This window comes from Carassius auratus, chromosome 3 (assembly GCF_003368295.1).
Source record: "Carassius auratus strain Wakin chromosome 3, ASM336829v1, whole genome shotgun sequence".
NCBI lineage: Eukaryota > Metazoa > Chordata > Actinopteri > Cypriniformes > Cyprinidae > Carassius > Carassius auratus.
In genome coordinates, this window is record NC_039245.1 from 21,231,733 (window position 1) to 21,303,821 (window position 72,089).

A 72,089-nucleotide genomic window follows, 5' to 3' on the forward strand; every position below is an offset into this window, starting at 1 on the left:
TGACATCTAAACTCTTAAAAAGAGAAGACTTGCAATACATTTATTGTCACCTATCACTTATTTCAAATCCCAACATCTGCAACAAAATGTGTGTGCATGTATATGTGTGTCTTTGTCTTTGTGTGTATCCGTATGCTTATAGAGTATGAATATATTAGTCTAATAATTTACTTTCAGTGTGTGTGTCTGTTTGTTAGCCTATTCTCCATTTTGGATGTGTTTAGCGGTCATCCATACGTCCAGGTTGGCTCTAACCACCTCAGATGCCTTAAATGCTTGAACCCCGGTAAATGCTGCTTGCAGCTTTAATTATTATTATTATTATTATTATTCCGCCTTAAAACTGAACGTGCAGCCCAAACCGTAAGGCCTAGAGAGCTGAAACTTGGTCAGATGGTAGTAGTCTTGCTCGCTACTCAGATACAAAGAACCGGCCCAATCGGCCTAACGGGGGCGCTACAGCGCAAAAAACAAAAATTTTGGACAATTTTGGCCGTAAAGTGTAAACCGTTAGCCATAGACTCAAAAACATGGCATTGTTGCAATCCTTGGGTTAGCCCGAACAAAAGTGCACGGCGCCTTTTTGGGGTCTACGACGCACCGTTTTCTCGCAAAATCGAGCTAAATCCGAAACCTACTTTTGCGAACTAGTCCTAGGATTTTCAACCAATCAGAACCAAACCACTTCATAAATATTCCCTGGACACTCAATATCAATAATTATCAAAAAAAAGTTGAAATTTCAATTCTTACGCGAAACAGTACACCAAAAAGCGTCTATGCTAACGTTAGCCAAATGCTATTTTAACTATAACTCTTGAACGGAATGAGATATCTTCACCAAACTCGGTATACATATGTATAAGCTCAATCTTTGGTCAAATCAAAAATATTGCGCATCTCTGCCACTTGGGGGCGCTATAAGATAGAAAACACACATAAATGGCTATAACTAGGCAACTGTTGCCTCGATCGACTTGAAAATTGGTATGCAATGTTTCGGTCTGAAGGGGCACAAGTACATATGAGGACATTTGCATATCTAAAAAAAACATGGCCGCCATTGGCCAAACAATTTTAAGCACCTATTTGAAAGGGTTAACGGATGTTGATCGGAACGAAACTCGCTGGGTACGTTCGACTCATGAACCTTAAGGTCTGTAAGAATTTTGAAAGAAATCGGCCACTAGTTGGCGCTAACGAGTTTTATGGCTCTGTAATCACGTGGTGTTTCACATATCAACACAGTATGCATATCATTTGATAGATCTCCTCATAATGCACAACTTTGCCTCAAGAACCATTGCTGTCAATCAAATCATTCAATTGTTATTCACAAATATGTTAAAAACCTACTTTTGCGAACTAGTCCTAGGTTTTTTGTCCGATCGGAACCAAACCACTGCAGTAATATTCTGTGGACTCTCTAGATCAATAATTATTAAAAAAATGTTGAATTTTGTCCTTTGGTCAGCTGTAAAGGGGTAATTTAGAAAAAGGGGTGTGGCCAAACATACCCCAAAGCCTATAAAACCTTAACGAAAACTCAATACTTTATGAAACTCAGTGAAATCATGTAACAGATGACTCTTAACAAGCATGCAAAGTTTCATGGAGATCAGACCATAGGTGGCGCTATAACAGTAGAAAAGGTCTCAAAACACAAGATTTATATGGTAAATGGCCTCAAATTGTTTGTAAATGCTCATATATTCACTCAAAAACACTAAATCTTTATATCATTTGATAAATATCCTCATTCTGAACAACTTTGCCTCTGGGACCAACGTTGTCAATAAAGCTGTTAATTAAACATTCAAGATTATTTTAAAAAGGTACTTTGGCAAACTAGTGATCGGGTATAAGATGAAAATCAATAAAACCACTGAAGTACAATTCTCTAGACTCTGAAGGTCAATAATTATCAAAAACATGTTGAACAATTGCATTTAGACAACTATAAACCAGTAATTTTATATTATGTTATTTGCATAGTGTACACAAAGGCCTATTAATACAAACAGAAATCCCACAAATGATCAAAACTGTGTAAAATAATGCATGATTTCATTCTAAACAAGCATGCAAAATTTAAGAGAGATTGGGCAAAAATAAAAAAAATAACAACACTATAACAGTTATGTTTAGAAACACAGTGTTGTTTCAGTAAATGCAATTTATAACCACTAGATGGCAGCGGAAGACCACTAATGGGCTCATTCAGTTAAAATGAACAGTACTGTAGAAAGGATTCATGAATTCATGCCAAAACATTAATAAATTAACTGTTATAACATGTTACATCTTATTGAATCAATGTTTTCCATTTTGTTCATACAGACACATCATTTTTTACAATTTTGCCACATTGTGATTACAGTGAAACCTGAATGACATCTAAACTCTTAAAAACTAGTTTAATCATTTAATTTCAGTGTGTGTGTGTCTGTCTTTTGGATGTATTTAAATGTCATCCATACATCCTGGTTGGCCGAGACCACCCCAGAGGCACAAAGACCTATTAATACAAACAGAAATCCCACAAATTATCAAAACTGTGTAAAGTAATGCATAATTTCATTCTAAACAAGCATGCAACATTTAAGAGAGATAGGGCAAAAAAACCCAACAACAACACTTTAACAGTTATGTTTAAAAACACAGTGTTGTTTGAGTAAATGCAATTTATAACCACTAGATGGCAGCGGAAGACCACTAATGGGCTCTTTCAGCTAGTACTGTTTTTATGAATTCATGCCAAAACATTAATAAATTAACTGTTATAACATTTTGTATCTCATTGAATTGATGTTTTCCATTTTGTTCATACAGATGTATCAGTTTTAACAATTTTGCCACATTATGATTACAGTTTAATCTGAAAATGACATCTAAACTCTAAAAAAAGAGAAGACTTGCAATAAGCTTATTGTCACCTATCACTTTTTATCAAATACCTATATCTGCAACAAAATGTTTGTGCATGTATATGTGTATCTTTGTGTGTCTTTGTGTGTGTGTGTGTGTGTGTGTGTGTGTGTGCATATGCTTATAGAGTATACATATATTAGTCTAATCATTTACTTTCAGTGTGCGTGTCTGTCTGTTAGCCTGTTCTCCATTTTGGATGTGTTTAACTGTCATCCATACATCCAGGTTGGCTCTGACCACCTCAGAGGCCTTAATGTGCTTGAACCCCGGTAAATGCTGCTTGCAGCTTTAATTATTATTATTATTATTCTTCCCTAAAACTGATCGTGCAGCCCAAACCGTAAGGGCTAGAGAGCTGAAACTTGGCCAGATTGTAGTAGTCTGGCTCGCTACTCAGGCGCAAAGACCCGGCCCAATCGGCCTAACGGGGGCGCTACAGCACAAAAAACAAAATTTTCAGACATTTTTGGCCATAGCTCCTAAACCACTTGACGTAGACTCAAAAACTTTATATATTTTGCATCCTTGGGTTAATAGGAACAAAATTGCTCTGCGCCTTTTTCCACTCTACGATGCACCGTTTTCCCGTAAAATCGACCTATAGCCAAAACCTACTTTTGCAAACTAGTCCTAGGTTTTTCAGCCAATCGTAACAAAACCAGTGCAGAAATGTTCTATGGACAGTCATTATCAATAATTATCAAAAACAATTTGAAATTTTCACTCACTGCTGCAAGGGGGCGCTAATACCTTCACAAGTCGAGGACCAATTTCATTCAAAAGGCCAGAACTCGTGAACGAAATGAGATATCTTAACCAAACTTGGTACACATTTTGATGAGCTGAAACTTTGGTCAAATAAAAAAGAATTGCACATCTCTGCCACTTGGTGGCGCTATAAGAGGTAAAAACATAAAAATGGCTATAACTACACAACCGTTAGCCTGATCGACTTGAAAATTTGTATGCCATGTCATTGTCCCATGTGACACAAGGGTCTATGAGGAAATAGGCGTATCTAAAAAAACATGGCCGCCATTGGCCAATGAAATGTAAGCACCTTTTTGACAAGGTTAACAGAGGTCAATCGGAACGAAACTCCGTAGGCACGTTCGACTCAGGGTCCTAAAGGTCTGTAAGAATTTTGAAAGAAATCGGCCACTAGTTGGCGCTAATGAGATTTTTTGGCTCAGTAATCACGTGGTGTGACATAGATTCACACAATATGCATATCATTTGATAGATCTCCTCATGATGCACAACTTTGCCTCAAGAACCATGGCTGTCAATCAAATTGTTCATTAATTATTCACAGATATGTTAAAAACCTACTTTTGCGAACTAGTCCTAGGGTTTTCACCCAATCAGAACCAAACCACTGCTGTAATATTCTCTGGACTCTCTAGATCAATAGTTATCAAAAAAATGTTGAATTTTGTCCTTTGGTTAGCTGTAACCAGGTCATTAATAAAAGGGGCGTGGCCACATACAAACAAAAGCCTATAAAACCTCAACAGAAACTCAAAACTTTACAAAACTAGGAGAAAACATTGAGCCGATGTCTCTGAACAATCATGCAAATTTTCATGGAGATCGGACAATAGGTGGCGCTATAACAGTAGAAAAGGTCTCAAAAACACAAGATTTATATGGTAAATGGCCTCAAATTGGTTAAAAATATTCATATATTCCCACAAACACTAGATCATATGATAGATCTCCTCATTCTGAACAACTTTGCCTCTTGGATCAATGTTGTCGATAAAACTCCTAATTAAATATTCAAGATTATTTAAAAAAGTTACTTTGGCGAACTAGTCCAAGGGTTTAAGCTGAAAATCAATAAAACCACTGAAGTACAATTCTCTAGACTCTGAAGGTCAATAATTATCAAAAAAATGTTGAACAATTGTATTTGGACAACTATAAACCGGTTATTTTAAAATAAGTTCTTTACATAGTGTACCCAAAGACCTGTTAATACAAACAGAAAGCCCACAAATTATCAAAACTGTGTAAAATAATGCATAATCTCATTCTAAACAAGCATGCAAAATTTAAGTGAATTCATGCCTAAAAAATAAAAAACACAGTTATATTTTAAATCTCATTGAGTCAGAGTTTTCCATTTTGTTCAAACAGACATGTCCAACAGACGTAGTGGTGTTGTTGGCGCAGTGGATAAGACACATGCCATTGGTGCGAGCGACCCGGGTTCGAATCCACTGTGAGACACCGATGTGTCGCTGAGCAAGACGCTTAACCCCAAGTTGGTCCAGAAGCATGTGACCTCTGACACATATAGCAGGTGTAAGTCGCTTTGGATAAAAGCGTCAGATAAATGTAAACGTCAGTTTTTACACTTCTGCCACTTTATGATTACAGTGAAATCTGAAAATGACATCTAAACTATTAAAAACTAGTTCAATCATTTAATTTCAGTGCGTGTGTCTGTCTGTGAGCCTAATCTCCATTTTGGATGTGTTTAACTGTCATCCGTACATCCAGGTTGGCCGAGACCACCCCAGAGACCTAAAATGCTTGAACCCCGATAAATGCTGCTTGCAGCTTTAATTGTAGTTGTTTTGTGATGCTGTTATTTTTATGATAAGATTTTAACTGTTGAAAGACTGACAGTTTTATTTTATCAGTAAAAGCCTTGCAATGTTTTTCTGCCAGTTTTAATAAATACTTATTTGCAACATCATTGACTTGGTTTTTATTAATTTGTAAATGTATTAAGATAGATCTGATGATAAAGCATTTATACCAGTATTTAATAGTTTACTGTTAAAGGGATAGTTCACCCAAAAATGAAAATTATGTCATTAATGACTCACCCTAATGTCGTTCCAGACCTCCGTTCATCTTCCGAACACAGTTTAAGATATTTAAAATTTAGTCCGAGAGCTCTCAGTCCCTCCATTGAAGCTGTGTGTATGGTATACTGTCCATGTCCAGAAAAATAAGAAAAACATATTGAAAGTAGTCCATGTGACATGGTTCTAGTTATAGCTAGAGTTCTAGTTCTAGTTATTTTATTTATAAAGCACATTTAAAACAATCACATGACTGACCAAAGTGCTGTACAACATATTGATCATAGATTTATTTTTTTAAATGCTACATTAAGGCTGGTTCACACGGCAGCATAATTAGGCCGATTTTAGCCCCGATTCACCCCTTCCGACAATCTTAGGATGCTCCGATTATCGTAAAATAATCTGATCAAATATTCCTGCCATGTGTGGTGTGTTAAGACTGCTCTCCTCTGCTTGGAAGAACGTCGGGACCGCTCCGATCTCAAATCGGGGATATCCAACATGTTGGATTTAATTGGCCCGGTTTCTTCTCGTGTGTAGTGTCCCCGAGGACAAACAATCACACAGCCTGTGGACTGTGGCGTGTAGCCAATCAGAAAGCGAGGTGACGAGGCGGTGAGAAAGTACCGGGAAACAAAATCAAAACAGCCGGCATATATAATATAACAAATATAACAAATAAAAATAAAGTCGATGGGCATAACTACATCCAAAACTGCAGTCCACCAGAGTACATGGAAATGAATATATGAACGTTTATTTCAACGGTTATTAATCTGTGTAGTACGTAACAACATTACGATAAAACAACAACTTACCTCCATATCACGATGTAGCAAGTATAGTCCATGCTCGCGTTGTCTCCACCTCTTTGACCATCGCCTTTTCTTGTTTTTCTTATGTTTTTTTTTCGTTAAAAACAAAGCACAAACTATGGCCACTGCATCCTCTTCGTCCACCATGATTGTTTACTCTGAAGTCACGTTTGAATCTCGAGGTATTTTGCAAAATTTCCCGTCTGACCTGGGAATGCTCGGGAGTCAAATCGGTTCGTGTGTGATGTGTTGATTTTGCCGTGTGGCTGCACACCACACACTGAATGACCAAAACTGTTAGACCCGTGATTTTTTATCGCCGTGTGTGGGGTCTCTCAGGTTTGGAAAATCGGCTGACAATTTTAAAATCGTCCCCTGTGAACCAGGCCTTACACAACAATTAATTTGCAAATGCTTCAGAAAACAAGTGAGTTTTCAGAAGAGATTTAAAAACCAATAAAGATGGGGGGACATTAGAGGGACAGTTAGAATTTGTTGAAACATCGAAAATACATTTTGGTCCAAAAATAGCAAAAACTATGACTTTATTCAGCATTGTCTTCTCTTCCGGGTCTGTTGTGAGATTTCAAAACACAGCAGTTGATATCCGGATCGCCAACGGTTCTGGTTCTCCTTGAACCAGTTCACCAAATCGAACTGAATCGTTTGAAACGGTTCTCGTCTCCAATATGCATTAATCCACAAATGACTTAAGCTGTTAACTTTTTTAATGTGGCTCTCTTAGACTCTCTGAGTTAAAACAAACCAAAATCCCGGAGTAATTCATTTACTCAAACAGTACACTGACTGAACTGCTGTGAAGAGATGACTGAAGGTGAACGCAGAGACGAGCCAAATAACGAACGAAAGATTGACTCATTCTCGAATCAAGAACCGGTTGCAACAGTTTTCGGATCACCAGTAGTGATGGGAAGTTCGGTTCTTTTCTGTGCACCGGTTCTTACGGACAGATTCAATAAACTGGTTGAAGAAAATGATTCACCGGTTCTTTTGCACTCTACGTAATGACATCATTTGCAATGATTGCCCTTGATTCAAGCCTTCAGTTTTACTTGTGGTGAGTGGGGCGGGGCCGAGAGGCGTGGGAACGAGGAGTGAGGCCAGGTGTAGTGATTGGAGATGAGCTACACCTGCGCTCCACCGCCGGTATCGAGTCCCACGTAGGAGATAGAAGGATATGAAACTGGAGCGACTATAGTGAAGGACGAGAGAGGACCCAGGCCTGGACCATATTTTATGTTTTGGTTTTGATTTATGCGCACCAGTTTTCCGTGAGGGGCTGGTGTGCTGTTTTGTGTTTATTTTCTATTATAACATTTACATTGAGTACTTTTGGAACAGAAATATTCCTTCAAACGTACAATTTAATTTTTGAAACTTTGTCCATGTTTAGCATGGGAATCCAACTCTTTAACAGTGTAAAAAACTCAGTATGCATGAAATAGCATTTCACCCCCCCTTTAATCATAGGGTCTTTAGAGTTTTTATCATTGTCCAACTTCCCTGAAAACCCCTTTTGGTCTATACATTATCTACAATATACAGATTAGAAACATTCATCTTTAAAAAAAAGGAAAGCAAAATAAAATATAGTTATTTTATCACACTTTCCGATGTTTAACAAAATACTTAAAAAATTACATGCATGTGCAGTATCATTAGTTCATCGGTTCTCAAATCGGATGCATCTGACAGAAACGATTCTCGGTTGAGTGTACTGGTGATCCGAAAACCAATGCAACTGGTTCTTGACTCGAGAACGAGAACTGCTCCAGCAGTGGGCGTGTTCGTTCATCATCTGGCTCTTCTTGGTGTTCATCTTCAGTTCGGTCTTCACAGCAGTTCAGTCAGTGTACTGTTTGGGTAAATTAATTACTCCGGGATATTGGTTTGTTTGAACTCAGAGGGAGTGTCAGTCACGTTAAAAAAGTTAACAGCTTAAGTCATTTGTGGATTAATGCTTATTGGAGACGCGAACCGTTTCAATCGATTCAGTTTTATTTAGTGAACTGGAAGAACCGGTTAAATTGAACGATTCGTTCACGAATCGGACATCACTACTGGTTAAACCCCGCGAAGGTCCGTAAAGGCTGAAGATCATTAATAAAAAAATAAAATAAAATAAAAACCTGTGTTGAGTTTTTGCATGGTAGACTTATCAGTGCAATCATGATCTCCTTTGTTGCCATGATGGCTTTTTTCAAGGAGGAAAACAAAAGTGTTCAAAGGGGTGAAAACCACTTCAGATAGGGTCATGTAACGTTAGTTGAGTGTAGCGTGTCCTAGGGTCAGCTTGTGGGTTTTGTAAGGGCCAGCATGAGGGACAAGACCTACAAAGTTTTGGTGAGTTTTGCAGGGAGGTTGGTAACGTTAGCATTATCGTCCACTTTAGCTAGGCTACTGTGGCCTTCATATGGTATGAGTCATATCAAGCATTTTATGATGCCACTGTCAAAACAATATTTAGCCTAGTCAGACCTTTTTGTGCATTATCTGAACATTTGTGTAATGGCAACGACATGTGTTGATGACTGAGCTGTGATTGCAGTCAGGTACAAAGCACTGCACTATATAAAATAAAATTCACTGGAGGAAAAAGTTTGCGTGGCCGTCGTCAGATTTGGAAGTCGCTCAAAAGGCTCGTAAACGGTTATGTCTTCAGTCGAATTCAGTGAGGCACGGTGGATTATGGGATGAGTAGTTCCTTCGCTCGAAATTAAAATAAGTACACAGTCTTGTACCTTTGACTTTTTTTTGATTTTCTCTTTATTTTTTCACTCAAAATGATATTTTCTGTGCATATGAGTTCAGCCATAGCTGGTTATCCTCAGATATTGCTATAAAACTCTTTAGATAAGGATTTTTCCGAAAGTCAGTGGGAGAAATTAATGGGAAATTTACTTCCGGCACCTAGGCTCTCTCGGGCTGTGGGCGAGACTGTGATGCTCTATGCTCACATACTGCAATTTAATTTAGCCATTTAATTAAGTTCTCAATAAAACTGTTTTTATTACTATATTTGAATGTTTCTGCTGTCAGACAACGGAATGAAAATTATAATGACTGAAAAGTGGTCCATTAAGACTAACCAGCTCTCAAACATTAATCTGCACTAATGAAATCAAATATGCATACGATAAAGTCAGTGGTTGTGCTGTGACTGATGTCGGCTATACTTGCTTGTAAAATAGAGTAGAAGCAACAGAATATCTAAACTATTTTTCCAGTAAAATCCTATTAATTCTACAGTAAATTTTTAGGAGCTTTGCACTCAAAATCAATTTTGCTCAGAGAAGCTCAAACATAAAAATAACAGAAAATGTAAAACTGGGAAAGACACACAAATTAAATTAAATGAAATACAAAATCAACGAGAAATCAAATTAATAATTATAATAAAAAAATCAAATTAAAAACATTCATCAACAAACAGTAAAAAGTGTTGAAGGAGAAACAGTTAACTGCACAATGATCTCTTCTTTATGCTTTTCATTCATCATCTGCTCCAGATCAAATTCATTATTCATCATAAAGTAAAACCTCTGTCTTATAAAGAAATTCATATGTACATATAGGCATTATTTACATTTAATTACAGAAGTCATTTCAGACATTTAAAGCAGACGTCTTAAAACCAAAGCATTTAAAGATCACAGAAAACATAAAATCAACCTTGTGTGGCCATATTTTTGACTGGAAGTGCAAATAATATTTTATATTCATTGCTATTACACTGTTTAAATTGTATTTTGGTTGATTTCAATGTAAATTCAGTCACTGATCTCATTAGTAATCATCACAGATAATGAGTGGAGTGGGGTTTTTATTATACAAATACCCCAAACTAACAAATGGATAGATTTTCTCATTAAAAGACTGATTAGTGTAGGAGTAGATATGAGACATGGACTCCACATCACAAAAGGAGACGAGACCCTTCTCATAATCCACAAACACACCGATCCTCTGAGGCTTCACACTAAGAGAAAGAGAGACATGTGAAGACACACGAGCCCCATACTTCCCATTAAACAAACCCACAGCCCAGTATCCATTCTCAGGACTCCGGATAATTGACCCCTTTCTGTTCACAGATTCTCTGGTCACTCCTAAATACCACTTAGTTTGTCCCTTCACCTGCACCTCAAAGTAAAAACACCCTGAGGAGAATCCATCCTTCCCAACAACACCACGATATTCATCAAATCTTTCTTTTCCTCCATCCACTCTTTCTGTTTCTCTGTTTCCACATCTCACTTGTTTCCCATCATCAGACACGATGAGACGTGGATGAGCCGTATCAGCATCCAGAATCACATTCACTGTGGAAAATATTGAAAAATCTGCTTTACAGATGAGTATATAAAGAAATAATAATGAAGCAATTACTTATTTTTATAGGAATCATGAGAACTTTAAAACAAGACATAACAATATAACAAAAATAAAGATACAGCAATACATTATACTATTAACAATAATGTTCATAATTTTGACATCTTATCTATTACTGACAGACTAAAATGTTCAGATTGCTCTGATTTTTGTGCTTTTAGTTTGTTGTCTGAGTGTCACGATCATTAGCTGGAGTGCCCATGAATTTCAGTAGAGGGCACTCCACTCTGGACCATTCCACGCATCAACCACCAGATGTCACCATATCATCACTTGGACACTAGCACATCTCATACTGTTGCACCACACCCAAACTACACCTCCCATGAGGCACTGCATCACCTTGCCACAACTGCACCTCATTCATCAGCTAATCTCCTTGGCACACCTGCACCTCATTTACACACACATATAAGCAGCACTCACATACAGTCACTTTGCGAAGTCTTTATTTGCTAGTCAGTCTTTCCAGAGCATTTTCTCCCTGTCTCCTGGTTCTCCTTCTAGTTTCCTGTTTGGCTCCTGGATGACTAACTTGCTGCTAGACTCCTCATATGAATGTTTGCATGTATAATTCATAATGTTTAGAGTCAATGGTATGAAAATGATTGCTGCTAAAGTATATCAAATGGTAGTGTGTATATAATTAGTTGTATTTATATGAGTTATTATAGCACAATTCAATAATAAGGGGGTTATTATGGACCTGGACCTCACTAATTTTCAAAGCCTGGCAATGGCCATGATTAAAATAAATAATTATGCCATTAAAACATGCATTTAATTAAAATAAAAAAAATTATGCCTTTTACTCACCCTTGTGTGTTCTTAAATGTGTGAGAGCTAAAAACAGAAAGTATGAAGTTATGAAAGCTTCATCTTTAGATCAATAATGAAATCATCACTTGAAGACCAACAAAACCATATAAGACTTTATACAGTTTATATATCTTTTAATAAAATACAATGAATTGAATACACATATGAATACACAGCATGTTCATTCATTGTTTTGCTGAATAATTAAAAAGTAATTTATTTATATTTTAATTAAGCCATATAAAACAAATTCACCTTTAGGTATGATTGTCTTCAGGAGTTGTAAAAGTTGATCACGTTCTAAAACAAATTCAGAAAAAGATGAGAAAAGAACATTAATCTGGCATATTTATTACTCTGACAATGGTAATGGTCATGTAGTTGTGTGTATAGTTTGTGTTAACATCACAGGAGTGTGTATCAGGGGCTTGTGTGTATCATGAAGCTGGTTTAGCTGACAGGTGAATTCAGTTTAGTTTGTTACCCAGTTAACTCTGGGTTTTAGGCAGCATGAAAGTGTTTGTGTTTTAGCTTTGATCATCACCACAGTAACTTATGCTCCATGACAGACCTGCTCCCTTAAACATGTTTTGATCTGGTTTATGTTCTGGTTATGTTCTGGTTATGATCTGGTTATGATCTGGTTATGTTCTGGTTATGATCTGGTTGTGATCTGGTTATGTTCTGGTTATGTTCTGGTTTAGAGATCTCAGACAGGAACTGACCAATCAACTTTGAGCAAAGTGACACATCTCTGATGCAATAAAGTCACTCCCCAGTACCTCTTGCTCCAAATTAAAGGACATGTTAGATTATATCATGATCTCTATCAGATATTTCTGTGAGTTTGCCTCTCTGCATTCCCTCCTTCCTTCTTACTTGCTCCCTTCCACAGATGTTTCTTATTATTGTTTGAGTGTGTTTTTATCTTCTCTCTTACTCCTGCCTTCCCTTTCTTTTCCCTTGCTTTTCTCCCTCCTCCCATCTGTATTCTCTTTCTCTCTATTCCTATATCTCTTTACCTCAATGTATATGCGCATACTCAGATGATACATATAGTTGAATCGGTGAAGAATGGTGGCGGACCTCTGTGGGCCCAGGCTGCTGGGTTTAATTTGTCCTTTACTGAAATTTGAAGTGCTCAGTGCCAAATATTATTCCTTATATGTCAAGTAATTGCTGACTATATGTTTACCTCAGCTAACTTGTTGATTTGTCTCATACTCAACACATATGTAATCCATATCTCATTGGATAAACTAAAACACCACCCCTTGCAATGCAACTATATAATGTGTGAATGTAATAATAAACTTTAAAGAAGTTTGTGAGCATACTAAAAGGCTTAATATTCATACTTCTTTCCATGGGCCCATTTAAGGACTGAGAATGGTCAGACGGCATCAAAAGATAAAGGCAATAAAATGTGTTAATTTAACAGGAAACTAGAACATTTTTAAAGGAAAAAAAATAATATGGCTTTTATTAATGATTGATTATTATAATTATCTTATATGATTTATATAATATACCCTTAATCCATTAACATTAACATTAACATACAAATGAGGTAACACTTTATAATAACTTTTATTAATAAAACATGGTGACACTTTAGAATAAGGTTCCATTAGTTAATGTTAGTTAATGTATTAGTTAACATGAACAAACAATGAATAATACATTTATTACTGTATTTATTCATCTTCGTTAATGTTAGTTAATGAAAATTGTTAGTTCATGGTAATTCACAGTGCATTAACTAATGTTAACAAGCACAACTTTTGATTTAAATAATGCATTAGTAAATGTTAAAAAATTTACATAAACTAACCCTTATAAATGCTGTAGAAGGATTGTTCTTGCTTAGTTCATTTTAACGAAAGTAGTTAACTAACATTAACTACTGGAACCTTAACATTAACAATCATTATATATTGCTTAGCAGATCATTAGTTAATATATATTCTAGTGATCGGTCATTCTTGAACAATACATTAATTTTGAACGAATCTTTAATGTGACTCGGGAAGAACGAGTCGTCTCGGGGAGTGATTCGTTCAGTCGCACATGCGCAATATTCTATAGGTTCTGTTCCGCTTGTAGTAATCATAGAAAGTAAAAGAAATGGACACAGCGACCCCATTGGATTCAACGGAGACAAGTGAAGTCAATTAGAAGCACGCACTTCCTGGGGGTCGGGCGTGCTGCGCAGACTCAAACTGAGCTTAATGATGTAGATGTCACGTGAGTAACCTCTAACTCTTCTAATCGCTGTGCCAAGAGAAATCTGAATCACCCACCGATTCTTCCACAGGAGGCGAGCGTGAACAGGAGCAAATTTTGGTAAGTATTCTGATTAATTATCTCCCTTGACTTTATGCCTCCTCGTCCCCCCGATAGCCTCATAGACAGTAAAAAATTGCCTGCGAGCTTCTCCTCCTCTCCACACGGTGATTTCTCTACTGTGCGACAGAGAGTCGCTGGTTATGACGCAACCGTTAGACTACTTCTTTACAAAAACTACTTCTACGGGACCATAACGTAAAGGTAATTGAACCTTTTATACATTTTCGTGTTTCTTTACAAATAAAGAATGGACAAATGGAGTCTTTAAATGCCTCAGATGTAAAGTTATTCACTGTCAAAGTGACGCCAAAATGAATGGGAGTCAATGGATGGCTAACAGCAGGTGGGGGTCCGCTAGCCAATGGCGGCGCCCAGGGGTGCTTCAAAAAAATATGAAACCCTGTCCCCCTGGTAGTAATTCACCTGTGTCAGTCAATTCAGTCTGAGCTGGAAAGAGAATTGATTAGTTCAATGTTCGGGTCTATTGGGTTTTCGACTCGTTCCTTAATCACGTGACAGACCATGCGCTAAACCCAATGCAGTCTGAGCCGGAAAGAGAATTGATTAGTTCATAGTATGGGTCTATCTGGTTTTTGACTCATTCCTTAATCATGTGACAGACCATACGCTAAACCCAATGCAATCTGAGCCAGAAAGAGAATTGATTAGTTCATAGTTTGGGTCTATCTGGTTTTTGACTCGTTCCTTAATCATGTGACAGACCATACGCTAAACCCAATGCAATCTGAGCCAGAAAGAGAATTGATTAGTTCATAGTTTGGGTCTATCTGGTTTTTGACTCGTTCCTTAATCATGTGACAGACCCATACGCTAAAACCAATGCAGTATTGAGCCGGAAAGAGAATTGATTAGTTCATCTTTCAGGTGTTCGGGTTGTTCGTTATTTTGTCACGTGACGTGACAACATTGGCTAGAGTAGTTAATTAGTTATTATATAGTAGTTAAATTAGTTAATTTACAACCTTACTTACAAATGGGTGCATAGTACTTATTTTTTTATTAAAATTATTGGTTATGCTTTAAATGTTGTCCATAGGATGGCAAAATCCCTTTGATAAAGAAGATATTTTTTTCCGGGTTTTTTTTTTTTTTTTTTTTTTTTTTACAGTGGATTCTAATCTTCAAAAATGACCTTGTTGTATGATTTATGTCTTTTGAGTTCACCCTTCAGATTAGACTATACAACTGTAGTGTTACTTGTTTAGGATTCAAAATTTTATTTGCTTTTAATTTATAACATTGTCATTTTTGAGCAATCTTATAGTACATATATTAGACCAAAATGTCAAGTTTGCCTAGGAAAAGCAATTATTATACCAGCAAACTCAAAATTGAATTAAAAATGAACGAACTAGGCTATAAATACTTTGTATTGTAGTCTTGGATTATTATATTATTATATAGCCTAGTGTTTATTTACTGATAGACAGTCAAAAAAACAAATTTATAAATATTTTATTTATAACAGGGTTTTATTTATTTATAAAATAATAACACACCACAGATCCTGAAGAAACGGTAACAAAAACACAGTGACAGAAATGTCAGAAATAGCGTATGGGTCTGTCACGTGATTAAGGAACGACTCGACCCGAAAGACTCATGAGATGGACTAATCAATTCTCTTTCTGGCTCAGACTGCATGGTTTAGTATATGGTTCCTTCACATGATTAAGGAATTACTTGAACCTGATGACTTGTCAGACAAGGGGTGAGGTGAGCTAATCACAGACTGAAGACCCAGGTAAAAAATGATTTAATCTTTTTTGTATCTTATAGCATTTTAGTTTTGTATTGTTTGTAGTGTGATCAATGTTTGCGTAAGTACTAGATCATGTGCTGGGAAAGTAACACTTAACATTTTAATTACATTTTGCTAAAATGAACGAAATTACTTGAAAAAAGATTTGTTCATTTTGCTGAACGAGACTCAAGAGTCAGTAAAATGATCTGAACTTCCAATCACTAATATATTCACATAAATAGCAATATGAGATAATGTGCTTGTTAATGTTTACTAATGTACTTATTAAAAGTTACCTGATGATTAAAGGGTTAGTTCACCCAAAAATGAAAATTATGTCATTGACTCACCCTCATATTGTTCCAAACCAGTAAGACCTCTGGTCATCTTCGGAACACAGTTTAAGGTATTTTAGATTTACTCCGAGAGCTTTCTGTCCCTCCATTGAAAATGTAAGTACGGTATACTGTCCATGTCTAGAAAGGTAAGAAAAACATCTTCAAAGTAGTCCATGTGACATCAGAGGGTCAGTTAGAATTTGTTGAATCATCGAAAATACATTTTGGTCCAAAAATAACAAAAACAACGACTTTATTCACCATTGTCTTCTCTTCCGGTCTGTTGTGAGCACATTCACTGCAGTGTAGTGTAGTGATATCTGGTTAGCAAACAAATCACTCGATGTAACCGGATCTTCTTGAACCAGTTCACCTAATCGAACTGAATCATTTGAAACAGTTTGTGTCTCCAATAAGCATTAATTCACAAAAGACTTAAGCTGTTAGCTTTTTTAACATGGCTGACACTCCCTCGGAGTTAAAACAAACCAATATCCCGGAGTTCAAACAATACACTGACTGAACTGCTGTGAAGAGAGAACTGAAGATGAACACTGAGCCGAGCCAGACAACGAACGAAAGATTGACTCATTTTCGAGTCAAGAACCGCTTCTGAACCAGCGTCTGAACCAAACTGATTCTTTTGATGATTGATTCTGAACTGATTCTGTGCTGATGTTATGAGCACGGGTAAACCAAAGGCTTGAATGAAAGACAATCATTGCCAATGATGTCATTACATCGAGCGCAAAAGAACATGTGAACAATTTTTTTCAACCGGTTTATTGAATCGAACTGTCCGAAAGAACCGAACTTCCCATCACTACTGGTGATCAGAAAAGTGATGCAACCAGTTCTTGACTTGAAAATAAGTCAAGTCACCTTTATTTATATAGCACTTTAAACAAAATACATCGCGTCAAAGCAACTGAACAGCATTCATTAGGAAAACAGTGTCAATAATGCAAAATGACAGTTAAAGGCTGTTCATCATTGAATTCAGTGATGTCATCTCTGTTCAGTTTAAATAGTGTCTGTGTATAAATTTGCATTCAAGTCAACGATATCGTTGTAGATGAAGTGACCCCAACTAAGCAAGCCAGAGGCAACGGCGGCAAGGAACCAAAACTCCATCGGTGAAAGAATGGAGAAAAAAACCTTGGGAGAAACCAGGCTCAGTTGGGGGTCAGTTCTCCTCTGACCAGACGAAACCAGCAGTTCAATTCCAGGCTGCAGCAAAGTAAGATTGTGCAGAAGAATCATCTGTTTCCTGTGGTCTTGTCCTGGTGCTCCTCTGAGACAAGGTCTTTACAGGGGATCTGTATCTGGGGCTCTAGATGTCCTGGTCTCCGCTGGCTTTCAGGAATGTAGAGGTCCTTTCTAGGTGCTGATCCACCATCTGGTCTGGATACGTACTGGATCCAGATGACTGCAGTGACCCTCTGATCTGGATACAGACTGGATCTGGTAGCTATGGTGACCTCGGAATAAGAGAGAAACAGACTAATGTTAGCGTAGATGCCATTCTTCTAATGATGTAGCAAGTACATCGGGTGTTATGGGAAGTGTTCCCGGTTCCGGTTTACCTAATTAATGCAGTAATACAGTCTGGTTCATAGAATCCAGTCATAAAAACGGGATGCCTAACGCGGACGGAATATGCCACATTTTGGATGACTAAATCAAAAATAGGTCACTACACTTGAATCAAAACATGACATGGACTAGTGTCTGTGAATATTAAGCCCCCATATTAAGATAATATTTTAATATTGTTATTGTATAATTGCACGCCGAATGTACTAAAGCGATCATTTGCGAATCCGCCATTCTATAATTAAATCTCTAATAGGCTAAGTCATGAAGTTTGTCATGCCTCCGCCGAACGGTCTGTATCAGACTCAGAGTAGTCAATGCGAGAGAGAGAGAGAATCGAGTGGATTGTGGAAGCGCACAGCTGGAGCAGAGAAGCAGAACTACTGTTCAGGGTTTCAGGTCAGTTTCATCTGTAAAGATGCTTTTTTTGTCTTTGTTTTTTTATTTATTTAATCAAGCAGCAGCACGAAGCTCATCAGTAATCACTCAAAATACTATATAAAGGACACCATTATTATCTGTCGTAATGTTACTAGGGATGCACGATATTGGATTTTGGCCGATATTCGATATGCCGATATTTTCAAAATAATTTTGGCCGATACCGATATCGATATATATACAAATATATACTGATATATTTAAACTTTCATTTTACTGAAGAGAAATCCATGTATCTTTTCTGTACTGATTCTACCATAAATTTATTATTTTACAAATGTAGACAGACATTCACATCTGAAAAACAGGTCATTTATTTCACTTGGAGAATATCGGTTTGGCTCATCGGCAGAAATATTCATATCGGCCGATACCGATAATGGTCATTTTAAGATTTATCGGCCGATACCGATGTTGTGCCGATATTATCGTGCATCCCTAAATGTTACAGTAGTAATTTAGCTGGAAAAAAAATCAGATTTTTTTTATAGGTTTAGGGGGAGCTACGACAGACAACAACACAACCCTTACGAAAATTAACATTTTACTATTTGACTATAAATTCAGAGAAAATGGTTACTATTGTTTAACTGTGGTAACCAAAAATGTAAAATTATTTTACAAATGCATTTATTTAAAAATAAATACAAAAGGTTATTTTACTTATATAGGCTAATAAAAGCAAGGTTAATTTTTGTAAGGGAAAACATGACTCGTGTACAGTATTAGGATTTTTCTATAAAGATATTGTAGTATTATAGAGTATTGTATTGTAAAGTATAGTTTTGTTCAATCTTGAGTATTAAAGTAATGCGAGAGATGGATACAGGGCAAAATAAAGAGACTGAAGGGAAAAATGGAAATGAAGGTGCAGTTCAGGAGAGAACTTTTAACTATTTTGCATGTCCCCAAATTAAAGATTTAAACCTTTTTTTATGTCCATACAAAAAATAGTTTTGTCCATGAATTTTCCCAGTCCACCCCTCCTGTAAATTAATGGCAAAGACATGGTTTCATTTACTACACATAGGCCTACTGAAGCTCACAGTGTTTTCAACCTCTGCCGGCTCAATATAGGAGTACACGAGCACATAAACATAATTTCTACAACTGTTCTGTGTCATTTTACTTATTTTGAGAAAATTATCATCATACACAAAGAGACAGCAGTTTAAAAAAACACCAATGTTTCCGGAGTTTATTACACAGAATACGTCACATGCTTATTGGATAACTATATTTAAGTTGATGTATATGCTTTTATTTATTATTCTTTAAAGGGGGGGTGAAATGCTATTTCATGCATACTGAGTTTTTTACACTGTTAAAGAGTTGGATTCCCATGCTAAACATGGACAAAGTTTCAAAAATTAAGTTGTACGTTTGAAGGAGTACTTTTGTTCAAAAAATACTCCTTCCGGTTTGTCACAAGTTTCGGAAAGTTTTTTTCGAGTAAAATTTTTTTTCGGCATTCACTGACCAGAGCGAGAGACCAAAATGTCACAAAAGCAGTGTCTTTTTGGTTGCCAGGGCAAGACAACCCTGCACAGATTACCAAAAAAACAGCATTAAGGGACCAGTGGATGGAGTTTATTTTTACAGAGCATCAACGGAGTTGTGCAAATGTTTTTGTTTGTTCCCTGCATTTCAAAGATGCTTGTTTTACAAACAAGGGCCAGTTTGACGCCGGAAACAAAAAAAAAACTGGAAAAAACGGTACAGACTATCTTTCTCTTATAAATATAATAAAACTAAAGACTTTTTGGTTGCACTTTATTTTACAGTACGTGTACAAACATGTACTTATAGTGTACTTACAGTGTATTTATCTAAGAAAGTTCTGGTAACACAAAGTAACTACATGGGGTAGGGTTAGGTTTAGGGGTAGGTTCAGGGTTAGTACCTAGTTATTACATAGTTATTGTAATTACTATAATAAGTACATAGTATGTAAATGAGGAACAGGACTGTAAAATAAAGTGCTACCGACTTTTTTGAGTTATGAAGGATGCAGTACTACTCTATAGGTACTCAAGATTAACAGGATATTGAGTGAAACCGAGCATTTTACCCCCCCCCCCTTAATTTTCAAAAATTTAGAAAAGTAATCAAAAAGTACTCAAAAGTAGTTAGTTACATTACTTTAATAAAGTAATTGAAAAAGTTACACTACTATTACATTTTAAACAGGGTAACTTGTAATCTGTAACCTATTACATTTCCAAAGTAACCTTACCAACACTGTCGACGAGTCAATCTTTCGTTCGTTATCTGGCTCGTCTCGGTGTTCATCTTCAGTTCTCTCTTCACAGCAGTTTAGTCAGTGTACTGTTTGAGTAAATTAATTACTCCGGGATATTGGTTTGTTTTAACTCAGAGGGAGTGTCAGCCACGTTAAAAAAGTTAACAGATTAAGTCATTTGTGGATTAATGCTTATTGGAGACGCGAACCGTTTCAAATGATTCACTTCAATTTGGTGAACTGGTTCAAGAGGATCCGGTTACATCGAGTGATTCATTCACGAACCGGATATAACTAAACTGCAGTGTTTTGAACTCGCTCACAATAAATGCTGAATAAAGTCATATTTTTTGTTATTTTTGGACCAAAATGTATTTTCGATGCTTCAACAAATCCTAACTGACCCTCTGATGTCACATGGACTACTTTGAAGATGCTTTTCTTACCTTTCTGGACATGGACAGTATACCATACACACACTTTCAATGGAGGGACGGAAAGCTCTTAGGAAGTCGTGGCCTAATGGTTAGAGAGTCTGACTCCCAATCGAAAGGTTGTGAGTTCGAGTCCTGGGCCGGCAGGAATTGTGGGTGGGGGGAGTGCATGTACAGTTCTCTCTCCACCTTCAATACCATGACTTAGGTGCCCTTGAGCAAGGCATCGAACCCCCAACTGCTCCCTGGGTGCCACAGCATAAAAGGCTGCCCACTGCTCCGGGTGTGTGTGTTTACATTGTGTGTGTGTGTGTTCACTGCTCTGTGTGTGTGCACTTCGGATGGGTGAAATGTAGAGCATGAATTCTGAGTATGGATCAACATACTTGGCTGAATGTCATGTCACTTTCAATGATTTTAACATTAAAGGGTTTAAAAGAAATGTAAACAGGTATGTTTTAAGACCTATTATAAGAACTATTTACACGACAGATACCAGCACATTCCCTTCACTCCAAAAACACTTATCGGCTCCTTCCCCCAAGGACTAAGACTCAATGGTGCATTGGTGACAGAGCTTTCTGTGCCACCGCTCCTATCGTGTGGAATGCCCTCTCAAAAGACTCAATAGTTCAAAACACCACCAGAGGGTCACACAAAGGACTGATATTTTTAAAAAGGTCTTAAAACATACCTTTTTAAAAATATCAGTCCTTTGTGTGACCCTCAGGTGTTTTGGGAGGGCATTCCACATGATAAGAGCGAAGGCACAGAAAGCTCTGTCACCAATGCACCATTGAGTCTTAGTCCTTGGGGGAAGGAGCCGATAAGTGTTTTTGGAGTGAAGGGAACGTGCTGTAATCTGTCATGTAAATAGTTCTTGAAGGTAACTGGGGGCATTTCCATGGATACAGTGATGTGTGAGGAGGTAAACTTTGTACTCAATCCGGGCTGGAATAGGAAGCCAATGTGGGGACTGAAGGATTGGTGTAATGTGTTCATATTTGCAAACTCTCATCTCATCATTCTCTTGGCAGGGATCCCAATGAGAAGAGCATTACAATTGTCCAATCTTGAAGTGACAAAGGCATGGACAAGTTTCTCAGAATCACGTAAAGTTAACATCTGGCAATGTTTCTGAGTAGGGCTGCACGATGTGTCGTTTAAGCATTGATATCACGATGTACGAATCCACGATAGTCACATCGCAGGATGTGTGATGTTGGCTGTCGTAGTTGATCCATTATTCATTAACTGTACGGGCCAGCTGCTCCCCGGCCCTTGACGAATGTGATTTGCGGATTAATTGCACAGCTTAACCATCATCGAGTGAAAGTTTATTATTTGCATATGTTTTTAAGTCCTGTCAGTTTAACAGGGCAGAGAGAGAGAGAGAGAGAGAGAACCATACACTCAGAACCAAAAAAGCACAATACACCCAAAACCAACTGGCAATAATTGAGAAGTCAGTGAACACAAACCAATTTTGGAATAACTGGAACAATCTGAAAAAAAAACTGACCATGAAGAATTAGCAATCCAAAATAGAGAAATATGGGAAAGTCATTTCCAAACACTGTTTAATAAAAGTACAAACAAACACAAACTGTAAACAAAACCAAACAATCAACCAATTGGGAAAACTAGAATTAGCAATCAAAGATAACAAAAACCCATTAGATTTCCCAATAACTGATAAAGAACTTAAAGAAAAAATAAAAAACCTCCAACTCAAAAAAGCATCTGGACCTGATGGGATATTAAATGAAATGATAAAACACACAAGCAGTAAAATTTCAATTGTCCATTCTAAAACTATTCAATGTGATTCTAAGTGTAGGTCACTTCCCTGACATCTGGAATCAAGGCTTGATAACACCAATCTTTAAAAATTGAGATAAATTTGATCCTAACAACTACAGAGGCATCTGTGTGAGCAGCAACCTGGGAAAGTTATTCTGTAGCATAATAAATGCTCGACTATTAGACTTAATCACCACACAAAAGGTACTGAGTAGAAGTCAAATTGGATTTTTACCAAATTACCGTACATCAGACCACATCTATACATTACATAATCTAATTGAAAAACATGTTAAACAAGACAAAAGGGAAAATATATGCATGATTTATTGACTTTAAAAAAGCTTTTGACTCAATTTGGCACCAAGGACTGTTTTATAAACTTACTGAAAGCGGCATAGGAGGTAAAACCTATGACCTTATCAAATCAATGTACACTGAAAGTAAATGTGGCCTAAAAATCGGCACCCAATGTACGAGGTATCTTTCCCAAGAGTGTGGTGTGAGACCGGGTTGTTGCTTAAGGCCAACATTATTTAACATTTACATCAATGAACTGGCAAGCAGTCTGGAGCGATCCGCAGCCCCTGGCCTCACACTACACAACTCACAGATCAAATGCCTGCTGTATGTAGACGATTTAGTTCTGCTGTCTCCCAATCAACATGGTTTACAACAGAAGCTGGACCTGCTAGAACAATACTGCCAGACCTGGGCCCTGACAGTCAACCTGAAGAAAACCAAAATAATGATCTTCCAGAAAAGATCCAGATCCCAGGGAACACAACACACATTTACAAAAACATCCAACTGAGACCCTGCATGCAGAACTGTGTAAAAATATATTACACGTGCACCAGCATACAACAAATAACGCATGCAGGGCAGAATTAGGCAAATATCCTCTAATCATAAAGATACATAAAAGGGCAATTCAATTCTGGAAACATCTGAAACTCAGTGACCGCCAATCATATCAATATAAAGCCCTGCAACATCAAGAGATGAGAAAAGAAACCAGATCCAGAGCTTCAGTCCTGATGCTTCACTAACATCTACCGATGCTCTGAATCACATCAGATTCAATCAGATTACTACACAAATCAAACAGAATTACATGACTCACTGGCAAACGCAAACAGAACAACAGAGTAAAATGCGATGCTATTGGACTCTAAAGAGAGAGTACAGTATGGCAGAGTATCTGTACACAGTGTCAGATAGGAAACTGAGAAGCACGCTGACCAGATACAGACTCAGTGGACACAAGCTGATGATAGAGACGGGCAGACACAGAAAAACATGGCTGCCAGCGGAGGAGAGACTGTGTTCACTTTGATCTGAATCAGATGGAAACAGAACTGCACTTCCTAACAGAATGCCCCAAATACACGGACATACGGTGAGTGTTCTTTGATAAAATACAGCAGATCCATCAGACATTTAAAACTTCCTCCTTGACTCGTGATTTACAGGGGCGTGTCTAGAGCATTTTCAGTGGGGGGGGCCATGCTGGGGCACTGCCTCCAAATGGGGTGGCCGCCAGTGACCAAACAAAAAAGCTAAATTCTACAATATATTATATAAATTCTATTGATTTTATTTAATTTTTTTAACTTGAATAAAGTTACTCGTAAACAAATGCAGTAATAAAGCACATTGTTGGTTAATTTCGTTTTTTGTCATCCCTGTATATATCCATTAAGTTACATTTCAGAATAAATTTTAAAAAAAAAATCTTTGAAAGAAACTCCCTATATCTTCACTTATTGTTCTTGTTATTCTCAATCTCAAAAAAAAAATTCAAATTGTGAATGAAATGCACAGAATGCATCCATGTCATTTCACGTGTAAATGACTAAGTTAGGCCTGACAATTTAACTGACTATTTAACTGACTTACTCTCATGCATTAACAAGTAACGTGTCACCAGACAATTATTACTATGGAACATTCTGTGCATATTGTCATTTGGTGCAATCTTGCTATGTGGTCACTGTCACAAAATAAACTGATACAAAATATGGAAATCACCATGACTGTTTATTGTTTGATAGCACCCAGCGTATTTTACTTTTATTGTGTTTTATTAAATGTTGACTGAACATTCGATTGAAATCAACCACGACCGACATGAGCAGAGCCTGACAGGGTAAAAACATTGATCTGAGAAAACCATACAAACATATTAAACCAAACACAAAGGTTACCAACCAGCTCTTTGTTTGGTGTCTTGTGATGTGTCGTTCTTGAACAATTAGTTCAAATCTTTACTGTGACTAGGGAAGAGCATGTAGAGTAAATAAAATGGGTCCAAGAATTGAACCCTGTGGAACCCCGCACCCAACAACATGCGTACAGGACCTTGAATTTCCCATGGCCACAAATTCAGACCTGTCTGTGAGGTATGACTCAAACTAGCGCAAGACAGTATTAATAAGGCGAGTGGAGCGATGTAGCCAGTTAAGAAGGATGTTATGATCAGTGGTATCAAATGCTGCTGAGAGATCCAAGAGGATGAGGAGTGATGGTGAGCCAGTGTCAGCTGTCATCAGCAGATCTTTTGTAACTCTCACTAAGGCTGTTTCTGTGCTATGGGCAGAGTGGAAACCAGACTGAAACTTTTCATAGATATTATTGTATTTTAGGTGGTCCTGAAGGTAACTAGCAATTATTTTTCCTAGAACCTTTGCAAGAAATGGCAGGTTGGATATGGGCCTATAATTAGCAGGAGATTTAGCATCAAGGTTGGGTTTCTTTAATAGAGGTTTAGTTATTGCAGTTTTAAGAGCAGGGGGGACATGACCAGACTGGAGAGATTGCTTAAAAATCATGGCGATAAGTGGACTAAGAGCAGGAATGTTTGCTTTTACCAGTACTGTAGGGAGTGGGTCGAGGACACAGCTGGAGGATGTGTGAATAATGCTCGGACCATGCAGCTTTGATGAACTTTGAGTAAGATTTTTGGTGATCCCAATAAGCCAGCTTGTGAACTATAAGTACAGATGCTTTGCTCCATGGCATGTCCAGCTGCCTTCATTTTCTGCAGGTCACTTGTGAACCAGGGAGCCAAGCATGAGAACTAAATTGTTCTAACTTTAATGGGTTTATAATGATCCAAGATGTTCCTCAGAGTGTCACTGTAAAATTCCACGGATTCAGTGACTGATTATATATTTGCAAATTGTAGATTTTGAAGGCATAAAGTCAGGTTTTCTGTGTTTATATTTTTTAGGTTTCTAAAACACATTACACGCTTTGGTTTGGTATATGAACACAGAAAAGGCAGCTCCACGGAAATTCTCTTATGGTCAGATACTGTACGCCCAGCACATAAACAGTTAAATATACATTATATAAACAACTGGTGACCATTTACCATATCCAAGATATACACAAAATAAAACGAATACAGGGTTGAAACAGTGTTTTATGGCTGACTTTAAATGAATAATGAATGAATAATGTAATAAAGATACATTCACCATGTTGTAGTCTTCTCTTCTCATTCTGTAATTGACTGTGATTATTCTGTAGTCTTCTCTTTTCATCATGTAGTCGATCGTGATCTGAAGAGGATTCAGAATAAAGACAAGAGAAAACAGCATTCAGACAACAATGTGAATATAATTTCTGAACAATAACTACAAATTATATGACCTGAGATATACACAAAAATGTATGAATAAACAAGTATAAATATTTTGTGGATGAAAACAGACTTAATACTAAATTAACTTATTGATCACACTTTAGTTTGGGCACCAATTCTCACTACTACCTAACTAACTAATTAACTATTAGTTAACTAACAATTAGTAATTAACTATTACTCAAACTAATTTTCTGCCTAATAGTTGTAACAGTTCGTGTATTCAAATGAAGTTTAGACAAAAAATCCAAAAGAAGAAGGTTTTAATGATGAACAATGGTGAAGAACAAACACATACATTACAGTTCACTACGTTAAGGACTGACAATCTTGAACTACCGGGTTATTAAAGGCAAGGGAAGTAATCTGGCGGATCTGGAGACTCGGGGGCTTTACAGCTGGATCTCTACTGCCCCCCCTCCCCTCCCAAAAAAATACTTGGGAAACTTTACTGGGCTGGACTCGGGGCCTGAAGCAGACACAGGAGCAAACTCTGGGGCTGGAGCTGACACTGGAGCGAGCCCTGGGTTTAACTGGGGATCGGGAGCCCCTCCTGGCTTTAACTTAGTAACAGGAGCCCCTTATGGGCATAACAGGAGATCGGGAGCCTCTTCTGAGCTTGACTTAGGGACAGGAGCCTCTTCTGGGCATAACAGGAGATCGGGAGCCCATCCTGGGCTTAACTGGGGATCAGGAGCCCATCCTGGGATTTAATGGGGATTTGGACTGGGCGGAACCAGCGGAGAAACAGGAGATTGAAGGCTGAACGGAACCAGCGGAGACACAGGAGATTCAAGGCAATTTAAGATAAATATGGCTCGCTCACGCCATGGTGGATCGCTATTTACATGGCGGAATTTGTTGGCAAAAAAGCTGAAAGCTTCTCAAGCGAAGAAACCAATCTGCTTGTGTGCGAAGTTAAAGCGCGTTAGCAGATCATCTATGGGTCAAGCAGGAATCCACCAAAGCCCCACGCGATGAGTCAGTTAATATATATGTGTGTATTGGCATGATTGTTCAATTATTTTGGCAATTTCATTCATCATTATAAGTAGTAATAGGCTGAACTGCAAATAGGTAGCCTAATTCTAATACATGCAATGACTAGACTTCCATTCCATTTTTATATTTATGTAGCCTACACAATAATATTCTTTTACATTGTAATCCTTTAGTTTTTAATATTTGGCATGTTTGTGTGATGCACTGTGGACCCGCCCAGAGGCGCATTTTCTACCAACGCGCTCTTTAAATTACAAAAACAATATTGCGCCATTGACTTTAGACTTTAGACCAGGTTTGAGTTGGTCTATGTCTCAGTCTATTTTCAGCTCCTTAAAATAGCAATGTATCAGCAATGCGCCTGAACACACCTCTTTTTTTAGACCAGCATGGACTTTGATAATTAAACGACATGTCGCTGGACAGGAAAATGCGAACAGCGCCGGACTGAAACTAGCAAACACACTTGCGCTGCGCCTTGCGTCACATTGTGCCGGGTGTATGATAGGGCCCTAAACGTTTAATCAAGTGAAACATTATGAAGTTTCAAAAACAATACACACTATACCCTTCAAAAGCTTGATGTAAATAATATAAATGTTTTGTTCTTCACCTTGCTCTCTAAACGACACCCTGAGGGCAGCAATTGAAATTCCTTCAGCAAAGTATGGTCCAAATTTACTCAAATTAAATGTGCTTTAATTTGAGTAAAATTGTTAAAACCTGTCTATAAATTTCTATGGGTTGACTTTGACTTGTTCCGATGATTTTCCTGCCACTTTGACAAGATTATTTAACGTATTCCTATTTAACAATGTGAGATTATAGAACCAGACCACAATACAGAAACAAACATAAGATATAAAATAAAGTCAACATTTTGGTGCACACACTGAATGTACTCATCTTCCTTAAAAAATAAAATGATTAGTTGCTGTATTTTCTTACAAACAACTGATATATTTGTGTCAAAGCTTAGTTTGTCATTGATTATAATCCCAAGATATTTATGATTGTCATCCCAATATCCTCTCCGTCTATGTTCGTCAACTCTGGACTCAGTGTTGATCTTCCAAAATCAATGAACATATCCTTGGTTTTTCCCACATTTAATTAAAGCTGGAATTACTACACCATGTCTAAAAGTAGTCTTCTACAGCACCATGTCCTCGATCCTGTTCCTGTAGTGACTCGCTATCACGGAGTCGTCTGCATGTTTAATAATATGCCTGTCCTCAAATGAATTACGACAATCATTTGTGCAAATTATATATAACAAGAGTGACCAACAACAACCTGAGGAGAGCCCATGAAACAAAATAACTGCTTAGAAAATACACTGTGATTTTAACACAATGTGGCCTTTCTGTTAAAAAATCTAAAATCCATCCAGCAACATTTATATAGTAAGCTGAGATATTATTTTTTCTATTAACAAATGTGCCTTTATGGTGTTAAAAGCAGAATAAAAATTGATGAACAACATCCTGGCCCATGTTTTTGGTTTTTCTAAATGTTTCTTCACCAGATTAAAATGATAGCATCATCCACACCTCTACCTTCTCTATAGGAAAACTGTAATGAGTCAAAGCTGGTCTCTGTCTTCTGTAAAATCAATTCCTTTACTACTTTTTCAAAGCATTTCATAATAAATGATGTTAGTGCAGGTGATCTAAAATCATTTAAATTCTTGGTAACTTTACATTTTGGCACATGGATTATGTTAGGTTTTTTTACATATCAAATCTGAACTGTTTTCGTTTTATTAGAGAACAGTTGTAACATCACGCAGCTTTATTGTTTATGCATGCAATGGTTTTTTCACATTTGTCATACTGTATAACAGCGTGGTCACAAACATCAGCATCCACTTTGAAACCAGTTATTTCTCTATATAAACAGGCAATTAAGATATTTGACAAAAAACCAATTAGATTGCATCATTGTGATATCATGCAAAAGCATAAGCTTTTTACTTTTGAAAATTTAGTAAATTTTAGTATTTTGAAATTGACTTTTAAATATTTGAACAACTGTGTGTCACCAGGCGTCAGGGCTCTTTTAGTGGGGATTGTGTGCTCCCGAAAGTTTAGAACATCTTTTGGACAGTCTAGCTTCTCATTCAGAGGGGCTACACTATGGAACTCTCTTCCCACTGGATTCAAATTGCAGAACAATATTAACATCTTCACCAGAGAGCTCAAACAGTGGCTTAAATCGAGCCAAAGTTGTTCCCATTTGTAAATTGTGCCGTGTTTTGTTTAACAATGAGTTTTTTCTATTGTAAAAGCCCCTATGGACAGGTGTTGAAAATTAGCACTATTTAAAAGGGCTATAACACTTTAAACATTGCATCTGGTTTGTCCAATGTTATTGGTATGTCCATACGAAATAAATAAATAAATATTTTGGGAACTTTTTGTACTTAAAGAGACTCAATATAGTCTCAATATAGACTCAAAAATATAATGAAGAATTCCTCATAATTGATCTGCACCAGTCCTTAACACCTTAGTTTAAGTTTAATCCCCTTCATCCCACATGGGACATAAGGCCGCAACTAACTCTCTCCATCTGGGCCTGTCCAGGGCTTTGTACTGTGCTTCCCCCAATGAGAGCCCCATTTCTTCCAGCTCTGTCTCCACTGTACGTCGTTATGTTATTATTGGCCTGCCATGTTTACATTTGCCAGGTGGTGTCCAACGCAGTGCCACTTTAGGTATCCTTTCCCAGGGCATCCTAAGTACATGACCGAGCCATCTTAATCAATGTATCTTGATCTCCTGAGATATGGTATTTGATCTTGTCTTTATGTACAGATTGGTGTTGGAGATTGTATTGGGCCAGTATATGTTACAGGCAACTATTATGGAAGGCATCTAACTTGTTCATGTCTTCTTTCACTACTCTCCAACATTCAGAGCCATTCAAAAGCACTGATTTAACATTGCTGTTATAGAGCTTGATCTTTGTTTTAAGGCTTAGATGTTTGTACTTCCAGATGGTTCTGCTAAAAACTCCTCTTGCTTTAATTATTCAGGCCTTGGTATCTTTTTGGGTTCTGTTATCAATGCTAATAACACTACCAAGATATGTGAAATCATTTACATCCTTGGCTGTCTCTCCCTCGATAACAGAAACAAGAGAATTAATATGCATAGTCTGCGTCTTCTGTTTTTTTATATGTAAGCCAACTTATTTAGCATATCTGCTCAGCATATTTGTTTTTTCCAAGCTAAAACCTCCCGCTCTCTCTTGTGAAGCCCATTCGGAAGTGACTTAAACTGTAATTCATCGACTGGCCGCTAGAGGCTGGCTGCAAATGGGAGTCAATCCCATAGACTCCCCATGTTAAAATGTCAATCTTTACAGCATAAAAAAAAAAAAACATGTTTACAGCCTGGTTCAAAAAATTATTTAGGTCGATATAGTTAATTTGCCCTTCGTGACAACTGAGTGGGGGTGAATTGTCTTATAACTCATCCATTTAAATTATATTAAGCCTCAAAGTTCTGCATAATTAAGGGCATGGCCACTTGAGTGACTTGGATTGCCGCAGCTGTCATCGGTGTCGTGCTAGGTGGGTGTGGTTTCAGCAACCAGCTCCCACATTTTTGCCCATTTTCACTTATGCGAGAGTGGCACGCGGTGACTTCAAAAACGCTCTTCAGAAACCAATGGGTGATGTCATGGACACTACATCCATGTTTTTTATACAGTCTATGCTTGATACCTATGCAACACATTAAGAATCTTGAAGATTCTTCTTGTGAGCAGCCAATCGAGTTTCATATTCAAAACACCATGTTAGAGACTGACAGTCATAAACTTTCCCTCCAAAAGCACGAGTCACGATTGGCTCTTTGACCCCCGAGAGATGTGACCTCGATAGAAGGCCTCACATCAGTGACCCGCTTTTCAGTTTGTGGTTTTGTTAGATTCTGTGAAGATGAGGATGTGAGCTAGAACCCTTCTGAAACCCTTAAGTTTTCAACAGGCTTCGGCTTTGTCTTTACATTCACCAACAATCTTCGGATCTCAGCTGACATCTCTCTTAGCTCTTCTTCACTTTCCATCTGGGAGAAAACTCCTTTTGCACGTCCCTCTGTTCATTGAAAACGAAGTCATAGAGTTTGCGCTGTTTTGAGTGCCGGGAATACGGCCACATAAGAGACTCGTGCCCTCAAAAGGAAATTTTGGACCAAGCTAGGACAAGTGAGAGGGAAGAAACATTGGTGTGTAAAGATGTGGAGGTGAATCAGAAGACAGGAGAGGAATCAGGCTCGGAAGAAGGTCCTGTGGCTGTGGCTGAGACGAATAAAGACAATGGATTGGAGGTGAGTGAGACCGTTGTGAGTAACCTAAAGCACGTTGACAATGAAAAGCCGAGTTGTAGAGGTGTAAATGGTACTGCACATGTAAAAGAGAAGTTTGTAGGTAGTCAGGTAGGCTTACACGTCGGTGAGGAGCTGTCCGCGAGTATAGAGTAGGAGGAGGAGGATGATGTTGAAGTCATGACGCAGGATGATATGAAGGATGATGAGAGCTTGTCAGATTTGTTAGATCTCTATAAAGCTGATGATGATTTGTACTCTGTGGAACAGATAAATGCTTTCTTGGATGAGACTAAAGGGAAAAGGGTAGAGATAGGAGATTTCTTCCCTGATAAGGAAAAGTTTGTTGCTTCTGTAGTGTGGGCACGTAAAACGTACAATCATACTGTGTTATCCCAACAGAAACGCTATAGGCTTAAGAAGTACATAACGACGATTAGACAGGATAGAAAGAATGTGAATGAAAGAAGAGTTCGAGGTAAAGCTGTGTATTATCTAATATGTGGGGAAGTCGTGGCCTAATGGTTAGAGGGTTGGACTCCCAATCGAAGGGTTGTGGGTTCTAGTCTCGGGCCGGATGGAATTGTGGGTGGGGGGAGTGCATGTACAGCTCTCTCTCCACCTTCAATACCACGACTTAGGTGCCCTTGAGCAAGGCATCGAACCCCCAACTGCTCCCCGGGCGCCGCAGCATAAATGGCTGCCCACTGCTCCGGGTGTGTGCTCACAGTGTGTGTGTGTGCACTTCGGATGGGTTAAATGCAGAGCACAAATTCTGAGTATGGGTCACCATACTTGGCTGAATGTCACTTCACTTTCACTTAAATAGACAGTATGACTTCATACATGCTTTTGTGTGTGTTTTTTTCTTCTTTCCTGCTTTTCTTTCTATTCTTTCTTTTTCATGGAGTATCTCAAAATAGGTTCTCTTAATGTGAATGGTTTGAGGGATAGGAAAAAGCAGGCTTTAGTTTCAGAATACTTTAATATTAAGAATATTGCAGTAGGTTTTCTTCAAGAAACCCATAGTAATGTGAGTAACGAGTCTGAATGGGGTTTGTGGTGGAAGGGAGAATATGTTTTAAGTCATGGCTGTAATGTTAGTGCAGGAGTTGCGATTCTTTTTAATCCAACTTTAAAAGTAAAAATTGTATCTAGATATGATATAGAACCTGGAAGACTACTTTTAGTAAGAGTTGAAATACAAAATTGTCATTTTCTTTTTGTTAATATATATGCTCCTAATGGGGGAACAGAAAGGGTTCTTTTATTTGAGAAATTAGGTTGTGTTTTAAAAACTCTTAGTTTAGGAGATATAATTATAATGGCAGGAGACTGGAACTGCACCTTGAATTTTAATATAGATAGAAATGCTGAAGAACCTCACCAGAAATCAGCCTGTGTATTATCTAATATGGTAAAAATTTTAAATCTTGAAGATATTTGCAGAATAAAAAACCGATTGCTTAAACAATACACTTGGGTAAAAGTCACAGATGGTAGAGTTCATGCTGCTAGATTGGATCGTTTTTATATTTCTCGCGATTCAAGAAACCGAGTGGGTAATGTTAATATTATTCCAAATATAATTTCAGATCACAAAATGATAACAATGGACTTTGTCATGTTGAAAGAAAGTAAAATGAGTTTGTATTGGTATTTTATTAATAAGCTTTTACAAGATAATGTTTTTTGTGAGAATTTTAAATTGTTTTGGGAAATATGGCGAAAGCAAAAAGGAAATTATGGTGATATTAAACAATGGTGGGACATTGGAAAAGTGCAAATTAGAGTTTTCTGTCAGCAATATTCATCTTATTCAAAAAGGACATTAAAGATCAGAATACAAGACTTGGAGAATGAGATTTCTGACATAGAAGAGAAAATGATGTCTTAATTAATTTTTTATATGGTCAAGCAAAGTTAGCTATATGGCTAACAAGGAAAGAAAGGATGAATGGGGGTGTTTCTACTGATGTTAACATGACTTTAAAAGGACTGATATCTGCCCGGCTTACTGATGAGTTCACATACTATAAAATGGTTGGAGATCTTGATGCTTTTAAACATACTTGGGCTTTGAATGCTGTTTTATGTGTTTAGAAGATGGAATTTTACATATGAATGTATGAGTTTTTTTGTATATTGATGTAAATTTATGTATTTTGTAAATACTGTTTTATTGGTAATGTTATAATTGTTAAAATAAAGAAAGACTAAAAGTCAAAAATCTCTCTCTCTCTCTCTCTCTCTCTCTCTCCCTCTATTTTTATTTCTCTCTCTCTCACTCTATCTCAGATAACAGTTTACACACATGCTGGCCACATTTAACTGTTTGTGTTTTACCATCCTTCATCTATTTTGTAACCAGTTCAAGTATAACCACAATGAAATACTGTTATTAAACCATTCCCATTATAAATTATGTGCTTGCTGCTAACTAGTCTCAATTCAACATTTACATTAAAGTGATAACTATTGCAATACAATATAGTCACATAATATCTCTCACACATATTTATCTGTTCTAACGTCTCTTATTTCTGGGGTTGGTATAAGTAGCAGTGGGGGGTAATAGACAAGAAAATAAACATTTTTATACCATTGTTCTGTTAAAGGGGGGGGGGTGAAATGCTATTTCATGCATACTGAGTTTTTTACACTGTTAAAGAGTTGGATTCCCATGCTAAACATGGACAAAGTTTCAAAAAATAAGTTGTACGTTTGAAGGAGTATTTCTGTTCCAAAAATACTCCTTCCGGTTTGTCACAAGTTTCGGAAAGTTTTTTTCGAGTATGGGTGTGACGTTAGATGGAGCGGAATTTCCTTATATGGGTCCTAGGGACACTTCTGCCGGAAGAGCGCGCGCTCCCGTATAGCAGAGCACTGAGAGCAGAGGCATTCACTGATCAGAGCGAGAGCGTCGCGAAATGTTACAAAAGGAGTGTGTTTTTGGTTGCCAGGGCAAGACAACCCTGCACAGATTACCAAAGAAAAAACAGCATTAAGGGACCAGTGGATGGAGTTTATTTTTACAGAGCATCAACGGAGTTGTGCAAGTGTTTGTGTTTGTTCCCTGCATTTCGAAGATGCTTGTTTTACAAACAAGGCCCAGTTTGACGCCGGATTTGCATATCGTTTATTTCTTAAGGATAATGCAGTCCCAACGAAAAAGGGTCACGATCCGCGGTGAGTAAACTGCTTTCCTCACGGTAAAGTCACAGCTTCCAAACGCTCTCAACGCCAAAGCCTATTCGCGCTCGTGATTCTTTAGCTTCGCCCACACGTCACGCCTCCAGCCGGTCGTGTTTTTCCGGGAAAAATCGGTACAGACTATCTTTCTCTTATGAATATAATAAAACTAAGACTTTTTGGAGTTATGAAGGATGCAGTATTACTCTATAGGTACTCAAGATTAACAGGATATTGAGTGAAAACGAGCATTTCACCCCCCCTTTAACGTTTCTTTAGTTATTATTCAATCCTACAGTCTGAACCACTGCAGAGAAACCACCCTAACAATCCTTTTCTCAATTAATTTAATTAATTTTAAATCAATTTTTTAAATCATTTTAACATTTTAATACTTTGTTTTTATTGTTTTGATTATTTGTATAATTATTTTAATCCTTCAAATGTAAAGCACTTTGAATTATCATTGTGTATGAAATGTGTTCAATAAATAAACTTGCCTTGTATTAAAAATGATCACCATACTGCCTTATTTACATAAAATATATAAAATAAGAAAACAAGTATTTTACCTCTGTTTTTTCGAGCAAACACAGCTATCAGTATTCCAGCAATCACACTGAGCACAACAGCAACTGAAATCATGACGACTGATGTCCTCCAAGAACTAAACATATTACCTGCAAAACAAAACAGTAATTAAGCACATTGTGTAAAATAAACATATTTTAATGAAATTATTAAAACATATGTAAGGTCCAGGCACTCGGCCCAAGGAAGGTATCTGATGCTGGATGAAGGTTTCCTACGTGTTCGGTCTTTCAGCGCATAGAGTTATTCAATTTAGGTTAAACTCAAATCTTACTCCATTTTATCGTTTAATCTGACTCCATTTTAGTATGACCTTGAATTTAGGTTGAAATACAAATTGGTTGTATGGATTTTTAATTAGTATTATTCTGACATTTGATTATTCTAGTTAACTCATACTTTTATATTAAAGAGCCAGTAAGATGAAAATTCTAAGCTTCCCATCACTGTCTATAAGTCCTGTACATTAGGTTTAAATCCATCCAAGGTTAAAAAACATTGTCATTTTGTCAAAATATCATTTTAAAAATTACCTCAATTCTCAGAGATCCCCAAACGGTTCGCGCGAAGCTGTTCAAAAGATTCAGTTTCCTTAAACCCCACCTTTCGGTAGCATACTGTGTTCTGATTGGTCAACTAACATAGTTTTGATTGGTTGTTCCGCACACAACTTCACGGTAAACGATGCGTTAGCATCTTTTTGGGGTGAATTATGTCTTATTCCTCTCACGAAGCAAACAGTAAAATAAAAAAAACTTGAACAGTCTCGCTGCTTTTTCTTCTGTGTGGGTGTATTCAAGCCGCGGGCTTCAGTCTGAATCTGAATAGCGCGTTCAGCGCGGGGGCGTGGTCACATTAGATATAACGAAGGGAGACATGAAAAACAGACATCACGTTGTTTTCATATGGATTACTTTATCACAGAATATCTGTTTTCGGCAGCACTTGTTTAGTTTTAAAGTAGACATGTCAAGCTTTCTATAGATATCTCTCTCATGTCTCTTCGTTGAGTATTCACCGAGTTACAGTTCATTTTAATGACGTGTTTGTAAATGAAGATCTGCGCAGATATGCTGCAGACAGCACACATACTGATAAGACGCTCGGGAGAAAACAAACACATAACTTCATAATCATTCTTCGCGTTGTGATTCGGAGATGCTCGTTGGTCTAAATAAAGTTGGTAATGAACCCTCTTTTATGGCCAAACGCTTTGAAACTCCCGCTGTACTCACCGAGATTAGAAAAGCGGTCATCAGTGAAATGTTGTGAACACAGCAAGGATTTGTTGTACTGCTCTGGTATTGTGGTAAAAAAATTATTTTAGCCATTGGTTCTTCTGATCTTCATTCTTTGGCAGTGAAAATAAAACAAACTTGCCTTTACAATTAAAAACACACTGTCTCCTCGACATGATGCTATCACACCAACCAGAGTGTCTGTGTGTGTGTGTGTGTGGTGTGTGTGTGTGGGGGTGGGGCAGGTCAGAGTTCAGTTTCCGGAGATTATTATGCAAAGTGTTCCTAGTGACGTACATAGAGATGGGCAAAAGATTTTAAATCTATAACGACTCGTTTCAGCGATTCAGAGTCGACTCCTTACTTTAGAAGCCAATAACTTTATAAATCGTGTACTTTTTGGTTTAATTGCTTTGCACATTGTTTACACTGATGGACAGCTACATCATACACTGTAATACAGGTAATTTTTGATTTCCCATCTGTGTGGCTCTTTAACTCGTTCATTCGGATGCTCATGTTGCTAACAAGGATACAACGTAATCTACTAGAGTAAATAATTACAGAGTAAAACAGAATAAAATCAAATGTAACAATTTATTATCAGTCAGGTAAATGTGTGTTCTGCCAATTACATATCCAATTGACACATATCAAATCATAGCATTATAAAACATCAAATTCTCAAAGATTAATCTAAAAGTAAAATAAGCATACCTGAACCCAAACATCCCCCGAGATGGAGACAGGAACTAACAATTGGAATTTGCATTAACTCAGGTCCCAAGCCATGGTGGTTTTACAACCCAAAGGGAATAGAGGGTAATTTACATGGAGGACCCTGTGAAAGCTCTCTCCCATCACAGTAATCAAGATATCTCTTGACTTTTCTTATCTGTATTATCTTCTAATCTACGTTTGTAAGATCGAGACGATTGTACCAGTTGCACTGAGACATTTCAAATGATACTAGACATGAGTGTTAGTTCAATTGCATTGACATTTTCATTTAATAATTTTTTAGCTGATTGAGTAGAAGGAAGCATGGGTGGGGGGATTTGTAATGAAACAAATGGCCAGAAGGGAAGGAGGTCTCCTGCTCCTCCACTCTGTGGGGTGTCTCAAAGATGGTCATGCGTGTTTGTATTGTCTGTTTCTCAGGAGATCAAAATATCTCAGGTTCTTTCATCCTTATAATGTTCAGTACTGAGTTGTACATAGAAAGTAAAATGTTTAAGCTTTACATAATGTAATGGACTAAGCTGATAATCGTTTAGTCTTTTTACTACATCGAAAATACCACAAGTAGATGTGAAAACTACAATAACAGAAGTGTCAGTACTTACTTGAGCTGATAATCTGTGTCTCCAGCATGTGATGTCTCAGTCTGACTCTGCAGTGAATCTTGTCGTCACTGTGATGTACAGTAGTGGTGTGTTTCACACTGAATCTGTCTGTGTTTCTGACTGTCTCTGTAGTTTCTGAACTCAAACTGACTCCTTTACTGTCCAGCCACTCAAGATCAGGTTCAGGATACCAGCCTTCAGATTCACACTGAAGATGAAGCCCTCCTGAATGATCAAACCCATCTACAACGATCACTGGAGGACGTCCTACAGCTACAGACCGACAAGAAGAACATTCTGTTGTTGTTCTGGCTTTTTTCATTTAGTTAGAGCATGTTAAAGCTGGAATACACTACACCAGTTTTGCCCGATTTTACCCCAATTTACAGTCTGGAGAGGTTGACTCTAGTTGATGAAAGTCAGAGCTAGTCTGCAGATCTGAGTTGACAGAGTTCCTAGAAAATCATGTATAGTATGATGGACACAGATGGATTTTTTTTAAGTCAGACTTTGATTCCATCCAAACATGTTTGATATTTTGAGCCGATTTTACAACACATATTGTTTTCATTTGTAACGCATCTCCTAGCAACAAGACACATGTCTCTGCATGAGTTTGTTATCAAAAAACCTGAAAGTCTGGTAGTGTGTGATCCACAATCGTTTAGAGTATGATGGCCAGATTTATTTTGTGATTACAAATATAATTTAATACAAAGTCGTTAAGTGTATGGTTTTAAAATATTTTTAGAAGTTTTAGAAGTTGTGTAGTGTGTTTTAGCCTTTAGTTTTCACTGGTTTACTCACCCTCAACTCTGACATCAACAGTGGTATCATCATACCAGGATTTGGACTGAATAGAACACTTATAAAGTCCTTCATCAGAGACTTGGACTGATGAGAGTTTGAGTGATGCATCTCCTCTCTGTAGTTCTTGATGATTCAGTTTTGTTCTCTCTCTGTAGGACTGACTCTGATCTCTGTTTCTGTATTCATGATCCTCATAAAGATGCACTTGTGTATCTTTCTGATCAGATCTAAACCACTCCACTCTCATGTCCACAACACTGATGTTGGGTTTGACTGAACAGGGCAGAATCACATCTTCACCAGCTACAGCAAACACAGGATCTGAAGATCCCATGACTTCATACCGCTCTGTTACAAGAGAAAGAGAACCAGTCAATTGAACTGTCATCCTTCAAGGACTACAGGACAACTGTAAAGCAGTGACTGTCCTTCTCCACACAGCTCTGCATCTGATCATCTCTGCTTGAAAACACTGCTTTTGTGTGTTTTTCCTGTTTTATTAAACATTAATAAATGGCTCTTTGTAAGCTTTATTCTAACCAAGTAAATGGTTAATGTACAGTGACCTGGTCATTATCACATGAACTAGCTAAACTTTAATTATAGCCTAAATATATTTCAGCTGGAGGATGAATGATCATGTAAACACACTTCAGCTCTTTTCATGGGTGTGAATAATTACCTGATATTGAATCTGTAATTCCACTCATAATCAGCAAAGTCAAACAAATGAACTTCATCTCTAAAGGACACAAAGGAAAATAAATTATTTTAATAAACAGTCAGCTCGTGTGTTAACATACACGTGTTCACTCTGAATACTTGCACTTACACATCTAAAATCAACTGGTTAAATTAGTCCAAAGCAAGACACAAATGCACATTAAATTTATCATTTTAAAAAATGTATTTGTATGGTTTAAAGGCACCTGAAGTCACATAAACACTTGTTTAGGTAAATGTAGTGGTGCATCTTTGCTTTAAAAAGTGGTGGGGGCAATTTGTTTTGTTAGTTTTTTATTTAATAAAATAATTTACTTGGGCACTGGGTTTAGAGTTGAAAATACTTCTATTCAGGGAACCAAGGTTACATACGTAACTGAGATGTTTCCTTTCATAGGTTTACTTCAATGCTGCGATGACGTCATTGCTTTGGGTACGATATACTATAATGTCTGACATACCTAAGATCGCTGGAAGACTATGGACAGTCTGCTCAAGAGCCATCCTCACATCTAGACAAGTAGAACTTGATGAAAGTGCTAGGAGAGGACTAACTTGCCACTGCACAGACATCTCCCAACAAAAGCTCTTTAAAGAGAGCCTGAGAAGAAGCCATTGCTCTGGTAAAACGAGCACGCATCTTTGAGGTGAAGTCACACCATGCGCCTCATAGGCTAAAGATATAGTATTATCTGCATAGAAGGGGGAAAACCTCCAACCACTTGCTGAAAGCGAACAGTGTCGAAGCAACCTTAGGATATACTTGGCCTAGGAAGCAGTAAGACTTAACCAACTTAATAATGGAAAAGTCCATACAAGAGGAGCTGACAGAGCCTGCAGATCCTCATTCCTCTAATAGAGATAGAAGAATGCAAATTATCTTACAGACTTAAACGGCTCAAATGGATGGCTTGCTAGGCCTTCCAACCGAAATATGTCCCAAAAAGGATCTGTGTTGGGTGGAAAGGCCTAAGCCATCTCATCCCTGCATAAATGGGAAACCAGAGTGTGACATCCCTCTGAAACACCTATATGGGTAATGCTCAGCAGATATGACAGCCACATAAACCTGTGGCAGGTCCCTACAGGGTTATGGACTGCTTCCAGATTCTGTCCACTTAAGGGCATACAGCACCATGTACAAGGCCAAAATAGCACCACCAAAAACAGTTGTTCACTCAAACCAACCTTACTCTGAACAGAATCGTTTGGAAGCAAACAGGTAACGGGAAGGCAGAAGACTGGTCCTGGGCTATTGGCTAGAGCGTCCACACCCAGAGGCGACGGAGGAGACAAGGAAACCAGTGTCCATGCTCGAAGCAAACAATCCATTTCCACTCGGCCGTAGCTCTACCATATGAGACTCACCCACCTGATGGTGCAATCTCCATTCTCCAGCCTTCAAACTCGGCTGTCTTCAAAGTCCACTCCTGAGTCCAGGTGACCCGGGACGGGAACTGCTCTGATCGACAGGAACCTGGTCTGTGTCCATAGAAGAACACGTCTCACCAACCTGACAGGCGATGAGTGTGTAATCCTCTCTGACCAATGTATGAGACTACAGCCATGTTGTCAGTCCTTGACCTAATGTGACAGTCACTCAATTGGCGTTCAAGGCCAGTTCAATGGAATAAAGTATTGCCAAGCTTCATTCAAAAAGCAAACCTGAGGAACTTCCTGTGTCTCTTGATGATCTGGATGCAGAATTACGCATCCATTACACAAGGATGGTCACAAACCAATCTCTGGTTCAGATAGAGACAGGATGAACATCTCTGTCAGCATTGTGACACTGCTTACTCCAAGCACAAGGTTAGGTGATGCAAATCCAATCAACCCAAATAAGCTGGATGGTGTAACCATACGACAGCCTGATCCTCCCTTATGAGGCCCAGAGACACCCGAGTTGTGGGAAAAACCTCTGAAACAGGAATGGATACTAAATCAGGCATGCCAGCACCAACCACAGAGTGTTGACTTTGATGTCAACATAGGCCCTGCACCAATGGCTTTAGGGCTAATCTCTCCATATTCAGAGCTAAAGCACGGAGAATGGTAAAATTAATCCGAAACGCAACATGCGGCGGAACAACTGATAAAATTTCCACAGGACTTGCCACAATCAATCAATCAATCAATCAATCAATCAATAAGACTTATTTTTTTCATTGTTGACTGTAATGAACTTGTAATAAATAATAACAATTTTGCACAAATAGGTACAATAGTTCAAAGATAAAATATACCATTCTTTTTCAGGCCTAACTTGAAAAAAAAATATATAAAATATAAAATATAATGGCATAAAATATACCATTCTAAATATATTTGAATATATAATTTAAATAAATATATTTTTTATAAAAAAATATATAAAATATAAAATATAATGGCATAAAATATACCATTCTTTTTCAGGCCTAACTATTCCAGTTAAGGATGCACTGATCAGGATTTTATTTATTTTACAATCAAATGAGCCGATTCCCATTCTCATTTCCAATTTATTTAGTTCTTATTCTTTTTCTCTTTTTTGTTTTTCGTTTTTACATTTATTAAATGTTTATTTTGCTCTGTTACTGGCCAAACTAACCTTGAGCAAACAAACAAACACTATATGCAACATGAAGCAAGTGCACAAAACAAAAACATCAGATGGGCTGAATTAATATTGTATTATTACTATTTATTATTATTAGTTTTATTTCCTTAATTATATGTGTGTGTGTCTGCACTATGTTTGTACTTTCTGTACCGGAAGCTCCTGACGAAATTTCTTCTGTGTGTAAACACTTGGCAATAAAGCGCTTTCTGATTCCGATGAAACTGCTAATTCAATCTCTGACAGCTAGTGGCGCTTATAGAACACTAGTCTAGCACTGAGTTATTGCTACACGCAGAGCTGTGCAATTGAATAAGTAAATAAAAATCTAAAAATAAATAAACCGCAATGAGTCTTGGGTTATTTAAATAATATGAAGTTATCGCTGTCCCTAACTTGCTGCCTCCCACTTAATTCACTTCCTAAATTAAATGAAAAAAAAAAAATCCTTGGACGCTTATAATACGTCTATCTGGCAACATGACTGAGGCTAAGCTTGCATCCTCAATCACAACTCGCTCAAATGACGAGGCCATATGCAACCTTTTCACGATGATAATATTTATTTATGTATTTTTTAAAACTCAGATAGCTTGCTGAAATACTTCTGCGGCTGCCTCATCTACCTCAGCCATCCTGATCAAGACCTGTCACTGTGAGTCTGATGGCACCTAACCTGCCTTCCGTTTCCACTACACGCCTTCCGTTTCCACTATACTCTCTGTCGCACATACATACATTCTTCTCTTACATACATACATTCTATATATGTATGTGTGTATGTGAAAGGAGAATGTATGTGTGTAAGAGTAGAAATATATGTATGTCTGTATGTGTAAGGAAAATGTATAAGTGTGAAAGCAAAAATATATGTATTTGTAAGGAGAATGTATGTGTGTGTGAAAGCAAAAATATATGCATATGAAAGAAGAATGTGTGTGTGTGTAAGAGTTGAAATGTATGCATGTGTAAGAAGAATGTAAGTGTGTGAAAGCAAGAATATATGTATGTGAAAGGAGAATGTAAGTGTGTGAGAGTGCCAGAATGAATTAAGTCTTGCACGGCCCCTCATATCGGGGTGGTGCTTCAGACATTAGGGGTGGGGGGATCGATCTAAATATCGATAGTATCGATGCCAATACTGGTATTGGTATCGGATCGATACAATTGTAATTGAATCGATATTTTAATTTAAATATCTCTCACCTATAATCATTATACTTTGCTCGTGTCGTCTACCTCTACAATCCTGAGCAAACGCTGCTTTCACATCCTGGCCCACTTTGCTACTCCTCCCCCTCCTGCTGCTCTGCTGTGATTCGTTGTTTTGTCGTCACGTGACTTACTGACACAACGCACCGAGGAGCAGCGAACTAAAAACTAATAACTAATAATTTTAATTTAAAAAAAATATTTGCTAAATAATTGATCATTTATCCACCTCAGAAATAATGACATAGACCTACTGCACTCCCCTACACAAAAGTTTTTTTTTTTTTTTTTTTTTTTTTTTTTAAGTAAAAAGTATCGTATTGGTATCGGTATCGCGATACTGACCCTATATTTATTTGGTATCGGATCGATACCAAATTTTGCAGTATTGCCCACCACAATCAAAGCAATGACATCATTGCAGCATTGAAATTAACCTATGAAAGGGAACTAATGTCTTCTTTTCCCCTGACACGCTTGGAATCACTTTGCTGGTGCTTTGAGGCCACTGCTTTATGCGCGGGCTTGAGCGCGGAATGCCTATATATTACAGTATGGTTAATATATTATTATATTAATCAATGTAAGGAGAGCAGGTGTGCGGTAACGGTCTCCTTGTCGGGGGGAGGGTTTCCGCCCCATCCTCGTGCGTGAACATGGCCTGCGTAGCAGAGTGGGTGCGCGCCGATTGGGGTGCAGCCCACGACTTCACCACAAGCTCTTGCATGCCTCAATGCCGTCTGGTAGCAGCTCGACTGGAGGAGCCACGAGTCCACTGTGCGTCCACTGAGTCAGGTGCGTTTTGTAAGTGAGACCCAGCTCTGTGACGGCCTTTCCGAAGACCCTGATGAGCTCCTCCTGGAGGTCTGCAGGGCCCTCTTGGTCGGGGCGGTCTTTTTTCCAAACCTTTTTCCGAAATCGAAAGCGACATGGAGTCATTTTCCTCGCCAGCTCCAAAGAGGACGAAGTTCGCGGGGCGGAAGCTATCGTCCACCACGCCTTCGGACGGGGGAGGGCCCACCAGCAGCTCTCTGGCGGCAGTGGGCCTCATTCCCGCTTTTTTCCGAGCCACTCTGGCTCTGAGAGCACACACTGGCAGCTCGGCACAGTGGGCGCACGTGTGGTCCGTGTGAGAAACCCAGGCAGGTCCCACAGAACTGGTGATGGTCCGAATCTAGCATTAGCAGCCATCGGATGCGGAGAGGAAAACAGGGTGAGTAGTCCTCTATTGCAACTTCCACGATGACTTAGATAAGACTTCTAGCGTGAAGAAAGAGATTCTGACGTAATTTTTGCGCCCATGCATTTTATACTGCCCGCTGACCCGCCAGTATTTGCTTGCTTCGTGTCAATTGGCCAGCTGTCCCTAGCTGGCGTTAGCCAATAAAATTTCAGTGAAAGTGGAAAAGGGAAGAGTTCCCATATACGTCTTAGCTGACGTTATGTTGAGTTACCGCCTCGAGAGGGACCATAATTTTAAAAGATATTTTAGAGATGTTGTAGACAGAGATATATTTCTGCTGTGGCCAGTAACTCAGAAGTGTGGTCTATCAATACCAGGTGGTATTTTGTAGAAATGTAGAAAGACTTCAGTATAATTTCACTTTGAACATAAGCTGCACATTGTTACTTTCGACCTGAAAGGAACTCCGGACATTTAAACTTGATTTATACTGAAAAGATCTGAAAATGCAAACTTTAGGATGTGTTAAAGCACTAAATAACCTGTAGATTTATCATTACTGTGACACGTGAAACAAGAAAAACAACACGACTAATAAAAAAAATTACCGCTTCAATAATTTACTTTTTGTAATCAAAAAACTTCGGGCAACGATGAGGAAATCACGTGATATTTCTCGGCCCCTTCAAGGATTTCATGCTAAATATGCTGTCATGTCTGTGAATGAAAATGCAGAAAGAGGCTCGGAGAAAATCGCTTGTCCCACGTTACTTTCGACCCCGCTCTCCCCTAATATAACGTGCGACTTCTTGACTAGAACAATCTTAGTAGGGGGAAAGCCTTCTAAGCACAAGGAAGCGCTCCATTTTTTTAAAATAAAATGCTATAGGCTAATGACATTACCAAAAGTGCAACAGCTGCAAATAACGTCGCTGGTCGAGTTATGCATGCGTAATGAGTCAACTGTATTTATTTATTTATTTATTCATATTACTCCTACGTTAATATCACAGACTAACCGGTTAAAAGCATGAGAAGTCACACAGACACTTGTTAAGTTAAATGTTTTCGGTTGGTTTTTGACTTACTTTCAGCTGAGAATTGCTGTATTCACAAGAGTTTCTGAATAAATTATTTATATGATTATTTGATATTAACAAAATATTGATACGAGTTATTAAAGATCGAAAGGAGAACCTTAAAGCGATATTTTCGCTTTCACATTCGAGCTATTGTCAAAGACACCGCCCTAATAATCCTGCAGATTTTATAGAAAATTATGTAGTGTATGATAAACACAGATAAACACTTTGATTCCATCCAAACATGTTTGATATTTTGAGCCGATTTTAGCACAGAACCTATTTCAGGCTTTAAACTGTAGATTATTACTGGCTTCTGTGGAGCGCTGCGATTTTTACAATCTGATTAAAGGAAGCCAAAAGATTTTAAATGTCTCTTTACTACAAAACTACAAGCTCAATAGTCCTTTTTTCATTCAAAGCAGATATATTTACTGCAAGTTAAAAATGACAATAATAACAATAAATACTAGTAAGTAATAATAAATATTAATGACAAAATCATTTATATAATAAAAGATATTAAAAGATCAAACTATTTATTGCATTTTTACTTCATGGGGGCTACTGATATTTAAAAAATATATAATTTCTAAATATGAGCATGAGTTTAAGGAATCTACGTTTTTGTATAAAATATTTTGCAAATATTATAATGTAATTAAACAAATAAAATAAAACAAAAAACACACACAAAGAACTTTATATTTTTTTTCCTCCAAAAGTCGCGCGAGGAAATTGCATTAAAACATTTTACCAGAGACCGTCTACGGAGAGCCTTCCCACTCTCTATTAAGTCCTATTGTACCGAATTTTGGTTGCAGTTGCACCTGAGTTCCACTGGGGGCGATCGCCATGAGTGCAAAATGAATGGGAGTCTATGGGGATAGACGGCTAAATTTGTCCCTTTCACCCGATTGCCGTTAATACATCTCAGATCTGATTTTGCAAGTTCAACATGGGTTATAAGGTCAAAAGTTGAATGAATGAGTACTTATTTCCTTTTGATTTCTTACAGGTTGAGTTGTTGTTGCCCATAACACACTAGCATTCTACTAATGAACGCTGATTGGTCAGTGAATGACTGATTACGACCAGAGATACTGCTTGATGGCATCCGAATCAGAATCAGCGGGATCAGAATGTTAAGGCGGACTTTTTCGCCCAAGTTTTTCTTTTCAACGCAGCAACTTTTATCTGCCTAATGACAAGCTGGCTAATGTCCAAAAGAAAGTGCAGAGCACAAAAGCACCAGAGCCGTTAAATAATTAAATTTTTTAACGGTTCTGGAAAGCACCATAGACATTCTCTGAAAGCACCAAAGTGACTGAAGGATTGCCGTAAAGCAGTATCTCTGGTCGTATGATGTGTATGACGTCACTGACATTTTAATAGACTTTTTAAAGCAAATAAGTGACTCTAAAAAAGCTAACACCTAGCAATGTCTAATTTCTTTGCATCTCCTTTCTAATACAACATTAAAATGACTAGACAAAAAATTATATCCTGAGAAAAGTGGATTTTGAGGGGTATATCGCCATTGACCTCCATTAATTCTGCACTCGTCCTGTGAGCACCCTCATATAGAATCAGAGTGGAACTGCAACCAGTTCATAAACCGGAAGTGTAGTGAGAGTGAAACTTCTCGCTATATTCTACATTCTCAGATTTTACACAGGCATGTAACTATCAAACTGCACACAGACATCATCAGTCAGCGACCGCAGGGTCCTTTCAGTCACCGTCAGCCTGTCACGCCGCAGTTTCCGTCTTCAAACTACAGCAGAAGCAGAAATGATCAGATCATGAAGTACTCAAATACTCTAATAAATACTCTCCGAATGTTTCTCAGGGGGCTCAGGATGTTATCATCCAGCAAAGGGGTCTAGAAAAGAACAGTCTCCGCCACATTCACTGGAGATACATGTTTAACTTTTTTAATAGCCAGTGGATGAGAGCACAGCAGTATTATGAAATATAATAACAGGGGAAGAATGATTTCAATCAACTAAACGGAGGCTTTTCAGTAAAAAATTTGTATTTGTCTCATTGACAAAAATAAACAAGATTAGTTCAGAATAAGTCTATTGCTCAGTTGTGTTCAATATGTGTGATCAGTCTCAGTAAATAATCTCCATATTTAGCTGCGTGAAGTGAAGACTAACGAGCATATACAGTAAAAATGATGAAATCCAAACCCTCTATTTGGTCAGTACCAACATCAGTGCAGTTTTCTTCATCAGTTGATAGTAATGTCAGACAGCAGACCTGAAGACTGTGGAGCTGCTGTGCTGCTGTCAGTGTCTCATCGCTTCTACAGCACACAACAGACTGAGAGCAGAGGAGACGCTCCACAGCATCATCACAGACACCACAACATTCAAGATACACTCATGATTGAGGAGCATTATACTGATCAAAAGTGACATCTATAATGTCAAAGATTTACATTTCAAAAACTGGTTCCTTTTTTATTCATCATTGAATCCTAAAACAGCATGATTGTTTTCAAAATCAGTATCAATAACATAAAATCAGCATCAGAATTATTTCTAAAGATCATGTGACTGAAAACCAAATCTTGTGTTTTACTTAGGGGAAAAAAAGTTTTCTTAAAATATTTTTTTATATTGCATATTTTCCTATTTTAATTTTAGTTTTGAAAGTATGGTAAATACTGGTAATATATATATCATAAAAATAACAGGTAGCCCATCTGAATTATAGGCCTATAACTACAACATTATATCCATCTAATAGTAGCCTACCAAAAAAAATGTAACCATAGTCTTCAAATCTGGGTACTGTCTTGCATTTTAAAATCACATACAGAGAAAGTTTGTTCCCATGATGCTAACATGACACTCACAACTCATGTACTGTAAGCTTTTCTTTTTGTTTTCACTCGCGATCTTTACAACACACATTACATTACATTACATATTTCATGGCACACTCGTTTTACATGTATTAGGTATCACCTATTGTTGTGGTTGTATTACTGACATGTCAAAATATAAACCCTGAATACAACCGCTTTTCAGATTTATTTCCAAGAAGAAAAAAAACATTGTCTTATATTCAGGTCAATACGGTATATAAATGCAGCCTTGGTGAACATAAGTCACAAAAAACAATTTAGAAAATCTTACGATCTCAAACATTTGAATGGTAAAGTTTCAGAAATCGAGCATTGCGTTAGTTCAGTTCAGTCAGGCCATGTTAGTCACGCTTGCATCAGCTGACAGTCAGTTGTTCCTGACATGTACCAATCCAGCAGTGGCAGTTCTACATGGAGGCCTAGGGAGGCCCATGCCTCTGTAGACATGTCCCTGGCCACCCCTGTGGCCACCCCCGTGCTGAAAAAAAAAATGTAATAAGTAATATGATTTTCTTTTACTGTCTATGGATTTTACACGCGAGCGCCAAAAGTGGAACTAATGTGACGCAACGTTCTACACGGGTAAATTAGTGCAGCGTACCCAAACACTTAGGAACTTAATCAGGGATGCAAACGTCACGCTTTTCGGCGCCTCCCGTTTTTTTCACATCAGTTTGGGTGACTTGGGTCTGATTATAATTTCTCAAAGTCATCTGAAGCAATTCCATAGCTTAATGTTATGAACAGAAGACTATTTACATAATTAAATTAAAGTTTACGGAAACCTTGTTTTCCCTCCTCTGCGGCTGTCAATCATTCTCCATTCAGTATTCAAATAGCACGCACCTCGTCCATTTACAGCAGGATGCATGGTAAAACTCTCTCCAATATTATATACTCACATTATAATGCTTGATCTGTAGATAAAAAGGCTGTGGATTTGCATAAAATGACTTTATTTTGTGTATTTGTATTTTATGTTTGTTGGTGTTTTTAAAAGACTCACTTGTGCCTGTTAGATCACACTCATGTTTCAAAAGCCGTAAACTTTTAAAATCACTTTAGCCCCTTTCACACTGCCATTCCGGCAAATACAGGGGTAAAGTGTTCCTGTAATTGTTCCCTGGTCGCTAGATTTGGCTTTCACACACAATCCTTGAAGATCCCGTAACGACACGTGACATCAGCGCGTGACGTGGAATGTATGAGTCGACAAAGCTAGGCACGTTATACTTTAACTGAAGCAAGCAAACGATCTCTGAGTCAGCGCGGAAAGTGAGGAACTAACTGATCTCTGCTTCATTACAGTTTGCACATATGTTTTCGTCGCGAATGTTGATCTTCCTTCAAAACAGCCGGTAAAAGAGTCGCGCGATAACGCGCGTCATCACTTCGATACGGAATTAGATCTGGCTTTTGTTCACACAGCGCTCGTTCCGGATCGATTACCGCAATGTTACTATGTCCCCGACCCGGGTTCGATTCGGTAATCAATTCCGGGACGTGGTTGCTTTCACACAGAAGGCGACCAGGCAATGTTACGGGAATATTGCGGGTCCGACGTGCAGTGTGAAAGGGGCTTTTGTGAGCTCAGTTTTGAAGCGTTTCATATTATCATGGTTTTGCGCACTGAAAGATTACTAAAAGCTTATTATATTTTTAGCCTGCACAATACATTTAAAATAAGCAGTGTAGTGTAGTATAAGCATTATAAATAAATACACTTCTGAATTCTTGAAATTCATATATAAATATAAAATTGTGAAATATGATTGCCTGATTGAATTTTATAACAGTACTAATAGTAATTTGTTTTTATTAACATGTTTAGATTGTGTAAAATTACTGTGTAGATTTTTTCAATAATTACTTTTTGTAATTATTTGCATTACATTTAAATAAAATATTTTGCCATTCATGTGCCCCTTTGGTTAAACACTGGCCCCTCCTTGGCCCCCCTGCTAACCATGCAAGTGGACAAATAAAATATAGAAATTTTGAGGTAAAATTTTGGATTATTTTAATAATATTCTTTTATTTATTTCAGATGTACTTTTTATTTATTTATTTATTTTTACATTTGTAAGTTTTAGTTAATTCATTTTCATCAAACACCCAAAGTTCTTCAAGAACCTCCAATTTGGGAAACTCTGTTTTAAGATCTGACAGCAGAGAGTGTGCTAATTTAGGAAAAATGAGCAGAGCTATTATTTGTCTATAATGCGTAATTGTCATTTTGATTGCAAAATGAGCATGTTGGTGTTACAAAATGAAATACATTGGAAAGCACAAAAGGGGCAATTATACGAAAAGTCTGACTAGGATCAAGCAGGCCAAATTATGATCCCAGAACCTACTGGAAAGTATTAAAAACTGGAGAGGCTCTACATTACAGATTAGGTTGTATAATCCATGTATTTAACTTTGGACTACTTCAGTGTTGGAAACCCGTGAAATTACTCATGATGTCAGCCCCTCTCTCTATTTCCACTCACACATTACTTCCCCAGTCTCTGTAGGTATCGGCCCTGCAGCGCTGCAGACCCGTCTGGATCCCATCAGTGATGAACCTCAGGTCCAGGTCATCCTGGTACCGCACAATACCTGCCAACATGCCCAAACGCAAGTAATCCTCGATCTACCCTTTCAGGCTGTACAACACGATCACCGCCAGAACCTGAGCCACCACCAGGACCATTGTATTTATTATAAACCATTTGTTTATAATAAATAAATTATAAAAAAATAAATAAATAAATTTAATAAGAATAGTAGGAATGATGATGATAAATAGTGTAATTAAATGCTCTTGCAACTCTCAATATCATTGCTCACAAAAAACTACTCTAAAACTACTCTAACTACTGCTAAATGGTTTGCTACAGGTAATCCTGCCCTAAACTCATATGGTACATTATATAAAATTACATAAATTCAAAGAAAATAAACTGAAAGAAACCACACTACCTTTGGTATAAGAGGCTTGTTCTCTCTATTCTGGAAGTGATTTCTCCATTCCCAGAAAAAGAGAAATCTCCCAAATGATGGAAATTGCCCCATTCCTCTCAAATACCGGGAGTGGACCCTTTCTGTGCTCCAGACTCTCATGGAGGGATGCTGGTCGACTGAAGGGTAGAGAGGACAGAAGTGAAGGCAGTGAAACACATCCCAGCATCAAGTGAGACTCACACAGTACTGAGGATCAGCGGCTCAGGGTTTGAACCGACCCTGAGGCTCAACCAGACAGTGTCCCGCTCAAATGAATGAATAAAACCATTAGCAAGATGCTTCACTGCTTCACCACTCGAACACAATAAAGCTAAGTCTAAACATTAGTTTATAGTCAGTTAGTTGCTATTAACTAAAACACTTGTTTTAAACAAATGTTTTTGTTTATTGAAATGAAACTAAATGTAAAATAAAATAAAATATAAACAATTTATTTGTTAAATAAAATATAAAACAATATAATAAATTAAATGTAATATAAATAAAATATAAAATAAAATAAATAAATTGATGAAATATGAACATTTAAAAATCTTATGAATGACAAATAACTCCTTCAATATTTCTGTTCATGTAAATGAAACATAAAATGAAATTAAGTAAAATATTTGAAAAAATACAATGTAATATATACATTTTGCCTTCACAACTTAAATACATGTAAAACTAAATTTGAAATACAAATAAATTAAAACTAAATAGAAATGCTGTATTTAAAATAAAGAAAATTGCAATATAACAAAAAAATGTATTTAAACAATGAAAATTCTAAATATCAATTTAAAAAGTATACAAATAATACTGAAATAAGGAAACACAGGAACCATTTCATAATGTGATCGTCACTGAAAAAAGCTGGAAAAGTATTTAAAAAAATAAATCAAAGAAATGTCTCCATTTGTGCTTCAATCAAAAAATTCATGAATTTACATTAATATTATGACACAATTATTATCTATATATATTTATATATACTATTATAGTCTTTTTAACCAATGTGTTCCTCGAGATTAGTATTACAATAAACCACAATGTAAAATGCTATCCTTCAGTGACTTTCAGTAACAACCTAGTTTGGCAGAAAACTAGCTGTTCACTTAAAATGGAATCTTACTGCTACTGAAAACATTTGCAGTCCTCTGGAATTAAACGAAACATAAAATTAGCATGATGCATGCATACTTCTCATGGTGATTTGTCCTGTGGTTGATTGTGCAGATGTGCTCGCTGTGAGATGTTCTGCAGGCTCCAGGATCCTCTCCTGACCTTGGCCTCGGCTCTGTGGTTTGAAGAGGAGAGCACAGCGCTGTAGGTATTCCAGGAATGAACAGAGCAGATTTTTCCTTCTCACAGCCAAACCATCTCACACCACCTGACTCCAAGAATATTACTCCCACAGACACTGTCTGTGCAAACGCCATAAAACCCTGCTTCCTTCGCCATCTCTGGAGGTTAGCTGGTGCTCATTTTAAACAGGCTCCTGTATGTTTGCATGAGAATGTGCAGTGCTCTCATCAGTCTTACATTCATCTTATCTAAATTAGTTATTAATTAATGTTTTGAAGCTCCACTATTTCTGTTCTACACACTTTTAGTTATGGATCTTTAATATAGAGGTATATATATATAATTATGTATATATAATTAAATATTGTTATTTTTTTATTATTGTTTAATACCATTATATTGTTAGTAAAAATTTACAATAATATGATTTGTTATAATCATTGTAATATACAGCAAACCATCTATTAAACATAATATAGGATCTGAAACGTTGTCTATATTTCAGATATATTTCACTCTTCAAAATGTATTATTCTTACTCTGGACCTTTTGTTGATCTGCACAAACTGATAATCGCTCAGACAGACAAACTGTCTGGTATTTCTGTGGAAATCTATGGTTTTTCCTTGACAAATGAAATGCACCTGTTAAATCTTAGCGATGGGTTCAAAGTTGTGTGCCAATCTGAACATGTTAACCCATATTCAGTGGTGCAGGCTGTAAATCTATGAAAACACATGCATCACCTCAGCTCTGCAGTTGCTTTGATGCTGATGTAGAAGTATATCACTGGGAAAGTTTTAGCTAATAAATTAAACGCTCTCTAAAGAGCCAGACACAATAAAAATTGTTATATGAAATCTGACACTTAAGTTGTGTAAAGTGTATTATCTCTCTTGTTTATTCTCGCTTTCTGGCATTAAAAATGATTTCCATGAAAATGTATTGTTTTCACCAGCTTGCCACATTCCACCCCAGAAATATTCTCTGATCGCAGCATGCAAGTTTCCTACATTTATTTATATATTTTCCAAAGATGTTGACTGAAAAATCATGTTCAGATACTAAAAACACCTGCTACATCACTTAAACCCATCTAGAGTGAAAAACAGTGTCTGGTGAAACTGATTATCATCATTGCTATTAACAATCAATTAGTCACACTGAAAAACTGATGAAATCAGGACAAACTCTGTGTTTTCTCTATGTTGTTCTTGTTCTCCTAGAGATGTGGACTGTGCATTTATTTTAGGGTGACCATACATCCTCTTTTTCCCATACGTGTCTAAATTGCCTAAAATGGCTTCGTTTTCCTATTGTTTTCATACATCAAAAAGGTAATGACTGAAAAGTACTTTGACCAATTGCCTGCAGGCACTGTACATAACCGACCAATCCTGATGTAAAGCAAGGCAAATACACATAAATAACTTATAAGGACTGTAAAGAGCAAGACAATATAGGAGAAAAAAAATTACAGACATTTTAGGCATTTTAGAAACCCTAGCCTGAAAAAAAATATATATGTATGGTCTCCCTAATTTATTTATTATCATTTTGTAATTTAATGGACAGTAATTATTATAATTTTTTCTTTCACTGGCTGATTCTTAAACAGAAGAGCTAGTTATTGTTGTACAGTAAAAAAGTGCTACATTATTTCAAGTGAAGTGACATTCAGCCAAGTATGGTGACCCATACTCAGAATTTGTGCTCTGCATTTAACCCATCCGAAATGCACACACACAGAGCAGTGAACACACACACACACACCCGGAGCAGTGGGCAGCCATTTATGCTGCGGCGCCCGGGGAGCAGTTGGGGGTTCGATGCCTTGCTCAAGGGCACCTAAGTAGTGGTATTGAAGGTGGAGAGAGAACTGTACATGCACTCCCCCCACCCACAATTCCGTCCGGCCCGAGACTAGAACTCACAACCCTTCGATTGGGAGTCCAACCCTCTAACCATTAGGCCACGACTTCCCCAATGAATTACTGTTAAAGTCTTACTTCTGTTTGAACCATGTGTTCAACTTTATTATGTCACTGCCCTAAATTGCTGTTTAAAAGACAGAGTGATTGTTTTTATATATATATTAAATGTTTAGATTTTATGTTCTTTATTTTGCATATTCTTTTATAATATCACTGCCTTAATATGATGGAAGATCAAGTCATTGTTTTTATATATATTATATATATATTTATATATATTTTAACTTTTTATAATTTCAAATATTTATAAAACGAATTTTAAAGTATATGTATAACCCAATGTTTTCAAATTTGGATTTTAGGACTGGCGTTATTGTCACAGCTGCAGCCCTGTGTAACCAGAGAGTGGCACAAGGCAAGAAAGAGAGAGAGAAATCATTAAAAACAGATCAAGGTGGCCAGATTTTTCCTTCTGGCACGAGGGGCTCAGTGTGGTGTCATTATTTCCATAAGTCCACGCTGACCTATTCTGCAGAGCGCTGCTGGCCGGGTCTGTGCATTGGATCAGAGCTTATGGCTGTTGATTAGTCCATGAGCCCAGATTCAGGATCCTGAGGTTCTGCTGGGTCAGAGGTGCATGAAGCCTTAACCTGTCATTTAGACAGTGTTCTGCAGCTGCTGGGTATCATATTTTACTTCAACTACAATAGCAGATTTTTTTTTTTTTAGTTTACAGATATCCGGCATTTTGAGGCAGAGCAGCCAAAGAAAAGGTGCTCTCATTTGAAATGGAATAAACATTAATCTCTTGCTTCCTTCATTTTTATTTATTTATTTATTTATGCATGCATTTACTAATTTATTTGTATATACATGCATCAATGCATTTTAACGCTGCAGTCGGTAACTTTTGACGCTCTAGCGGTTAATAAACAGAACTGCTTTCGTCTTGCGGAAGAACATTGTAGCCGGAACTACTTCTCTCTGTTTATGTCTATGAAGAATCACAAAGGTACTGGGTTACTCCGCCGCGGTACCCCCGAAGCAATCTAAAATAGTCAGAATATAAACACTTATTATAGGTGCACCCTAGTGATTCAGGACAAGCCAAAAACACGGTTTGGAAAATGGATTCATGGTGTACTCGCTTATTATATACATTTTTCTACATTTTGAACACAAACAAAGTTACGGACCGCAGCTCTGATTGGTTATTTTTTACCGGGAGCGATGGAGTTTCTGCAAATGGCAATAGGACACTGGGAGGAGCCAGAGGAGCTTTATTTTTTCACAGATTATCTGTCTCATATTCTACTGTCAGGACATAATGACAGGTTTAACATATACACATAAATACATTTTTACAAAAGTTACCTACTGCAGCTTTAATTCCCATTCTCAAAACTAATTGTGATTAGATTCTTATTACTGTAACATAATACTGTTCCTGTAGCTCAACTGGTAGAGCACTGCGCTAGCAAGCAAGCAAGCGCAAGGTTGGGGGTTCGATTCCCCGGGAACACATGATATGTAAAAATTGATAACCTGAATGCACTGTAAGTCGCTTTGGATAAAAGCGTCTGCTAAATGAATAAATGTAAATGTAATACAGTAAATTCTTTTTACATTCTAAAATTAAATCTATCCCTCTATATATTTGGTTACTGGCAAAATATTCACTAATATGCTGAAATATTTGCAATTTATGTGCTTGCAAACACTTGTCTTAAAAGGAGGTGCATTATTCCTGCTTTTTCTTTACCACTATAACGCAATTTAAACTTTAAACAATGTAAACTACACATTTTCCAGAAATCTGATTCTTTTTTTTACAGTTACTGCGTTTTTGGGCATCCAGTTATTTTCCTAAATGCAATCAAACCATAGGATGCTGATGTCTCCTGCATTCTCACCCTGACCGGTTTTGATTAGATTAACAGTGGCTGTTTGTTTATAGAGGATCTCTTTTCAACACAGGTGGAAAATCAACCCTACATCTCACTTCTGTTTTAAAAATTTCTCAGGTATGACTTTGGATGAATCTGAGGGGGTTAGGCTCACTGTGTGCACAAATACTTGTCTTTTAATAGTTCTTTGGCCAAATTTATGAGATTTAAGTTTTGGTTTAGGGAAAAACCTGAAAGTTTCATTGCACTCTTGTTCAGTTTATGTAATTTGTAATAGCTGTGGGATTTGTGGATGACGCTGTGACAGCTGTATGTGTTCTGCATCATGAATCTTATTCTCTTTTCTGGTCCATATGTAGCAAAGTTAATTTTATCTGTCCATAAACCTTTACTCATCCAGCCTTTACTCATTCAGTCAATCACTGAAATTTTCTGAAGCGTTTGAGGATATTTCCATGTGTTTCACCTTGCAATCAAAAGGAAACGTGTTAATGTATTTTAATATTATTGTTCCTCATGCATTGTGTTATTCCAGCCCAAACTTCGGAAGAAATCGAAAAAAAAAAAAACGGACAAAACCTGAGACATATTTACAGGCCAGAATATCAGAAATACTTGTTCATGATGGGCTTTGCTCAGTAAATAACCTATGGAAGCCTGTTTCCAACACAGGACAAAAAAAACCTAAAAAGATAATTTCATTTATCTCACAATCCTGACTTTTTCTCACAAATCAGTGAAAAAGCCATAATTGCAAGATAATAATTCAGAATTGTGAGATACATACTCACTAGAAACCCACTAATCACCAAACAATGGAAAAGACTGAAGAAGAGCAGACCAAGAGACCTCCAGAGTTTTAGTTCTAATGTTCTTTTGCTTCAGTGGTTACTGTTCTTTAATTTTAATCGTGTTTTCCACAAAATAAAGGTTTTTATTGAAATGGCTTCAAATTCTGAGCAATGGGGATTAACAATGTTTCATAAAAAAATCAAGTATATATAGATTTATAATTTTGATCTCTACTGTATATACTCAGATATAAACTCAAACTGTGAGATATAATTTTGCAATTCTATTTTGCAAGGTGTAAAATTCACAATTCTGAGATGTCACAATTAACTTTTTATTTTTTTTATATATTTTTCTGGTGGCAGAAACAAGTTCCTAAAGTAACAACCACACAACCACCCAGAACAACTCAGAAACTGCTTAGCAATGCTCTGACGTCACAAAAACAGGTTTTGCACAGGTAAGCACCATGCACATTCCTTTCAGTTTAGTTTTATATTAATCAAAATAATTAACTTTTTGCACACTTTGTTTCTATGGTTTTCAGCAAATCCTAGTTTATTCAAATTTTTACAAAATTAACGAAAGCTGTTTGACGGTTCATCACGCATCGAGCTTATCAGAAAGACTGAAGATGTACAATTTTGGATTAATTCTGGACACAAGCAGTAGGCTTTTATAAACTGTAGTTATTGGTCTGGCATGTTGTCATGCTGATGAATGCATTACTGAAACGGAAAGAGGCGAAGCCATGCTGTTATTTGTTTCAAATGCTGAATTACGTAATGCTCTCATGACTCTGGGGAATCGCCTTGGCCAGAGAGAGTCTGCACACTTTCAGAACATGCAGTTTATGTAAGAGAAGATCAAAAGTTCAATGAAGAACATTCCCAGAACAACTATTTTTTGCTTCTCATTTGAAAACAATTAAGTAATGTCACATGAATTTTGGACATAATAAGGGTAAGTTATCACGGCTTTTGGGATTAAGAACACTCCCATCAAAAACTCCCACAAGGCACATAAAGAATTGTTTGTAACTCTGTAACTTCTGGAAATCCTTATGGATCTAACAGAAATTGTTGCTTTGCTTACAATCCTAGAGTTTGCTTGAAAAAAAAATTAATAAATAATTGATTTGGATTTTTTATAAAAAGATTTGGAGAAATGTAGCACTACATCAGATGCTCACCAGTGCATCCTCTGCAGTGAATGGGTGCCGTCAGAATGAGATTCCAAACAGCTGATTAAAACCTCACAATAATCCACAAGTAATCCACAAGTACAGTCCGTCATTTAACATCTTGAGAAGTGAAAAGATGTGTCTTGGATGGCCTGAGGGTGAGTGAATTTTCATCAAATTGTAATTTTTAAGTGAACTATTCCTTTAAAGGGATTGCTGCAACTGTTATAATGAAAGTTAAAGGGGTCCAAAACAACAGTGATCTATTATAAGTTTCACTGTATGCACAAATAGCATTAAAGCATTTTTCTGAATATGTTCTTTCTACAGTAGAAAGTCGGTAATAGAGGTTTGAAATGACAAAACGTTGAGTAAATAGGCTTAACAGTCTGAATATGTGATTTGACAGGGTTTTTCAAGAATTGTTATAAGATTGAAGATGAAATGCTGAACACTGAAGAAGGATAACTGATATCAAAGAAGCAAAAAGCCACTAATCTTATACTAAACAGATCGTCTGCTGTTAAAGCATGTTTTTCCTTTTCCTCCCCAGCATGCTTTTTCGCCAGGCCAGATAATGACGCAGTATTTTACCCTTTCCTATTACAGCCTGCATGCTGAAGATGTTATATTTTACAAGAGTCTGCGAATGCAGATTTAGCTTGTGTGATGATGTCTCCTCATGATGTCCAGATGTTGAGCAGACCTTTGCTGTGACATCAAACACTTCTCCGCTGGAGCTGATCCAGGAGTCACGCTGATATCTACTCGTCCCTTCAGTCACAGTGACTATATGTGGACGAGGGTGATCCTTAGCTTTCTGTGTAACTAGCATCTGTCCACAGCAGAGTAAATATGATCTCCTTAGCTATAAAGGAAGCAACTTGTGATTTAAAGAAATCATCTACAAAGAGGATGGATGTTTAAATGGTGATTCAGATAACAAGAAACCTGAATTTGTCAAGTGAACATTTACTAAATGACTTGTAGCAACCAGCCAGAATATCCTGGAAACCTCACTGAAGTACACTAGCACCACTGAAACATCTTAGAAGCTTCTTTAAAACACCAATCTTCTTCTTCAGAAAATGTAAAAATTGACTTGTCTTTGAATGTTTTAAAGTCTTTTTTGGCTCACCTAGGTTGCATTTATTTGATCAAAAATAAAGTCAAACAGTAATATTGTAAAATATTATTGCAATTTAAAATAACTGTTTTCTAATTTAATTTAGATTTTAAGCTTTCAGATATATAAATCTCAATTTAAAAAAACTGACACTTAAGACACTTAAGAAAAAAATAATTGTATCCATCCAATGTGATTTAAAACAGTGGACACTCTTTATCCAAAGTGACAATGAAAACAAGTGATACACATTAATGAGGCAATAACACAAGAAGTGCTTGCAATACAAACTTTTAAACACTGTCAAAAATATAAGCTAGAACAATGAGTATTTTAACAAATAGTGAAACCATGTATTTTATATAACTCTTGAGACTTAAATTAACATTGGATTAGATGTTTCTCCTATCATTCTATACACTTAAAATACACACAGATTACATATAATAGAAGTATAGAGCTGTAAAATGAATGTAGTTCAGATCATTTGGTCTTGCAGGAATTTCTTGAGAAATGTTTTAAATCACACTGAGATCTGACTTTTGGGTTGCAGATGTTGGCATCTTGGCAGCTCTGAGCAGAGTTTGAGACATTATTGTGATTTCTTCTGACTCGGAGAAGACGTGAGTTTATTCTTTTCTCAGTCTTCTCCTCAGGAAAGAAGCAGAAGACTTGAGTAAAAGTCTCCATAGTGTCTTTGCTTTGTAGAAACAATTAAGATATTATTTCTTTTTTTTTTTTTTGCTATGTGAGTTGTGATGTCATGTATCTGTGCTGTTTGTCTCTGTTGAGGGGGTGGGAACAGGTTGAGGGAAGGATTCTGGACTGTGGTTTATTGTTATAAGACAGCATACGCACTTATGTTCCTTAACTTGAACTACAATAACAGGGATTATTTCACGCAAGCATCTCCACTCACCACTGGAACAAACCTCCAGCACAGGAACTGAGGTATTTACCCTGGACCACAACTCAAATACAGTATTATTCCAGCGCACAATCTGACCTTTAACTATTCCAGTGAGATCTTGTTTGGAGCATGTTTAGTCTTTGCAGATGCTCTGTGTTTTCTGCAGCTGCTCGACATGTACCCTGCATGCTCTCTCAGCGTGTCCGTCAACAATCTGTTTACCAGACCAGCTAATGAAGCTCTTCATCAGATTTATTTAACTTGTTCCAGCGCTAAAGTATTTTTTTTTTTTTTTTTGGAATGTGTGAAGCATATGCTGATAGTCATAAACTCTTATAAATGCCAGGCAGTAAATGCTGTAGGTTTGTCTCCATCCTGAATAACATCATACTTCTCTGAGGAGTGAGAATGAGGAGCTCCCTGAGCCTGCTGTCTCTGGTCTGTCTGTGTGCCGCACAAAAGAAATGGACCCAGGACACGTCTGAGTGGGACCTCCGGGGTAAAATCTCTTGAAATTTATACTGTTTTTTTCCTATTAGTTGGCACAGGTGATGCGAGGAACTGTAAGAAAAATACTGACTTATCTAACATTTCACTCTTAAAGAGATGTTGTGAGGATATGCGGCAAGTGTTTGTAAAATATCTCCAAAATAAAAGTTTTACAAAAAGGGTGCAGAAAAGGTCTCAGAATGCTTCATGTAATTAGTGAAAGATGCTAAACATTCAGAAAACAATACACCGAAAAGCAAACTTGATGTGCCCTATTTTTACATATTTTTTTACATTATGAATATAGCTTAAAATTGTGAGGGTTTTTTCTAGCAATAAGAATTTAAATAAACACATTGATAAAATGCTATGTTTATGATTTAAAGAAAGAAAGAAAGAAAAATGGCAGAATGGAACGGTTATATTATATAGAGCAACACTTATAAAAAAAATAATAATAAAACAACTAAAATTAAAATGATAATAAAATAAAAAAAATAATGATAATAAAAATAATGATAATAATTAAATGAAAATAATAATAAAATAGCACTGGTTGTTAGAAGCAGTGGATGAGCTTGTATTTCTCATAAATGTGTTTGGCCATGTTTATTGATGTCTGATGAATTTTTATTATATAAACTTTGGCAGTAGGGTTAAATATTTGATATTGGCACATGCAGAACCTTTATTACATTAGGAAAAAATATGGCACTTCAGCTAGTGCCCCAAATTATTTAAAAGAGCATATTGTTATTTTGTAAACAATGCAAATATGTTAAAAAGAGGCCTTTGAGAAAATAAAAATAATCTTGATGGAAATCACACTTTTTATATTTTACTAGAGCTTCTGGTTGTGTGTTCATTGAACTTTCAACCTGTCACTGACTGAAATTATGTAAAATCTAGTGCTAAAAGGTATTCAAATGAATTAAATTAAGTGACAAAACACACACACACACACACACATGGACATGCATCTAATGGAAAAAAACATTCACTTTTGACAGACAAGCCAAACAGCAGGAGCTGCTCAAACCTGACGCAGGTTCTGGACAACTGGAAATTCGCCATCATGTACCAGGTGAAAGACATGCTGGTCAATGATCACGCATACATCTTACCAGAATATGTCAGGTGGGTTGAGAAGAGCTGTGGTGACTTTTGAAGGTGTTTGGTTTCATAAAACGAGGTCTGGTCTGTCCATGGCACACTTACTGTCAACTCCAGCCTCGGGCCGAAAATTTGCCTTTTTTTCTTTTTTCGCAGCAACCAGAGAAAATGTGGATCATATGGCAAAAAAGGAAATTATTATTAATGCAAAATATGCTTTGACTAAAATAAACCACTTAATCTGCTCAATATGTGCTTTCTCTAAGGTGTAGGACCTTTGATCCCAAGCCTAAAATCTGCTCAGCAGCTTCAAGCCCCGTTAATCATGAAGGAAAGATTTATTGTGCTTAATTATGACTTCATTTCTAACTAGTGCTGCTACAAATCATCATTTACTTTTATTATCTGACCAATGAGCCAGCAAAATGTGTCACTGGGGTATAATCCAGGTCCTGTCATCTAATCCATACATATTGTTTGTATTTATAATTATGATTTCATGTAGATCATAGCCATGGGTTTTTAACATTTCCGTGGATTTCATTTGAAAATGTATATGGACATATATAATACATTTTTTAAGATATTGCTTTTTCATTGTAATTACCCTTTTAACTTTTCTGCTCTTCATCTAAACTAATTTATTTGTATTTACTTGCATTTCTTAATTTACTATATTTTACTAGTTAACAAATAGTCTCTAAAGTCTCTATGTTATGACCTCTCCTCTTGCCAGCCGATGATTTGAAGTATTATTTAAGCAGGACTAGTTAAGTGCCCACATTTAATACTTGGCTTTAGAGTTTTAGGACAATCTTATGACCCACATGTTTTTTATGTATATATTTTATGTTTTATGCACAGGATCCAGCCCCTGTCGGACGCAGTGGGAGACCTTTATAGGCAGTTCAACACTCTTAAGGAGAACCTGGTGAAGCTGACCAACAAGTTTGACAAGGTAGAAAGCTTTGTGGACGAGATCCAAGCAGGAAAATTTCCCAGGCCAAAAATGTTGATGCCTCCAAGACTCCCTGTCAGGAGAATCCCACATCCGGTGCCAGTGAAAAGCCCTGCAAACGTCCCAGGTAAATCAGTGTGGGCTCAGAGGAGAGCCAGAAGAGGTCCTGGGACTTAACGGACTACAGTGTCAGGAGCTGATCAGCTTGCTGGATCTGGAGACATAATCATGATGCTTTTCTAATAGTAGCCTGCTTAAACCAGAGATGAGCCTGTCAGGTATTTAAAGGAGTAGTTGACATATAAACAAACATTTGATGAAAATCTTCTCACCCTCAGGCCATCCAAGATGTGAAGTATGTTTCTTTATTAGAGGAGATTTGGAGAAATGCAGCATTACATCACTTGTTCATAATTGAATCATCTGTAGTGAATGGGTGCTATCAGAAGGATAGTCCCAAAAACTGATAAAAACATAATAATAATACACAAGTAACCCCAGTGTGGATTATTGTGATGTTTTTATCAGCTGTTTGGATTCTCATTCTGATTGCACCCATTTACTGCAGAGGATTCAGTGGTGATCAAGTGATGAAATGCTAAATTTCTCCAAATCTGTTCAGGTGAATTTGCAAATCTACATCTTGGATGGACTGAGGTTGAGTGCATTTTCAGCTAATTTTCATTTTTAGATCAACTATTCCTTTAATACAGAGCACATTCTGGGTTTACGATGTTTATACAAACTTACCTGTGTCATAAACTGACTGTAGGGACATACTGCTTACGAAAGGATGGGTTATTTGTATAGTGAAGGAGTTTGACATTTCTGTATGCACAAATTATTTAGAAATGTTAACAAAAAAAAAAAGTATGTTAGATCATATCACAAATACATTAATCTTTTAATATTAGATCTATAACAGTCGTAAATACAGTATATGAAGATTTTGACTTAAACTGAAAAAAAAGACAACTGTTATGTTGTATTGAATATTGAAATCTTTACTTTTTTCCTCTTTTGCTAATTCACAATAGCTTATAATGTGCAAGTAAATACTGTAAATATAGATTATATTGCAATATCCACAAGTATATGTGTATGTTTTAACATGCATATCAAGGCACATTACTCAAATGAAACTCAAATAATAAGCATTTCAGTGCATCTCACTGTTGGCACGTCCTGATTTTGCTGAGTTAGATGTGTTCCTGGGTCAACATATTTTGTTGACCCTGGAACAACATTTTACTCCAAAAATATATTCTTGACCATATCCCTACACCTAAACCTAACCTTAACCCTGAGTAATCCCTAAAATCAGAGGAAATTATAGATGAATTACACTGATGTACAAGCACCAAACAGTGATTTTAAGCGTAAACTTCACAAAATCTATAAACTGGTTCTTCAAATCTGATTGGTTAGTCACAATGTTGTTGCAGGGACAACAAAGATGTTATCCCAGGAACATGTCACACTTGGTAAAATCAGGTTCTGCCTCACTGTTGCATGCTAAAATAAGCTACAGTTAATTCATTAAAAACAATAAACTGCTCACAATTACTATTACAATTACCATAGTTTAAAAAAACACTAATGTTTGTGGTGATATCAGATGATATTCTGCTGGACAGTGTCAGAGGTCTGAAGATCTGCATGAATTTATTGCATTTGCTGAATTTCTGCCTAAATCTAAACATGGAAATATCATTTGACTTTCATGAAAGCTGGATGAAATAAACAGATGATAATTCTCTCCACAAGTGTTTCTTATATACACTGCTTCAACTAGCAAAACAATATTTTTAATAATATTTCGTGCTTCATATATAAGATTAAAAAGTTTTTCATAAACTGACAGTCGGAATTGTTATTTTGCATAAATCAATTTGTGAATTAGGATAATCTTTATATAATTGTGTTTTTTCACAGACAAATTCATGCAACAGCTGTCTGAAGTGTTCCATGATGTAACATTCTTTGTTTGATGTTTGGTTTGAAATAAGCTTTGAAGTTTGAAACAAAAATAAATGGTCAATGCCAGTCTGGTCCCCCATCTTTATGAGAGCGCCACCATCTGGACAAATGGAGTAATCATTTCACTCATTACCATTCATGGACTCGGCTAGATAAATATGTGAATTATTCAGCCAAACAGTTTACATCAAGTAATATGTCATAATTCAGCAAAATTTGTATGCCATATAGTGTAAAATAACTACATTTACTAATTTTAATTTTTTTGTAAAAAATAAAGAAAGAGGACATTCCAATTAGTTTGAAGATTTTTTTTAAATGTACAAAAAATATCAAATATTTATTTTATGTGATATTTTAATGTTAAGCAACCCAAAATAATAAATACATACATACATAGCCTATGCATATAACGCGTGAGTACACAGACGTTTCGTGTTTTTTTTTTTTTTTTTTTTTTTTACGTACATTTTGTTACGTACAGAGTTCAGGCGACTGACCTTTATTTTGAAAAAATATCCAAACCGGAAGTTTACGCTCTGTTTACTAGCTGTAGAAATGTTCATGACGCGTACAGTGAAGGTTAGTTGCTTGTTTCGGAATGTTTGTGTCAAGGTTCTATATTTTTTCTCGTATCTCCTTTTAAAAAATAATGAGTTTAACACGTTGAGTGCATGACTTTGTGACTTTCTGCCTGTGTTATAAATGATTAGTAAAACTAATGTTCTTGAGCTCCAGAGATATGAATGTTTCTTTCCTTGACAATCGTCTCTTTATATTTATGAATTTTTGTGTAGTTTTTTGGCACAGCGACTGCTCAGTATGAACATTTTAGCCATTATAACGTATATGTGGAAAACTTGAACTACATTAACATTTGCGTTTACTGTACAACTGAGAAGACGTGTCAATAAAATACATGTCAAAAGATGACTAATGCCTTTATTGGAAATTATGTTCTATGAGTAAAAGAGATAAATACGCTCAGGTGTTACATAACTAAAAGTGAATTATACCCACACTCTCCATATCTCCTGAAAATACCTCAAACACAACCTATAAGTGTTTGTTATAAGAATATTATTATAACATTATGACATGAGTAATTAATTGCACTTAAATTCAACATCATGATAAGCCCAAGTAAATAAGTTCCCAAATACCCCATATCTCCTCTGTAAAAACATGAAACAGTGCGAACCAGAACTAATAGTGCTGATAGTGGCACAGTATTTGTCTCTGATATAGTTCATGCATTGGCCCTCGTGACTGGTGCCAGCAGTAACACACACAAACACATATCTAAAAGAACTGAACAGCCAGATGATTCAAGTCCTGTTTGTTAAATAAATAATAAACCATGCCATTCGTGTAATAAAATAGTCTTAAAGTCTGCAATTTAACCTCATCGATCAAAAAGAAACTAAAGACTTTTTTCTTTGCCCTGCTACATTCAGGTCCAAGCCTGTAACTTAAACCACTAAAGCCACTTTTCAGGAAACGGTATCAACCCAGTATAAAGGTATGTGTACGCAATATGAAAATGTATAACACATAATACTCATTTCTTACTAATTTTGGGGTGCTGATTCCAAAAATAGTGCCTGATTTTCCTTAAACATATCACACTTTCTCACAAAATACGATGCATTTTATAGAATTTTTGCTTTTAACAACCATTTGTAAGGTGAAGAAGTATTATTATCCCTCAATCAGCAGAAAACAGTGGCATGAAGACATGATTCCTGTCTTTGTTTGAGTCAGATTAAAGCTATTTGTTAGATTCTCAGCAAATTATCACATGTACAAATGATTCTGAAGACATTATGTTATGCCTAAACCTGATTTCCACTTCTTCCACTAATTTGAAGTTAACACATTTTGACTAGTTCTTTTTGTCATTCTTCCAATCTTCATTCTTGTTCTGTGATGTAAATATTTATTATTATGTGTAAACATAAAATACGATGTGTAAATTATAAAATGGTGGTCATACAGTTCTCATTTCTATAGGCATGGAGGATGACATACAAGAGGAAGTCCTGGCACAGTTCAAGGAGAGGCGGCTGGGCGGCTGGCAGGTCCTGCAGCTGACGGCGGGCACAGGTTTGGCGGTTTATGCCGTCTGGGCAGGAATCCTGATGCCGGGGTTTCGCCGAGTGCCGCTCAGATTACAGGTGAGATGTGAGGAGTGTGTCTGTCTTCATGCTGCTCATGAGGAGTGATTTCTCAGTGTATGACCTCTGCTGTGTTTCAGGTGCCTTACATGCCAGCGAGCAGAGCTCAAGTGAGTAACGTCATGACGCTCCTGAAGGGCCGATCCGGAGGCATCGCTGACCTGGGCTCAGGGGACGGCAGGATTGTGAGTCATCCTCTTAATTTTTTATATTTTTTAATGCTTTGTAGGAAGTATATTATGCTTACTAAGGCTGCATTTTGTTTAATCAAAGATACAGTAAAAGCAGTAATATTGTGGAATATTATTGCAATTTAAAATCATTATTTTCAATGTTAATATATGTTAAAATGTAATTTATTCCTGTGATCAAAGCTGTATTTTCCACATCATTACTCCAGTCTTCAGTATCACGTGATCCTTCAGAAATCATTCTAATATACTGTTTTGAATCATTTATTAGAAACATTTATTATTATTATTATTATCAATGTTGAAAACAGTTATTAGGCTTGATATATCTGTGGAAAAGTACAGAATTTATTTGAAAAGCAAATCTTTGGTAACATTATGATTGTCTTTGCCATTACTTTTTTCAATTAAATGAATCCTCACTGAATAAAAGCATTAATTTATATTTTAAAAATCAACCTCAAACTCTTGTGTTTGTTTTATTCATGTGCAGGTGTTAGAAGCGTGCTCTAAGGGCTTTTCTCCAGCAGTTGGTTATGAGCTCAATCCCTGGCTTGTTCGTCTCGCGTATTTTCATGCGTGGAGAGCTGGACGACATAAAAGTATTTCATATCGCCGAGAAGATCTGTGGAAGGTACATCTAAACACTCAAAATACGATATTAATTTATATATCATATAATAGAATAAAACAGAAAAAATTAGTATATATTATATGTGTGTGTGTATGGGGGGATATATATGTGTGTGTATAAAAAAAAAAATATATATATATATATATATATATATATATATATATATATATATATATATATATATATTATTCCAAATAACATATGCATTAATATTATTCTCCCAAAATATTTAACTATAATATTATGATCTATTGTCTTACACTATCTTAACTTTTCATACACATTCTCGTTTCTCATACAGAAGCAAGATATGATTGGTACACAATATTGTTTGTAATATTTGCTTGTGTGTGCTTCCAGGTTGATCTCTCGGCGTATAAAAATGTCACGGTATTTCTAGCCCCTAGTGTGGTGAGTACCACAGTGATACCTAAATCAATTCATAAGACTTAGAATAAAGTCAGTCAAAGACTTTAATGTGTTTGCATCATATTATTGAGCCCTCATATAGAGTGTATTGTGTCTTTATCAGTTAAGTCTTTTACAAAAGAAGTTACTGGCCGAGCTGCCTGAAGATGCATTGATTGTGGCGGGACGTTTTCCGTTTCCTGATTGGACGGCGTGTAAAGTGGAGGGTGACGGTGCGGACAGAGCGTGGGCCTATCACATACAAGAACTGAGACATCGCTACCAGTCACAAGATGTTCATGAGGAAACCAGCTGAGAAACATTTTAAAACTGTGCTTTCTTATTATTATGCATTCATTTTATCATGTTTTATGGAGTTCTTTGATGCACAGAATGTTTTTAAAATATTTAAGCTATTAATTCATCTTTTTAATATGCCTTCACTCTTAAGTGAAACGAAACATAAGATGTCAAAAACCAAGCTGCTGTCTGTGGGTGTTCCTTGAAGGGTTCGAACACGCGGATCACTTCCTGTTTCTTGATGTGACCTAGAAAAAGTTGTGTGTACAATATTTCTCTTTTACAGAAGAAAAAGGAAATAAGGCTCATTTATTTTGAGTCATCTTTATTGAATGTGCTGTTTTGCAAATTGTGTGTTGTAAATGCAGAGTGACTGCAGTCTTACTCAACATGTACACGAGCTGATGGGTTTCATAATGTGAAGCCGTTGAGCAAACCACAATAAACAACCAAGAAGCAAGAGAATCGCAAGAGCTTTCCTTTCATCGTCAGAAACGACAGACTGTCACAGACCGTTTCTCACAGTCCAGGAGGAACATCTACATGCAGAAACAAAAAGGAAAAAAAATAGATTTAACCTATGCTGTGATGCTGCCATTTATATTACATTTTTAAAGTTACCAAATCAGAAGTATTTTTTAAAGTTAGCAGATTAGAAGCACTCAAAGCACCAAAATCAAAATGTTCAAAATCACAAATATCAAATTGTGCCAGTTGTAAAAGTAGTTGGCATGGCAGACAAACCCACTTCTGTTAAAAGGGCAAAACTTTTGACCACTGTAAATAATATCTGAGTACCTGCTAAGAAAAACAGTGTAACAATTTATAAATAAAATAACAATAAAAACAGATACAAAAAATATACTGATAAATACATAACAGTACAGTTCTGATATAAACTAAACTATTTCCCCTTAAAGAAAAAAAAAACATTTATAATAATTTTGCATAGTATATTCTCAAATAAATATTAACTCTAAAAAGAAAAAAACACTCGACCCCTATTATTTTTCTATTCTTACTAGTTTTCTTTGTGAAAAAGAGCCTGCATTCTCTATTATTTTTCTATTCTATATTCTTGTTTTATTTGTATTTATTATAAACACCTTTTTTATTACACTAGCATTTTCTATTCTTTTTACTATTATTTTGAGTAGTCTTATTTTTTATAAAAAATCGTATTTATAAACCCTGCTACGTGTACTGTTACAGAGGCTTGTCATGGCACTCACATATAATTGCCTTTTGTTGGTTTTGATTGCGTCTATTGTTCTTGTTTGTGAGTCGCTTTGGATAAAAGCTTCTGGTAAATGACTATATGTAAATTGTGAATGCGGTATTTATACATACAAGTAACGTTATATATTTGTCTTGATGTGGTTCCCTCACAAAAGGGAAATCACATTTGGGGGTCCGTGGCATCTAAAAGACTGAGAAGCCCTGGTTTGGCGGATGCATGTGTGTAATAATGAGGCAATCCCTGCACACAAAGTGCACACTGTAGTATTCGACATGTGTCTTGTTGCGGCCGGTTTCATCCGGCCCGAGATTAAGGTTTCACTTCCGGTAGTTTAATGGGTAGATTACTTTGGGTGGCAAAAACAACTAGTAACTAGTTCCTAATTACGGTTCAGTGTAGAGCTTGTAATGTTTTTCCTCAAGGGGCGCTTGACGGCTCACAATACCAATTCCTCTATTGAGTAGCATTGATAACTCAGAACGTCTTCTATCTTATTGTAGATATGTGTACAATATAACTATAATCATTTAAGTATAAATATATCAAATATACATCCCTGACATACTAATGGAAATTCTCCATCTGAATCGTTTATACAATGATGAAAAGTTCATGCCTGATTAGTAATCACAAACGACGGTGACTGGTACATTCTGACTAGCGCTGAGAAAAGTAACACGTGACGAATAAAGCGAAACCAAAAATGTGTACTGAAACTTAAAAAAAAACTCTTTAATTTGTTTTAGTATGTGCAAATTTATTTTAAAAAATCACACACACACACACACACACACATATATATATATATATATATATATATATATATGTATGTATGTATAATGTTGCTATAAATAAATAAATGCAAATCGAACATATAAATACGAAAATGTACTGAAACTTGTATATTATACATATTTTATGTTTTTACAAAAAGCATTACAATCGTGACAATATAAACAATATTCGCTGCAAGACAAAAAAAAAGTTATACACATTTTACAACAGTTTTTTGTTGTTGTTTTTAGGAAATTAGGTTTGCAAAGAGACCACCTCTTCTTGTACATAAAATTTCCTAATAAAATAAACAATTGCGTAATGTATTGTTTGAAAAGCTCACTTAAAAAAAATACTAAAAAAATAATAATAATCGCCTTGTTACCGGACCAATCAGAGGCAGCTTCTCCTCTTTAAGTCCCGCCCACTAAAGTAACCGTTCCTTTACCCTGTTAGCCTTTCTGCCCGCTCTCATTTCTACTTCAATGAGGAAGATGTCACTTCCGGTAGTTTAATGGGCAGAGGAGAGGAAGATACGAGAGGCCTGCACGGAAAGAGCGATCCCCGCGACCCAAGGAGTGGCTCTGTCAGTCTTCTGGGGGCTTAAATTAAAGCACCGAGTCCCGCACAGCGCAACCGCCGACCGACACGTAAAGAATAGAGTCCCGACATATTTCTGCGACCGCTGTTTTGTTGCTCTTCTCTGCGTTTCGCAGTAGTTTTACGCGGTTTGTCGCGGTGTATCCGGGCAGCGTCAGTTCCAGTCTCGTTCGCTTTAGGCTCGTGTTAGAGCAACAGTAATAACAAGTGTCTCGGAGCCCGACCCCGGGGTCCACCGGGCGGCTGCGGGACAGTGATGCGGGGTTTCAGCGCTACCAAAAGGTGAAATACAAAGGCCCCAGAGGAAGCATGAGCGAGCAGAAACGGATTCATCTCATATTATAGCCGCATAGAAGCTCAGAGCCCGGGCATGGTGAGTTAGAATCAATGCATATAATTTATATAACACGCTCTCAGTCTATTTGATAATTGTTTTCCCCCTACGCAATTGCAAATAT

At 36.9% G+C, this 72,089-nt stretch overlaps 3 protein-coding genes across 4 annotated transcripts in view; 2 read left to right on the forward strand and 1 right to left on the reverse strand.

Annotated features, from left to right (window-relative positions):
* Positions 1-9,723: 9,723 nt before the first annotated feature.
* On the reverse strand, positions 9,724-45,858 carry LOC113050546 (butyrophilin subfamily 1 member A1-like). Its single transcript, XM_026213587.1, has 9 exons — positions 45,745-45,858; positions 39,619-39,678; positions 38,934-39,284; positions 38,127-38,399; positions 35,524-35,631; positions 26,257-26,340; positions 12,059-12,103; positions 11,801-11,827; positions 9,724-10,911 (listed from the first exon to the last, which is right to left on the reverse strand). Exons 2-9 carry the CDS (start codon positions 39,674-39,676, stop codon positions 10,376-10,378), a joined length of 1,482 nt encoding a protein of 493 aa, XP_026069372.1. The 5' UTR covers positions 39,677-39,678; positions 45,745-45,858; the 3' UTR covers positions 9,724-10,375.
* Positions 45,859-65,811: 19,953 nt separating this feature from the next.
* antkmt (adenine nucleotide translocase lysine methyltransferase) lies at positions 65,812-69,477 on the forward strand. Of its 2 annotated transcripts, none has more exons than XM_026213649.1 (7): positions 65,812-65,889; positions 66,765-66,829; positions 67,306-67,484; positions 67,565-67,669; positions 68,169-68,309; positions 68,670-68,720; positions 68,842-69,477. In XM_026213649.1, exons 3-7 carry the CDS (start codon positions 67,323-67,325, stop codon positions 69,031-69,033), a joined length of 651 nt encoding a protein of 216 aa, XP_026069434.1. In that variant the 5' UTR covers positions 65,812-65,889; positions 66,765-66,829; positions 67,306-67,322; the 3' UTR covers positions 69,034-69,477. The 2 variants fall into 2 exon arrangements, with proteins under 2 accessions (XP_026069434.1, XP_026069424.1); XM_026213639.1 differs by having other exon boundaries at positions 67,321-67,484.
* Positions 69,478-71,515: 2,038 nt separating this feature from the next.
* LOC113050570 (exportin-6-like) overlaps positions 71,516-72,089 on the forward strand; it is a 20,714-nt gene continuing 20,140 nt past the window's right edge. The window contains exon 1 of the mRNA XM_026213664.1: positions 71,516-72,004. Within this exon, the coding sequence (XP_026069449.1) occupies positions 72,002-72,004 (3 nt within the window). The 5' untranslated portion in view covers positions 71,516-72,001. The remainder of the gene's footprint in view (positions 72,005-72,089) is intronic.

Excerpts from the sequence above, each read along its gene's own strand:
- LOC113050546 (XM_026213587.1), bottom strand. The coding sequence starts at position 39,676 with ATGAAGTTCATTTGTTTGACTTTGCTGATTATGAGTGGAATTACAGAT. Across the intron at positions 39,285-39,618 it reads AATTACAGATTCAATATCAG|AGCGGTATGAAGTCATGGGA; the intron begins GTAATTATTCAC and ends CTCTTGTAACAG. Across the intron at positions 35,632-38,126 it reads GACACAGATTATCAGCTCAA|GTAATATGTTTAGTTCTTGG; the intron begins GTAAGTACTGAC and ends TTTGTTTTGCAG.
- antkmt (XM_026213649.1), top strand. The coding sequence starts at position 67,323 with ATGGAGGATGACATACAAGAGGAAGTCCTGGCACAGTTCAAGGAGAGG. Across the intron at positions 67,485-67,564 it reads GAGTGCCGCTCAGATTACAG|GTGCCTTACATGCCAGCGAG; the intron begins GTGAGATGTGAG and ends GCTGTGTTTCAG. Across the intron at positions 67,670-68,168 it reads GCTCAGGGGACGGCAGGATT|GTGTTAGAAGCGTGCTCTAA; the intron begins GTGAGTCATCCT and ends ATTCATGTGCAG.